General features: G+C 36.7%; 3 protein-coding genes and 1 non-coding gene across 4 annotated transcripts; 1 reads left to right on the top strand and 3 right to left on the bottom strand.

Moving 5' to 3' along the window:
- Positions 1-5,572: 5,572 nt before the first annotated feature.
- On the bottom strand, positions 5,573-7,911 carry LOC111897424 (cell wall protein RBR3). Its single transcript, XM_023893390.3, has 6 exons — positions 7,726-7,911; positions 7,521-7,632; positions 6,567-6,906; positions 6,093-6,480; positions 5,952-6,007; positions 5,573-5,856 (listed from the first exon to the last, which is right to left on the bottom strand). Exons 1-6 carry the CDS (start codon positions 7,760-7,762, stop codon positions 5,818-5,820), a joined length of 972 nt encoding a protein of 323 aa, XP_023749158.1. The 5' UTR covers positions 7,763-7,911; the 3' UTR covers positions 5,573-5,817.
- Positions 7,912-28,353: 20,442 nt separating this feature from the next.
- LOC111897426 (small nucleolar RNA R71) lies at positions 28,354-28,459 on the bottom strand. The gene has a single exon (XR_002852249.1). It is a non-coding gene; the product is annotated as a small nucleolar RNA R71 (small nucleolar RNA).
- A 1,192-nt stretch (positions 28,460-29,651) lies between these two features.
- On the top strand, positions 29,652-30,146 carry LOC111897421 (uncharacterized). The gene has a single exon (XM_023893387.1). The coding sequence runs from the start codon at positions 29,652-29,654 to the stop codon at positions 30,144-30,146; it is 495 nt and encodes a 164-aa protein (XP_023749155.1).
- Positions 30,147-48,084: 17,938 nt separating this feature from the next.
- Positions 48,085-48,645, bottom strand: LOC128134113 (uncharacterized). The gene has a single exon (XM_052771542.1). It carries the CDS (start codon positions 48,643-48,645, stop codon positions 48,085-48,087), a length of 561 nt encoding a protein of 186 aa, XP_052627502.1.
- Positions 48,646-72,089: the final 23,444 nt, after the last annotated feature.

Here is a 72,089-nt window from a genome sequence, read left to right on the forward strand (position 1 = left end):
CATAATTATAATTGATAAGACTTGACCCGACCCAGCATGGTCCATTTGGGTTGCATGGCATCATGCATTTGGATAGACTATAATGAGAGAAATAACACTTAAGGATTATTAATATATTATAAGTTCTAATATATTAATAGGATTATTTAATTAGTATTGATCAAGAATTAATTTAGAATTAATTAAGTGATCAAAAGAAGACTAATTAAATATATGGGTTGATTGTGTAAATCATCCATACTTGTATAGTGGGCTAATGCTCCATGGATTATCAAGTTGGGCTAAAACCCATAGGATGCTCCATGGTGTATTTGAACCCATGGATCCAAGGAAATGGAAAGTCATGACAATTAGGGGTTACCCTAATTGTAACACTATATAAAGATCATACTCTTGGAAAAATCGGCCACTATGATTCTAGAGAAGGGCTAGCTGATTTCAAGTGTTCTACATTTCTCTCAAGGTTATTCCAAAGGCAATTGATGTTGTGTGAACCATTTGAGGTGTCACACTTGGGGCACTAGGCACTCAAGATTCATGAAGACTTTCTACATCAAAGAGGTATGTATTTTATCTTGTTATATTCATTGTTTTGTATGCTAGATTAGGATAATACCTTGGAAGTTCATATTTGCATGTATAATAGAGAAAACATAGATCCAAGGTATTTAGGGTTGCATGTACACTTAGGAGTGTTAGAATGCTCAAAACCCAACAAAAAGATTCTTAGATATGGCTCAGGCCCCGGAGAATTAGGGTTTCATTAAACAGCGTGGACTCGCCGAGTCCACGAATGGACTCGCCGAGTCCGCCATTAAATCAGTCCGACCATGCGTGATCCTACTCGGCGAGTCTGGGCGCCTACTCGCTGAGTCCCTTCCAAAACTCAATATAAATGCATAAAATAAGATACCTGGGAATCCGGATGTTACATTTTACAAACTTCTAGCCATATTTCATCTCCATGTTTGAAAAAAGACTAGTCATTTTAGGGAAAAAGACTTTAAAAGGTAACGAAGTTTTTAAAATGTATAAAAAAAATCATTATTGTTTTTTTTTTGTACAAATAATATCAAACAAAATACCAATGAATATTACACATTTGTTCAAATAAAACATTGTGGTAATCGGCTATCTTAAGTAAATAGAAAAATATCTTAAAAGGGTAACGAAGTTTTCAAAATATTTAAAAAATTGCATTATTGTTTTTTTAGTAAAAATGTCGTTGAAATATAGTATGTGTACATAGAATACCAACGAAGTACACATTTGGTACAAAAAAATACCACTGAAATGTTCTGAAAAATATCATTATTGTATTTTCAGATCACTTTTTGTTATCTTTGTTGTTGCATACTATGTAGAACAATCCCCGGAGATCATACACAATCATATCAACTCACACTAGGTGTACACTCTCTTTCATCCACTCACTCGTCGTTTTGTATCCATATAGAATCACATAACATTTTGGTAACATGAGAAGTAAGTTATAACATCAGTTAAACGTTCTTGTTTCTCGATCACATTATATGCATCAAACCTAAAACATATATATGTTATATATATATATATATATATATATATATATATATATATATATATATATATATTATACATTAGGGTTAGCCTTTTATTAATGTTGTGGCACAAGAGAGACACAAATGAAACTAGATAGAGGAACAATTGCAGATATTCCGACACCACAAAGGTTATCGGACGATGATTTCTATCGGTTCATGCTTCTCTGACGTAAACATTGATTAAAGAGAGAAGTGAGTGTGACGTTATATCATGAGAATTCTTAAATGTGGATGCAGAGAGTAGGAGTTGTGTTTAGAGTAAATTACACGAATGGTCCCTACGGTTTAGGGTAATTTGTGTGTTTGGTCTCTAACTAATTTTTTAAACTCAGAAGGTCCCTACTGTTTGTTTTTGTTACATGTTTGGTCCCTGTCTTACCTGAAAAGGCTATTTTGCCCTTGATTTTTTTAATTTATTTAAATAAACACACCTTCAATCTCACCCCCTCACTTTACCTTATTCACCCCACCATTTTTTTCCTATTTAAATAACAGTCTTTTTATGTAAGACAGGGACCAAGCGCGTAACAAAAACAAACAGTAGGGACCAAACGCATAACAAAAACAAACATTAGGGATTTTCCGAGTTAAAAAATATGTTAGGGACCAACAACGCAAATTACCCCAAACCATAGGGACCATTCTTGTAATTTTCTCCTATGTTTAATTCTTCGGGACCACAAGGTTTTATTTTAACAAATGTGTACTTCATAGGTATTCAATGTACAAATTGTATCCTTTAATGGTATTTTTGTACTAAAAAACAATAATTGTATTTTTGGAACATTTTAGAAAATTTATTACCTTTTTAAGTCAATTTCCCAAACATTAATAACCGATAACCTATAACTTGATGGTTACTGTGACATCCCCATTTTCACGGCTAGAAAAGACCGATTTTGTTTATGCTTTATAAAATCAGAGTATTTTTTTCATAAAAATGTTGTGGAATTTGTTCCCAAAAAACAGGATAAATATGTTATTAAAACATTTTCGAAGAAACGTATTTTATTTATTTTAAAACGTTTGGGATGTCATCGTCAATACAGAAACATAAGCATAAACAGAACTTACTAGTGATCTACATCTCTTTAATCTCTCAGTGTAATGTGACTTCATAACAACACCTGTGACATAAATAAATTGAGTGGGTCAGGTTGGGAAACATGGTGAGTACATAGGGTTTTCAACCCATAATAATATAATTATTATGTTTAAACAATCAAACAATCAACCCAATTACCCATCCCCATTATCTTCTTTAGTCTTAAGGATCTACCCTAAGAATCAGCTATTCCTCGTTTATTTATTCCTAAGGATTATCCTAAGGAATCGGCACGAAGTCCATCGCTACCAAGGCTTATAGATTATAACTGGTGAACACATAGTCCAAAACATCTGGTAAACACTTAGCTCAAAAGTAACTAGTAAACACACTTAGTTCAAAATACCTAGTGAACACACTCAGTTCAAAAATACCTAGTGAACACACTCAATTCAAAAATACCTAATGAGCACCTAGTTCAAAAACACCTACAAGTTACGAGCCTGCTAGCGTTCCACTGGACTGTCTAGTATCGTCCATGGTCGTCGTCTATACTCCACTAGATGACTGGATCACTGTCAACATTGATGTCTTTTATCGTGTTATCACAAAACAACTATTTCATCTACCTATGTTTTACTCAACACATTTTATAGATATAAAATACATATACAGTTTAAATCATTTAAATCGTGTATAAAAATCTTTCACCCAGCATAGACAGCAAGTATTCAGACAATATGCACACATAGCACGTAATTTATATAAAATACTTCATATCTATGTGAAAGCTGAAAGTAACTATGCACTCACCTGAAAGGTGGTGACTCAGCACTCGGACAGCGCTTCGATACTCCGAAAACAATTTCCTTCTATAAAACCTAGTATCAATACCACTAGGGTTTAGTCTAATGATAACCGCGACAAATTAATAGTCTGGCGATTATTATTATTGTATAAGCGTTAAATAACACTCAATATAACTCATAATAATAGCCCAAATAATTATTTTATGGACCTAATAACATTCCTATAATTATTCGAAAACTATATTAAAAAATTGTGTAAGCGTAGCTCACTTGCAGTGGATTTTAACAAAAACCGGGCTTTGCTCGGAGCAGCGTTTCCGAAACCGAAAGACCCCTGGCTTCCTTAGGGTGCTAGGTATTTTTCCTAGGGCTTAGGGGTGGTTTGGGGAGCTAGAGAGAGAAAGTAGTGAGAGAAAGAGGTGGATTTGGAGTGAGAAAGTCGGCTGCCCTCGCACCTCTATCTATAGGTGCGAGCCTTCGAAGGTACATTGGGCGTACAGCAGGTTACGCGGGGCGTAACTTCGGATAAGGGTGCCAGATGGCGAGATCTCGGTGGGGCGACGTAGCTTCTTCTCGAACCAAGCAGATTGACTACGCGCGGCGTTCCCTTTTCGCACTCTGGGCGTACCTCGTACACGAGGCGCTCCTCGGCTACGCTGGGCATAACCCTCGCACCAAGTGTCATCATCCAAAGCGAGACCGTGCTCAGCAAGCGACGGCTGAGATTTGGCCACGTCAGCAACTTCGAAATCAGCTTCGCAAATTCAAGTGTAAACTTTAAAAATTCGTAACTTTCGCTTACAAGCTCCGTTTTCGACGTTCTTTATATCCACGCGAAGGTGGGAACGTACCCTACAACTTTCGTTTAGACTCTGTCGGCTAATTTTGACTCGATTTTAAATTTTATATTATTAACAGGCCGGGACATGATTGGTCCGTTAAATCCTCATAACTTCTTCATCCGACGTCCGTTTTCGCCCATCTTTTTTTCGTTACGCTACTCTTAATGAGATCTTCGATTCTCGTTTAGGTCGTGTCGGCTAAAAACCGCTCGATCTATTATTCGAACTAGGTGTAAGACCCGTGTATTATACGGGTTTATTAAAAATACAAATTTAATATCAATATTTAAACATTAAATTTAATATCAATATCAATTTTAGAGCTCTCATTAATTATGACATTTATTTCATTATAAATATATCAATTCTTTTTCAAGGAAGCATTTATTTCTTTCAATATTATAAGCGAAATAAGTTATGATATGTGAACAAATCATAAAATTACATGTGGAAATAAATAAATTCTAAAAATCTATTAAAATGTCATGTGTCCAAATCAATGAGGACATGACATGTGGCAGAAAATGAGTTTTATTAATTAGTATAAATTTCGGGCTGTACACTGTTAATCCAAAACTTCGAAAAATCATAACTTCCTCATACGAAGTCAGATTTGGGCATTCTTTTTATGGACACTCTCAGTTTAACGTATTCTACGACTTTCGTTTAGATCGCTAAGGCTAAAACTCACTCTATCGTAAATTCGCTATTTACGTTTCCCGGTATCGTGCCGGTTCCGTTGCGAAACTTCGACAGGTCATAACTTTTTCGTTAGAACTTGGATTTCGGCGTTCTGTATATGTACGAAAACCTTGTGACATATACTACAACTACATTAAGATTATTTACTCTAAATAATCTTTGTCAAAAAGTCGTTTTCGACACTTATTGCCTCTAATTTGACTAGTCCGGATCTACAGGCGTTACAATTACCTACCATTGTCAGTCAACATAAGCTTCAATGATATTTTGTATAGTAAAAAAAACAATACTTCGTTACTTTGTTAAATCATTTTCACCTAAAATTTTACATTTGAGCATCAGCAAGGGATAAACATAGGGGACAAGTTTAGAGGGTTGTTGCCAATATGTAACTACTTTATGACTATTTTTTTCATAAAGTAGCACAAACATTTCTTAATAGAATCCAGACTAACACACGAACTCATAAGAATATTATTACATCTTATATTATCACAAATAATTAGGCATTTCTTGTATAAGCCATTGGATCAAAAATAACAAAACCCACTATAAGCTCAGATATCAAATAGCATATTAAAACGCTACAAATAATAACTAAAAATATGTTTACAACATATTTTTTTCCAGCAAATTTCACACATTAATTTCAACACTTGCAAAATACGAACGAGTTTTTTTCGTACAAGAAGTTAATCTTTTAGACACCAATAGAAACAAGAAGAGACAACAAACATCCCAAGTAACAAAATATGAAACATTAAACACAATCAAACAACCAAAAAATTTATAAACTATATATAACACCCAGCTTTAATTGAAGCAGAATATACTTATTATGATTCCATGCTGATCTCCTCTACTGGGGGAGCATCCTATCATAAAAAACACAAATCAATTAACAATTAATGATAATCAAGAAACATTAACTTAATCTTAATTTGACTTTTCTATGAGTCAAATATCTCACCATGTTTTCTTTGTTTTCTTGGGTAATTACCTCCTCAGGAGAACTTACCACCACCCCTGCAAAATAATGTCCATGTTACAAAAAAAAAAAAAAAAAGTGTTGAAATAATTTCATATATCAAAGACAAAATTATTCAATCACCTTCAGTAACAGATTTCTTTCCCTTGCTTTTGACAATCTCTTTTGGCTTGTTTGTGGCTTGCTTCTGCATGTTCTTTTGCTGATTTGTCATTTTCTTATTTGTTGAAGCTTTTGTATGTTGTACAGGTTTCTTTTGATTATTTTCTTTGACAGAAATACCACCATTGTTGCTTGAAGACTTTGGTTTCGGTTTGTGAACTCCATTAATAGAAGACAAACTGATTGCATCTTCAGATATCTGGGAACAACAGGTTTCAGAAACTTGAACACCTTCAATGCTTTCTGATATGTCATAAAGCTGAAGAACTTCCTTTGCAGATTCCCCAAGTTCAAGAATGTTGTGGCGCAGAGTGTAGGACTTGAGTTCATCTCTCAGTAGTTGAAGATTCTATAAATTCAACAGAAAGTGGGAAAAAAATGATTGAATACAATAAACAATTACCATCTTTATTAGGTGAAGAAGATTTGTGATACCTCACAAGCAGCGACTTGAGCAAGTTTAAAGAAACCAAGTGAAACTTGGTGCTTTCCAGAAGCTTCAGAGAGCTTGATCTGAGAGAGCCAATATGAAGCTGAAGATAGAACACTGAATTTCCTTCGGGTTAATGATCTAGAAGCATCTGAAACTGGTGTGTTGTTTCTAGACCTGTTTGTTCTTGCATCTGATGTTGGAGTTGTGTTGCTGGCTAGTTTGGTAGCAGGGGTGGTGGTTGACTTGGTGGGAATGGAGTACCTTCTTGGAGGCTTTGCAGATTTGTCTTTGGCTGATAGATCAAGAACACTAACACTTTGACTCACACTTGAAGCTTTTCCCCTGTGGATAGAATTAACATGAATCATAATTAGTTATGGCGTCATCCATTTCCTTCATGGTTGATCGCATGGAAGAAACCTGTGTAAAACTGTAGATTTAAGTCTAAAATCGACCATAGAGACTCCATCACAAATGCTGAAAAACAATGTGACCTAACAAATTGAGTGCAGAGACACTAATCGGGTGAATCTTAAGCAACAAAGAGTAGTTCCTAGATTACAAAACCAATAGCAAAGCATAGTAGAGATAAAGAAAACTGGATACCTAATTATTTGATTACGTTACTTTAGAATGAAGGTAAATTGAACATCAGCAAATGGAATAGCTTAACCACAATTGAACAAACACCTTATAGTCCTTCAAGTATAATGTCCTAAAACGTTGAACAATAGTGATAAGGACTTAATAATTAATCCAACCAACTACGACCACCAGCATCGATGAAAATTTTACAACGATTACGTATGGTGTTATCACAGACAATAGCTTGAGCCGGAAATTCAACATAGAACATCGTTTTTTCAAACGTCCGCCAAAAATGACAAACAGCGATTACACAGATGTAAATTAAGGCGTGTAGAAGATATATATCATTATTATAGCCAAAATTAAACCTTCTAGATGAGGAAGGAGTTGATGTAGCTGACAGAGGCGGCTTATCATCCTTCGACTTGGTGCCCGATCGGAGAGGATAACGAAGAAGTTTAGCAGATCCACCGTTATTTCCTGCGAATATATATCCAAAATTTAGTAAAATAAACGCCGTGATTACTTTTACGCCCAATCAGACTGCAGAAATTATGGACTGGAATTGATTACCGGGTACAGAAGATCGACCTTTGACAGCATCCTCCATCTGATATGTGTTGATGAAACGATTTGCAATTGAGTTTAGAAGAGCTAATAGAGAATTGGTAGGCGCGATCGAGTGCAATTGGGGTGAAATTAGGGTTTATAACATATAAAAGCGAAAAGGGGGTGGGGTGGAGGTGATGGGCGGGAATAAGAGTGGTTAATCTTTCAAAACTCAAATTTGTAACGTAACGTTATACCCGCTCCTTCTTCGTAAAATGTTTGGAATTGGACCCTCGAGCTTTCTTTTTGTGCCCGTTACTCCCTTCTCAATCTCCAATTCCCACAACCTTTGTTTTTCGTACGTGATAGTTACACATACCTCCTTTCGGTTTTGTGATATGTTTGACATTAAAAGTGTGTTTGGGATTGTTTTTCAAATAAATTTTTGAATTTTGGTTTTTTTTGTAAAAGTCTAAAAATTCAAAAAAAAATGTTTGGTAAGTAGAAAATCCTTTTAAAACTTATTGCTTGTCAAGAAAAAAATAATGGTTTTTTTAGAAGTCAAGAAATGTTTTTTTGTGACTTTTAGCCACTTAGGGCATCTTCAATCTATCCACAAACTCTATTTTTTATTCATTTTTTCTCATATTCTTCTCCAACTCTACCTCATTTTCATCTTTATTTTTTGAGATATAAAAAGTATTCCTCTATATTTTGAAAAATACTATTCATATCTCCAAAAATACAAAATTAAATGACTAATCTGTGTGGTATGATGAACTATGCACATATAGTTCAATTTAAAGAAAACAGACAAACTCAATCCTTGTGTTTTATCGATATTACGGAGATAGTCATTTTAATACAGGACGTCAAAAAATTTCATTAAATTTATAAAAATGATATTTTTATCCTTTCTTTTTCTTTTTAAATTATTTTTATGTTTCCTGATTATTTCGATAAACTATAAGGACCATTTATGTAATTTAATCTAAAATTTATTTCTTTAGATCTGTAAATTCACCGTCCTAATACAAATCATCACTTTCATTGTCCTCCTAAACTATGGGTGTTTCGAAGGAACCAAGCAAATCCCGACATTAGTGAGAATTATCGTCCAAATGAGTGGGTGGTCAATGATGTCCAAGATGCGTTTTTCTGGTGACCCTCACAGCTACTAGCATTTCTTATTTTTCGACATTTTTTCATTAGTCAACGCATATATGGAAACTCTCATTGATTCCAATTTCGGGAATTACTACATTAGGGGTGTTATTGAGGTCGTCTCCGACCATGGCCGTCAAGGATTTAGTTCCTGTCCTAAAGTGGTAATCACCACACTTAGTCGAACTGATTTGCGACACTAGGAGTAGTTTTCATGGTCAACATACCAATTTGGAGTTAGGGTTCCAATTTCCGACGTTTATGAGGACGAATTTTGTAGGAAACGACTTTATAATATTCAGTTTGATTAAAAACTACAAATTTAAGATTCTTAATTGTGTGGGTTTCCTTAAATTGGGGGTTGACTAGTTTTTAACATAATTTATGGTGTCGATAACTTCACGAATCTAGTAAAGCGACAACATTCGTGTTTTCACTATATGGTTTGGCAGGCAAGATCAAAACGAAAGTGTTGAAATGACTGACATCACTAAGAATGATGTTCATGCTTCAATTTATTTTTACCATTCTCTCTAATTGAATCCTTGGAGTTTTTAGGCACATCAACAATGGAAGAAAGCAACATTTGGCGATGTTGAAGAAGTTGGTGACGGTGGTGAAATGGTTCGATGGTTTATGAGATCTAGACAATAGTATCGAGCTTGTTATGTGGGAAATATTTTAGAGGAAGATTTATGATAAATTACGTAAATGGTACTTGGAAAGTATTTATAAATAAAGATATAAAAAAGTTAAAAGGGTAAAAAGGTCATTTGTATACATTTAATGGGAATGTGGTTATTTATAATGGCTTTAGGGATGATCAATGTAATTCAAGTGTAACACTCTGTTTCAAGTCGTTTCTTAATTTGGGGTCGTGACCCGAAGATCAATTGTCATAAGGCATCGAGCTTTGGGAAAGATAGGTTTGGACCTATTTGGATGTGGGTAATGTAGATTATGGAATCCAAGAGTTTGATTTGTGCTTTGGAGCTCAAGGGTATAATGGTAAAAGTGATGGTTCGGGCCTTTCTTGAATTAATGATTTAAGTACGGAAGGTTTTAAGGCAAAGGAGAATGGCTAGGAGTGTAGTGTTTCTCATTACCTTTCCGAGCATATAAAGAACGACGAAAACGAATTTGGATGAGGGAGTTATGGCCAGTAGAAGTTACAAAGATTTTGTGCTAAGCCGAGTACGCTGTGCATACATGGCGTACGTTGGGCGTATTAGGCAGGAGTTATCGCGGATAACCAGTCTGGTATGCGGGGCATACACGACCCAAACTCAAACCCTAATTTTGGGTCTTGGACCCTATTTAAAATCCTTAACTCATTTCCAACCCTTATTAATTCTTATCTTTAGCCTCCATCCTCTCTAACCCTAAATTCGAAACCCTAGCCTTCTTTGAAAGATTGTTGAGCTTTTGATTTTTGGTGCATTTGGAAGAAGAATAACTCTTTAGAGAAGTGTTGGTTGTCTTGGAGCTTGTAGATACAGGCCTTGTTCATCTTGATCTAACATCTGGAGGTATAAAGTTTTAATCTTGATGGTTCATTTGTTAGACCTTGTCTATGTTTCTTGAGAGTAAATGCTACTCCAAAAGTTTTGGGTTGTTTATTTTGATGTTTTGAGGTCCCTTTTTCATAAAGTTTGCATCTTGCTGGTTGTGGTCCAACTATGCATGACTTATTGACCTCTTAGTGAAGCTAGTATACTAGGTTTGGGTTTTGGGTTTCTTGGAGCCATGCAAATGCATCAAGTTGATGACTTTATTGATTAAGACACCCATTTGAATTAGATCTAAGCCTTGGGTGTAAAGTCTTAAATGATTAAGCACTTTTAAGTTAGTCATTGGTCATTTTTTTATGTTATGAAGCTTAAAGTTGGTGTTTGGCTCAATTAAGTCATGTTAGGTCATAAAGTCACGAACTTTATGAATCTAGACGTCCATTAGGCTTGAACTTGAGGATTTGGTATTTTGGTCTTAAAGGAATAAGACCTACGGATGGAGTTAGGGTTTAAGCACCATACGTCGAGCGTACTGAGGTGGTATGCGGGGTGTACGCACCAAGGTGCCTTAATGGTCCTTTTTAGGCCTTGGGCCTTTTGGGGATTTGGGTCATGAGTTATTGGGTCGGATATGGGAAGGGTAAAATAGTCTTTTACCTATTTCAAAGATAGAATATGAATTAGACCTTGGATTAAGAGAATTACCTTACTTATTGATTTGATTAGAGATAATTTGGATGTGTTTAGTGTAAGGAGCCCAGTAGCAACAACGTGTTCGATTTGGTTATCTCTAGATTGAGGTGAGTCTCTTCACTAAACTCATGGGTCAAAGGCACCAATGTCGGCCCACTGGATTATGTTTGTAGGATGATAGTTATATTCGTGACAATCACTGTTATGTTTGTATGTGCTTGTTGTCTCTGTGACTCTTGCTGATATGATTGTATGCTATTCGTAAGGGATGAAATAGACCTAATACCAATTCAAAAAGACCGAAGGGGGTAAAATAGACCTAGTACCAATTGAAAAAGACCGAAGGCGGTGAAATAGACCCTGTACCGGTTGAAAGAGACTGAAGGGGGTGAAATAGACCCAGTACCGGTTGAAAGAGACTGAAGGGGGTGAAATAGACCCGATTATGTTTTTTACTATTATGTATGTATGGTATGGGGTATTTTGGGGAACTCACTAAGCTTTGTGCTTACAGTTTATGGTTATGGTTTTAGGTACTTCCAGTTCGAAAGGGAAGGGCCTGACTTGATCGCAACGCATCCACTTATGTTTCTGTACTTTTATGATTTTGGGATTGTACTTTCATAATTATTTTTACTATGATATACTTTTGAATGGTTGATAAGAATAAATGGTGTTTATGGGTTGAATTAAAAAAATGAAAATTTTACCTTATGATTTTTGGTTCGTTACAAGTTGGTATTAGAGTCTTGATTTGAGGGATTCAGACACACTCTCGAGTGTGACTAAACTCAAACTGAGGGATTGATAATCTTTTGAAAGAAAACAAATTTCTGAAAGATTTTTTTCTTAAAGAAAAAGGGTGTGTGATGTGTGCAATCGGTCGAGCTCAAGTAAGTGATTTCAAGAATACCTATACATGTGGATATGTTATATGTTATGAGAATTGCATGCTAGATTATGGCTAAGGATCTGATCAAGATTTCATGTTACTTGAGCTTTTAGAACTGCATGCTAGTAAGGATTTTAGATGATTGGGATAGAATGGCCTGATTAGGTGATGTGCTGGTTAGTTTTTTTGATGCCAAAATGTTGCAGGCTTTCTTCTTTGTAGGACTCATACTAATGTGAGATAATTATTCCATGAATATGTTAAGTTGCATGTTGCAAAGGTTAAATAATCGTAGAGTGATGGATTTGACCCTATTATGCAGCTCTTGTCTAAGTCTAGCCATTATAGGGTTGAGTCCTTTACTTGAAGGATTATCTACACTTTGTTGCTTGTGATTGTATTCATGAAGTAGTTAGCTAACATTAGTAGGAGCTCTTCAGCGGCTGATGGTAGGGTGAGGATGAGGAACCGAGGAGATCCTAGGAGGTGTTTTAGTGGGTATGGATGCATTGTTCATCAGGTATTTAGAGTACCGATTTGAGAAGGTGGCTTAGAGGATTCAAGATAATTCTTTAGGAAAGTATAGATAGGTGTGGAAGGTAGTATTAGGCTCGTACTACTGAAAGCACAGGATCCATACTCGGATTGAGAGGAGTCACGAAGAATCTAGGAAACTTGTGGGATGTTGATTCATTGAGTATGCTCTGATATTTTTATGGTTGCTTTTCAGTATGGTGATGAGCACTCTTGACGGAGGATCTGGTTCAGGATCTGGTGTTGGCACCGAGTCGATGGATGAACGAATTCGGGAATTCATCTCGTCGGAGATCACCTCCGGTACTTTGGAGCAGACTCATGAGATTTTTGGTACGATCAAGGAAGGCATCATGGAGATTATACATGAGTGTCAGAAGATGTACCACATTGGGATTATGGAGTTGCTTGATGAGCGACTCGAGGCCTTTCGGGACGAGATCGCGACAAGAGAGTTAGGAGCGCGGACTCCCTCATTTCGGGAGAGGGCTTTGTTAGTTCTATAGTATGCGACTGACAAGAAGATGAAGAAGGTGAGGTATCATGATATGTTGAGGGATGACATCGGTGAGTTTGTGAGTTTGTCAAGGTGCAAGACCCTGGATGATATGATTGCTATAGCCCAAGAGTGGGAGATTGATTTGGAGCACCTCGGGAAGAGGAAGACAGACCGGATTCAGATTGTAGTGGGTCAATCAAAGAGGCCCAGGACTCAGGATTCGTCTTTGGGAGGCCAACAGGGCTGAGGCCGCTGTGCCAGGTGTGGGAGGACCTAGGAAATGCTATCGAAAGACAGGGAGGAGATGTTTCAGTTGCAGTCAGATGGGTCATTTCATTAGGGATTGCCCTCGAGGATTGGTTTCGATGTGTTTTCACTGCAATCAAGTGGGCCACAAGAAGGCCGACTGTCCGTTGCTGATGAGTGGATCAGTGAAGGCACTTGCTCTAGCTACTTTGAGGATCCCTAACAGTTATAAGTGTATGGCGGAAGCCCCAACAGTAAGGAGCCTAGCATTGCAGCCTCAATCGGGAGAGGCCATAGTTTCATTAGATGCTATCACGTGTATGTTATATTTTGTTCTTCTAGTGCCTTAACGGTGTATTTATATACTTTTGAGTCATGTGCTTGCATGTGTAATACGTTACCTTCATTTTAGTTTCCCTGTAATTTTTTGGGTAGTAATATCAAGGTTCGTTATATGCCATTTTGCATGTCGAGAGTTACAAGTGGTGCACATCTTGTTGAGCTAGATTTAGATTGGCAGGTATTTTGTTATAGACCATTGATGGAAGTGAGTTAGGGGTAAACTTGGAAGATCAGTAGTTGGATCAGTGTGTTAGTTTAGCATTGGGGTAGAGGAAGTTGTAGTGCAAGTTCGTTTGACTTTGGAATTCAAGATAGATGTAGGGTGCAAAGGATTGATTTGTATTTGAATGCATGAGGGTTGCCTTTGGGTCAATGTTCTCAGGAAGTGAGGGTAGTGATGGGTTTAGAGCATACAAACAATCCTATCGGTGCATGCAACCCTAGATTTGTTGGATCTATGTTTTCTGTATTAGACATACAAGCATTGAACACAAAAACTAGAAACCCTAGGAGGCATGTATTATTTTCAAAAATAACAAAACATGGATTATAACACATAACTTTATTGTTATATTGTAATAACAATCGGTTCCTTGAAGACCTTGAATTTTGAGAACAAGTGTCATACCTCTAACGGCTCACAAACACACTATGCGAGAGGATGAGAGGAGAGAGGAGGAAGCTCAAGAAATTCGGATCTTCTTAATCTAGAGGCTTAGAGGCTCCTTAAATAGTTGTTCGTTGCTTAAAGACAAAACTAGGGTTTGCGGGAGGAAACCCTACTTTCCATCTTAAGGCCTAAGCAGCCCATGGACTACCATTCCTTTAGGCTTTGGATGAAAACTCTAAGGGCCTCCCTAGAGGTTTTTGTCCAACCCTCCAAGGTTGGTCCAAGAGCCCAAAACCACAAATATTAATTAATTGCTAAATAGCCCATGTACTTTTAATTAATTCCTTTAATCCCAAAATTAATTACAAATTAATTTCTGATTAAATATTAATTAAATAACATGTTTTTTTAACTAATATATTATTTTCATAATACATTAATAAATCATTTTTCTATAATAACTTATTATTCCAAATAATAAATTCTTCCTCTTTCTCAATAAGTTATTTAGTCTAGTCGCTAATGTGAAGGCAACCCAAAAGGACTGTGCTACTATCAATTCAAGTACATACCAATTATAGTAATGGGCTTAGACACCTAATCCAGCAGTCTCCCACTTGGATAAGTCTAATAATTATAATTGCAAGTATAAATTCAAATTTTGATTATCAAATTGTAGCTCTCAAAGTTACTGTTGAACTCTGACTCAGTCAGTTACGTGTCCTTAGATAAGTGATCAAATATTCCTCCATTCTACAAGATATCGAAAGGACATGAGTCATGGATTATAATCAATTTCTCTGTCCAAGATTTGTTTCCTAATTTCTGATTTATGACGACTGATTCAGATTACTAATTGAACACATGAATTCAGTCCAGGCTTGGCCAAGCGCTTAACATGTCATCATCAAATCATTGAAGGACCCACATATATCGCTTTTCCCATTAGGGCAAAAGGAACGGATAAACTTCAACTTATATTCTTGCATTATTTACTCATCAAATTACGCACAACAATATGTTTTATAACATCAAGTTACTGATGCGTTTACGTATTATCAATGCACAACCAACTCGTAAACAACAACTCATATATCTTTGTTTCAAGAATATGAAATATTATCGTCTCAAAATAGCTTGTGATAAACTCCATGAAGTGATTCTATGAGCGTGGGTTTATCAAATACTTAAAATCACCATTTCAAAAGTACTCATGAACATTGCAGCAAAACCATTGCTATGTCTAATGTCCATAGACAATATACAATTCAATTCATGACAATCTTAATTCGCTACTTACTTCCAAAAGTATGAACGACCGTGGATATTTGAATAATTCAATTATTCAGGAAGTAAAACATGCGAAGTGAAACACAATAATAACCTAATTAACTATGGTCTCAAAGCTATTGAATATAAATAAAACTCTTATTATTTAATCGCCATATTAATTAGACTTTATTAATTGTATAATGTTTCGATTATTCAACTAGACACTTGAATTAAACATTAGTCATGCCACGTTCTAAACATGCATACTATGTCTTTCTATGGTCCTTCCTTTCTGAGAAGATTGATTGAACATTATTCCAATGATTCTCATTTCACAATTTCAAATCCTTATTACATGTATAAGAATTCCAAATTCCTGTCATCCTTAAATGTGTTAGAGTCTAACCTTGCATGCAATATCCTTTTGTGATGACGTGGCGTCAAAGTCACCGAGACTATAACCAACGATGTCACAAAATGCTCCATTAAAACTTTATTACTAAAACAATTTCATGGTAATGAAGTATCAAATTCAAGGTAACTCCTTGAACACCTTCCTTGCATTAAGGTTTCTAACCCACATGTAGATTTCAATAACCAACTCCTATTGTGGAAATATTTCCATATTTCCATATGACCATCAATTATTAACAAGAATCACCTCCACTTAGAATTATGTCAATATGATCCATCCAAATACTATACTTCCAACTGTCCATAAGCAACTAAATATTTGGTAAACGTCAGACTGTTCTTGACAATTGTTTAACAACTTTAGTCACATCTTGTTCTAGCCCTTTTTCCCTCTAAATGCCCTAGTTATTTGGAAAAATCAGAACAAATGAATATTATAACATAAATACCTGATAGCCTCTTGCTATAATATTTTCATATATCGAATTTCCTTTGTTAAATCATTTCAACACAGTATTCATATATGACTAAGTTTTATTAAAACTTCAATCTAAACTTTTAGATTTGAAATGAAGTATAAGAGCTTTCTCCCCTAAATCTTTCTATAGCAACACAATTTCCAAACTTTGAGATTTGCAAATTTGAAATCTTTGTTTCCTACAACTAGTATTGCCAACCTACAATAATTAGCATACCAAATATGCTCCCACTAGCATAACAATTATGCTCCCTACTAGCTACGACATGCACCCAAAAATCAACTGGACTTCTAGAAATCAATACTCTTGACTTCCTTACTAAAGTTCAGATTTCTGATACGTGATGCTTTGATAAGTCTTCATCTAGACTTCTCAATCTCTTACACCTTTCATTAGATTTAAAATCTCTTACTCAATCTCGAACTGTTTCTTGCCATTTCTCATAATTCGAACTACAAAAGGGATTCCGTAATCATATTATGAATTTAAGATACAATTAACACAACCACTAACCATAATGATATTAATATGATTTAAAATCTACTAGCGAAGTGTTTCCTCATAATCATCTTCATGAATTAGAGCAAAACCTTTTTCCACTTAGATTTTATGGGGTATATGTTCATATCTATGTGAATATATCCTTTTCAACCTACAATCATAAGATAAGGTTGAGGACAAAACCAAAATCAAATTTTGTTTTCCTTTCATGGACTGAAGTTTGCTCATTCTTGAGTTCTTACCTTCTGGTAGTACAAAGGCCTACCAATGCTTCCGTGTTGTTAACCAGTTCACCCATATTAATCAATGTACTTTCACTGACCAATGTGCTCTACCTTTTGCAGTCAAATAAGAACCATAGAACTCATAAACATTTCCAACTCAACTAGAAGATGCATAGAAACAATAATATGTCAAGTTAACACAATAGGTTACCAACCTCAGGTCGTGTGCTAGTGATAACTAAAAGGTTTATTCTTAATTGACTCTTGAAACTTTTCAAGATCATTAAGACTACCACTGACTTCTTGACATATAAGTTTCTCTCTCAAGGAACACTCCTTGACGAGAAAAAACAAATATTCAAAAGTTAGCGTGGATTCTTGACAAGAAAACACTTCATGGAATTGGTCTTAGTTCATCCTTTATTTTAACCAAAACATCATAACTTTTAATTCCAAATGTGCTAGAGTAAGAAAACATTATTACTCCACATTTCATGAGGTGTTATAAGCCTACTTGGTATAGAATGAGTTTCAAGATACGATTCGAAGTTACTAGAGTTTGACTCTAAAACTTGATTAGAAAACGAAGTGTGACTCGTCTCTTGATTGAACCATTTCAACAATATCTTACTCCTCTTGTTAGTCAAATAATTTTACTAAGATGTTCTTAGAGGATCAATTTGTGACATGATTCCACAATCATTAAGATGATCACAAACACGATACTAAAGTACTCTCATTTCCGTTCAGATTGGAGAAACCTTTATCTTTCCGCCTAATAGATTCACAATATTGCCATATTTATACATATTTTTAAGCAATATTTGAATACATTTTTATACATATTTTGGTTATCTACATAGATAAATGGTACTTATAAGATTACATTACATTTTGCAGCCAAAAGAAGTCATCTTGAAGAATAAGGACTAAAAGCGACAAGGATCGGAACTTTGAAGGTTAAAAGCTTAAAAGATGAATAAATCAGCAAAAATTCATTCTCATGACGTGAAGAGTAATTGTTGGATTAGGTGTCTAAGTTCATAACTATTTATGGGATGTACTTGACCCGGTTGGCATGGTCCATTTGGGTTGCATGGCATTGCAACACTTGGATAAACTAAATGAGAGAAAGGACACTTATGGTTTATTAATATATTATAAGTTCTAATATATTAATAATATTATTTAATTAGTTTTGATCAAGAATTAATTTAGAATTAATTTGGTGATTAAAAGGAGACTAATTAAATATATGGGGTTGATTGTGTAAATCATCCATTCTTTTATAGTGGGCTAATGATCCATGGTTTATTGAATTGGGCTAAAACCCATAAGGTGCTCCATGGAGGTTATGAACCCATGGATCTTGGAATATGAAAAGCCATGTCAACTAGGGTTTACATGTTGTAACCCTACTTGTGACACAACTATAAAAGGACCCCATGGGCTACCAAAATCGACACTATGTGTAAAACAAGAGTTGTGGTGTTGTGTGAGACATTTGAGGCATCACATTTGGGGTGCTAGGCTCACAAAGTTCTCAAGGAATCCAAGCAACAAAAAGGTATGTTATCCTACTATCTTTTATGTTTCATGTTCCCCATGCCATGCTAGTTAGGTTAAGAACCTTGGAAAATTAAATTTGCATGTATCTTAGTAAAACATAAATCCAAGGTTTCTAGGGTTGCATGTACACCTTAGGAGTGTTACAATGCTCAAAACCCTTCAATGGTATCAAAACCTAGGCTTGTTTTCTTGATACTTGATGCAAACTTGTTAAAAAATCGATGAAACTGCTTTCTACTGAGTGAACTCGCTGAGTCCATGAGGGCACTATACGAGTTCATGTGTTATTTCATCCTACTCGTCGAGTATGTTCATGCACTTGAGGAGTAGGAGGCCCAGAATGCAGTTTTTCGAGTTTTGATGTTGGAAATAGACTAGAATCATTACCCTTAAATGTTTTTGACTTATAAAACTTGTTTTTGATGTGGTAATGATAATGCTAATCCATTTACAATGGTAATTATCAAAATTTCAAGTTTTATATGTGTTTTTTATGATTCTTGAAATTGCTGATATGAATGTTCATACACTTATGAGTTTAGGAGATCATAGGAATTATTTGCAAATAGCCTTTTAGTTTAATTCTTGATCTTGAAGTGTTTTAATGGAATCCATAATTTGTCCTCAAGTTATGGATTACTAAAAGTCTTCCTTTTAAAGTCCATTGATAAACACATAGGTTACATAAAATGAAGACTCTTTCATTTTAACAAACCATTAACTCATAAGTTATGAAGTTGAAAAGTTTTGAAAGTTACAAAAGTTGCCCTCAAGTTTTGGAACATGTAAAGTCACCTTAAAAACTTTAGTTCCAACCCCTAGAATTTTAAAAGTTAAAATTCATCCCTTATACTTTATAATATTATAAGTTTATATATATATATATATATATATATATATATATATATATATATATATATATATATATATATATATGTATGTATGTATAAGAACAAGTCGTTTTACCGTTAGTAGGCCTCATTCACGAAGCCGGTTTATAAGGGGGTATAAGGTTGTTGCCTATAAAATGTCAGCTTAATGGGTGTCCATTCTCACCCACCGCTTCCTTGACTGGTGGAGGGTCATTAACCGAACGGGTAGGATAATGACTTTAAATTCTCATTAAAATTAGTGATTATTAGAAAGTAATTAAACGTTTTTTTTAAATTCCCAATCTTAGTTACTTTAGGAAAATATGAATTTGGTGCTAATCCATGAAATTACACTCTGCACCTTGATTAAGTCGTTAGTGGAGCATGTGTGTTTAACTGACACACTAACTTGGATTTAACAAGGTAGGAAAATGGTGGCTTAAGGTTTATCATAGATTGGTGGAGCGCGTGTGGTTAACCGGCACATCGGTTAGGTGATAAACATTGAGAGTACCAAGTAATGTGCATGGTTATTCACACCTTTTTCTGTGATCCTCGGTATCCCAGTCACAAAACTTGAAGGGCACATTCGAGATTGAAACATGCCATTGAAAAGTTCAATGAATCTCAAAAGAATCTAGGAGTTTCAAAACCAATTAAAACCTAATAATACATTTCGTTTTCATGGTGGAAATTGGTGAATCGTCATTCACCTACCTTCAAATATTTTATAGCTTGGATTACAGCATCCCTCTTCTAAGTTATAAAATATTGTGTTAGGTCCTAGCCTTAATATTACATTTGGGTGTCTTATTAAGGACTATCTTTATATCTAATCTAAACTTGTCCTTCTTTCTTTTCATATGTCTTCCAACAATGCTGCTTCTAGCTCAAACCCTACCAACTCCTTCTTTCTCATGAACCTTTGTAAGAGAGTCATTTTTGATGGATCCAACTTTAATGATTAGATCAGGAACATCAGGATGGTCACACGGTATGAGGACAAGGAGCTAAAGGATCTTGATGAGTCTACCGCTACTCCCGAGGAGATCGCTGACTTTAGGGCACATGAAAGAGATGCTACCAAAGTGGCATGTATCATGTTGGCCACGATGACAGCCGAGCTCCAAAAGTCCTATGAGGACTTTTATCCTTTTGAGATGCACCGGGATTTGATGGACAGATACCATCAGAGTGCTCGTCAAGAGCGATATGAAATAATCTCCTCCATGATAACAACCCAAATGAAGGATGGTGAACCCATCACGGGCCACATGCTGAAAATGCAAAGATTCATGGACCTTTTGCTGAAATTGAATGTGAACTTCCCCAAGGAGTTGGCAATTGACATCATATTGCACTCCTTACATCCTTGTTATGATCAATTCTGAATGACCTATCACATGAACAAGGAGGAGGTCACACTCACCAAACTTCAAGGACCGCCGAAACCGATCTTAAAAGTAAATCAGTTGTTACCACTCCTACTCCTACCGCCACCCCTATACTGTCTATCTGGCAAGTTAAATGGAAGAAGAGGAAGATCCCTTCGAAGGGTACCAAGGGAAAGTCCCTTGATGGATGCTCTTCAAGTATAACCAAAAGTGGTTCTGTCACTCCTTCATCCAACCCTAAAGAGGCTGAATGCTTCTATTGCCATGAAAAGGCACACTGGATGCGAAACTGCCAAAAGTACCTGCAAGATGTTAAGGAGGGGAAAATAAAACCCAACCATGCAGGTATTTACACTATATTGTCTAATAATTCACCCCATTCTAATTCTTGGGTCCTTGATACTGGTTGTGGTATTCACATATGTTCTTATTTGCAGGGACTAAGAAGAAGTGAGAATGTGGAGCATGGGAAGATAAACTTAATCATGGGGAATAGGAAAGCTCCACCTGTCACCAAGATTAGAGTTTATTCTTTGTTGCTAAGTAGTGGGTTAACATTAGATTTGAATAAATGCTGTTACTCGTCTGAAATGGCAAGAAATATTATTTCCTTTCATGGTTTGTACAAACAAGGGTTTACCTTTTCGTTTGATAATGAATGTGGTGGTATTAATGCTTTCTTTAATAATGTTCCTTATTTTAAAGCATTACCTTGTGATGGTGTGTATGAAACTGTGTCGGTTGTAAATAACCTAGGAAATAATGTGTTGTGTATTGATTCTTCCAATAGCTTGGATAAAGCATAATTATGGCATTGTCGTGTTGGATATGTGAGCAAGAAACGCATAGGCCAACTCCAAAAGGATGGAGTCTTGGAGTCATTTGACCTAAATTCGGATGATAGTTGTGAATCTTGTTTACTTGGAAAAATAACAAAGTCACCCTTTACTGGTTCTTGTGCTAGGGGTGAGGGTTTGTTGGGTCCCATACATACTGATGTATGTAGACCCTTCAAAACCGCCACAAGGGATTCTAACCGCTTCTATGTGACTTTTACTGATGATTATAGTAGATATGGATATGTCTACTTAATCAAGCATAAGTCAGAAACCTTTGAAAAGTTGAAGGAGTTTAAACAGGAAATGGAGAATCAGTTGGGCAGTAACATTAAGATGTTTCGATCCGATCGAGGTGGTGAGTATCTTAGTATAGAGTTCCTTGACTATCTTAAGGAATATGGGATTGTCTCACAATTGACACCTCCCAGGACACCACAAATTAATGGTGTGGCTGAGAGGCGTAATCGAACCTTGTTGGGCATGGTTCGTTCCATGATGAGTCGAGCTTCGCTACCAATCTCATCTTGGGGGTATGCCTTAAAGACTGCCACACATATTCTTAATCTAGTCCCTACCAAAAAGGTTGCTAAAACACCTCACAAGATGTGGACCGAAAAAGTTCCCAATCTGGACCACATCAAGATTTGGGGTTGCGAGGCTTTTGTGAGGCCGAGACTCACGATAAGCTTGAACCTAGAAGTGAGAGGTGTATTTTCATCGGCTACCCACAAAAATCCTTTGGTTACCTCTTCTACAGACCCAGTGATAATGTGGTCTTTGTAGCAAGAAGAGGATTTTTTTCGTGAGAGAGTTAATAAGTTAAGGAAACAGTGGGAGGCAAATTGACCTTGAAGAAATTCAAGATTCAAGTGGTGAAGGAACCTCAAACCCTAGCAATCAACCCGAGGAGGAAACTCCTGTTGATTCGACTGACGAGTCTGTACCTCTGAGGCATTCCACGAGAGTTAGGAATGCACCTGAGCATTACTATGGTTTCCATATTACTGCAGAAGGTGATACATTTATCAGTGATAACACACTAGTAAGCCTGGATGAACCTAATAGCTACACAGAAGCCATGGCAGGCCCTGAGGCTGCTAAATGGAAAAAGGCTATGGACAGCGAGATACAGTCCATGTATGACAATCAAGTTTGGAACCTGGTTGACAATGTACCAGGTCGTAAGACAGTCGTGTGCAAATGGATCTTCAAGAAGAAGACCGACATGGATGGTAATGTACACACTTATAAGGCGCAATTGGTTGCAAAGGGCTTTTCTCAAACTCTGGGAGGCGATTATGACGAGACCTTTTCACTTGTAGCAAAGATTAAGTCTATTAGGGTTATGTTAGCCATTGTTGCATTTCATGATTATGAAATATGGAAAATGGATGTCAAAACCGCTTTCCTTAATAGAAGGTTGGCTGAGGATGTTTACATGAGTCAGCCAGAGGGTTTTGTCAATACAGAGTACCCTAATAGTGTGTGTAAGCTTGAGAAATCCATCTATGGATTGAAACAAGCACATCGCAGATGGAATCTTTATTTCGATGAGAAAGTCAAAGAGTTTGGTTTTTCGAGGAACGAAGATGAATCTTGTGTATATTTCAAGGCTAGTGGGAGTATAGTTAGCTTTTTGGTATGACATACTACTCATAGGAAATGACATCCCAACTCTGCAGGAAGTGAAGTCCTGGCTTGGGAAGTGTTTTGCTATGAAGGAACTTAGAGAAGCTGCCTATATCCTAGGGTTAAGGATTTTGAGAGACAGGAGTAAGAGAATAATTGGACTTAGTCAGAGTACCTACTTGGATAAGGTGATGAATAGGTTTAGCATGCAGAAGTCCAAGAAAGGAGAGTTACCGATCCAGAGTAACGCCAAATTGAGTAAGACTCGGAGCCCGAGTATAGAGGCTGAGCTAGTAGAGATGAGTCAAGTACTATATGCTTCCGCTATAGGCTCGATCATGTATGCTATGCCTTGTACTCATTCTGATGTGGCCTTTGCTTTGAGCATGGTCATCAGATATCAAGGGAACCCTGGCAAGGCCACTGGACTGTGGTAAAGAACATTCTTAAGTGCCCGCGGAGGACTAATGACTGGGTCCTTTCCCTCGGTGGGAGTGATGACTTGAGAGTAGTAGGGTATATTGATGCTAGCTTCCAGACTGATAGGGATAATTTCCGCTCTCAGTCAGGCTGGGTCTTTACCTTAAACGGAGGAGCAATTACTTTGAAAAGTTCCAAGCAGGAGACAGTGAATGATTCAACTTGTGAATCAGAGTATATAACGGCAAGCGAGGAAGCAAAGGAGGCTATATGGCTTAAGAACTTTTGGAGACCTTGGAGTAATACCAGCTATAAAGGAGCCTATAAAGATTTTCTGTGATAGTGAAAGTGCAGTTGCCTTAGCCAAGGAATCAAGGGATCATGGGAGATCCAGACACATCAACAAAAAATACCATTTCATAACACATCGAATAGAAGAAGGACTCCTCATGGCAAAGAGGGTATCATTGGATGAGAACCCAACAGATCCCCTCACGAAGGGATTGGGTAGGGTTAAGCATCTTCAGCATGCGAGGCGCATAGAGCTAAAGAATGATATTAGTTTTAGAAATTAGATAGCTTTTGAAATTTGTCAAGTGTAATTTACATTCGATGATAAATAAAAGTTGTTGTTTATTTATAAGTTAAGTGTTGCTATCTTCTGTCAATCGTTTACTATCATTTCATTTTACATGTTTTGAGTTTCAAAATAATTATATTATGGTATATCATATTATTCAAATTATCCACAGTCGGTCATATGTTGGAAGTAGATATGAATCAAGACTGTCATGAAGCTTTCTTGTAGATGTCTAAGGTGTTGGACATAGCAAGAGTTGCTATAACACTCATGAGTGCTCATAAGTTCTGACTATTGGATTCAACCCACGCTCACTTGTATCACTTCATGGAATTTATATCGAGTGATCGTGAGATGGTAATATCATATAACTCTTCAAACCTAGAGATATGAGTTGTTGACTAAGAGTTGGCTATACATTGATTGCACGAAAATGCATTAGTAACTCAATGTTAGAAAACGTGCCTTTATGTATGATTCAAAAAGTAGTAGAACAAGCATATGAGTCGAAGTTTATTTGTTCCTTCTAGGATTAGAAGCGATATCTGGGCCCCTCGATGATTTTGTGTTGACCTATGTACCGGCCCCGATCAGAACTAAATTGATGTGTTCGATTAAGTTCTATGTCAAACAAATCGGAAATCGGGAAACAAATTGCTGCATAATAAGTATGAATATCATATAACTCTTCAAACCTAGAGATATGAGTTGTTGACTAGGATTTGGTTATACATTGATTGCACGAAAACACATTAGTAACTCAATGTTAGAAAACGTGCCTTTATGTATGATTCAACAAGTAGTAGAACAAGCATACGAGTCGAAGTTTATTTGTTCCTTCTAGGATTAGAAGCGATATCTAGGCCCCTCGATGATTTTGTGTTGACCTATGTACCGGCCCCGATCAGAACTAAATTGATGTGTTCGATTAAGTTCTATGTCAAACAAATCGGAAATCGGGAAACAAACTGCTGGATAATAAGTATAACATTGCTCCATGTATTTGTCCGGCTGATATCTAGAACAGAGGATTATATGATCACTTATCTTAAATGGCGTCTCATCATCATCTCAGTTCCGCGAGACTTTGAAAGAGCTACGATTGCTGACCGGTTCCTGAAGTCATTCTTGCAGTTATAGTTATTAGACTTATCCAAGTAGGAGACTATTGGATTAGGTGTCTAAGTTCATAACTATTTATGGGATGTACTTGACCCGGTTGGCATGGTCCAGTTGAGTTGCATGGCATTGGAACACTTGGATAGACTAAATGAGAGAAAGGACACTTATGGTTTATTAATATATTATAAGTTCTAATATATTAATAATATTATTTAATTAGTTTTGATCAAGAATTAATTTAGATTTAATTTGGTGATCAAAAGGAGACTAATTAAATATATGGGGTTGATTGTGTAAATCATCCATTCTTTTATAGTGGGCTAATGATCCATGGTTTATTGAATTGGGCTAAAACCCATAAGGTGCTCCATGGAGGTTATGAACCCATGGATCTTGGAATATGAAAAGCCATGTCAACTAGGGTTTACATGTTGTAACCCTACTTATGACACAACTATAAAAGGACCCCATGGGCTACCAAAATCGGCACTATGTGTAAAACAAGAGCTGTGGTGTTGTGTGAGACATTTGAGGCATCACATTTGGGGTGCTAGGCTCACAAAGTTCTCAAGGAATCCAAGCAACAAAAAGGTATGTTATCCTACTATCTTTTATGTTTCATGTTCCCCATGCCATGCTAGTTAGGTTAAGAACCTTGGAAAATTAAATTTGCATGTATCTTAGTAAAACATAGATCCAAGGTTTCTAGGGTTGCATGTACACCTTAGGAGTGTTAGAATGCTAAAAACCCTTGAGTAATGTCTCACGACGTGAGCATGGGGATTCTAGAAGATAAGCATCCGATAGCAGGAATCTGTGTTCGATATAGATCAATACTAAGCTCACGACATGAGATGCCTTTGTTCACAACATGAGGAGGGTGATTTCGAATATTATAAATACTCTTGATTCTTACGGATTTTAGAGGTTAGCTGGAGAGAATAGAGATTCCAAAAGTCGTTTTTCAGAGGAAAAGAAGGCAGAAACCAAGGAAGAAGATATACTTTATTCTTAGTTTGGTACACTGCTATGTTTTTAATTATGAAGTTTACTTGTTTGATTGTTTCTATGAGTAGCTAAATCTTCCTGCTCCTGTTAGCTAAATGAAGCTAGAACTTATGGTTTAGTTATGTTAGTATGGATTTTTCTAGTTGGTTAATGGCTTGTGTTTGATTGTTTATACCTAACATGCTTAATTTGATACTAGATTGCTTTAATTCATATTTTGTGTCGTTTAGTGATCATTAATCTGCATGAATTTGATTACCTAGTAATTTAGTGACCATTAGATTATTAGAGCTAAAATCGAACCAATCTTAGATAAGTAACTAAAGTATTGAATGTGGTTGTGCTGGAAAACACATATTATGACCATAATTGTGTTTGTTAACTCAATCTTACATAGCTCCAATCCTAGCTAATAATTCATTATGTGTTAAATTATGTATGACCATGCATAGCTCTAAATGAATTAATTTAACATTAGTAAATTTGGAATCGAATTGCTAATAATAAATTAATTGGTAACCAATGGGAATTGTTCATAATTAATAGCTAACTATTGAGGGAAAGTGGATTCGAACTAACAGAAGTGTTTTGAATAATTAATTGAATAGTTGTTGAGAAATGAAGTTTTTCTAAACTTGCAAAATTAGATAAAAACCATTTTACTATTGCTTATAATTTTAGGTTAATTTAATAAGTAAGTAGGTTAGAGAATTAATTTCATTCCCTGAGATCGATACCTGACTTTTGTGCTATACAATTTGCGAAAGGGTACACTGCCCTGGGTCGAATAGCTAGTAGAATAGTAGATTAAATTAGGTGTAGCTATTTGCACACATCAACTTTTTGGCGCCATTTCCGGGGAACGACTTATTTGATTGTGAAATTTATTTGTTTTATGTTAATCCATCCTTTTTGTGGGATAAAACCTGCAAAAAGTTAATTTTTTGCATTAGTTTTTTATTGCAATACTTAACTCATGGCGTGACTCTTAAGCTCACGATGTGAGATCAATCATTTTTGTTTTTCGTTTCTGTTTAGATTAGTTGCGACAACACGAGGTGGTGCCCTATACCACGTCGTGGTAAGCAGTCAGTAAGCATTTTAAGTAGTTTTTATTCGTTTTTATGTTTTTGTTTTTGTTTTTGTTGCAGTAGCTCATGACCCAAGGGTGCAACACACATTTGATACCACCGCTTGAAGATCCGTAGTCTGCCCTTCACAAAAAGATGGATAAAAACGTAGGAGAAAACCAACCGCCAAAGAAGTCACCTTTCAAAGACTTGAAATCAGTTTTTGGAAAGAAGAAAGGAAAGAATGTAGGAGAGTCGAGTAATCAAAAGAAGGACGAGAGCAAGATCAAAAGCTTTGAACAAAATCCTAATCCAAAAAACCCCGAATACCGGACTGAAACTGAATTTGAAGAAAGCGATTTCAAGGACGAGCAAAATAACGAGATGGAAAACATTGTTGATATGTCCATTGAGGCATATAAGAAGAAAATACGAGAGGACACCGGTCCCGGTCTAGTGCAGCCCACGATTCCAGCCGCTACCACATTCGAGATGAAGGGACACATTTTGTCCGCACTAAAAGAAGTACCATTTTCTAGGAAGGATCATGAGGATACTTACAAGCACCTAGATGAAGTCAATGACATTGATGACTATTTTAACATCCCAAATGTTCCACGAACTACAATTTTGCTAAGGATATTTCCCATTAATTTCAAGGGAGCCACTAAGAATTGGCTAAAAGCACTTCCACCCGGTGCAATAACTACTTGGGTGCAGATGCGCGAGCAATTTTTGGAACACTTTTTCCCAACTTCCAAAGTTGCTAAACTCAAGAAACCTATAGCGAATTTCGAACAACAACTGGGGGGTCACTATATGAAGCATGGGAATGCTATAAGGGATTGATAAGGAGTTGCCCCCAAAATGAATTGAATGAGCAAAAAGAAGTTTCTATTTTTTATGATGGGGTTAATGTCATGACAAGGCAATTCCTTGATTCTCAAGGGCCATTGACTAAGAAAAATATGGCTGAAATCAAGGAATGAATTGAAGAATTTTCCAAGCATTCTCGTGAGTACCATAATCCTGGACATGATGGGGCAAAAAGGATTGGTAGTGGAATTTTTGAAGATATGGCAGCTGTGTTAGCCATGCTAAACACTATGGACCAAATGATGAAAAAGATGGACCAATCAATTCATACTATTAGAGTTAGTTGTGAAAGATGTAATGGTCCACACTTGACAAAAGATTGCCACTTGGATGATAATGGAAATAAGAAGGTGCAAGTTTGCTATTCGAGTGGAGATAAGTATGATGCAGATTAGAGGAAACCAAAGAAAGAGTAGTTTCCATAAAATGAGTATAATAAGAAAAAAGAAGATAAGTATAGGCAAATTTATAAAGGCTTTTATCAAAAAGAGCAACCACCTGAAAAGAAATTTGATCTTGCGTCCATGATAACAAGATTTATGGAGGTTTCAGAGAAAAGACACAATGAGACCGATGAAGCAATAAGGGAACAAAAAAAATCTCATGAGAGAACAACAAGCTTTGCTGAGGAATCACCAAGCATCGATCCAAAATATCGAAGCCCAACTTGGACAACTAACCACTTTGGTAAATGAAAAATTATCTCCAAAAATTCCCGATAAAAAGCCTCAATCACATGTAATGGTGATAGAAACTGTAGAGGATACCATCTCTGAGTTCCTTGAAGCACTTGAAGTTGATCCACATCAGACCGGACCAAAGCCAAAGAAGTCCAAATTCGAAGAAAAAAATGTTGCTGAAACTTCGAACTCACGACGTGAGCATCCAAGGCTCACGACGTGGGGAGGGTATGATCAGAAAAATTCAGCTGATGTGCAAGCTTATCGTCCTCCACTTTCGTTTCTGTCTAGAGCTCATATTCATCCAATGGAGCAAGAACACTTAAAGTTTATGGAGCAAGTAAAGGCTATTTCAATTAATACCCCTTTCATTGAATCATTGTCCCAAGTTCCTGAATATGCTAAGTTTTGCAAGATCTACTTGACACTCGCTAGCAGCTAGAGAAGAATTCCAAGGTGATTCTTAGTGAGCAGAGTTCTAAAGTAATAAAGGGAGAGTTACCAAAGAAAATGGGAGATCCTGGACGTCTCACTCTTCCATGTGAATTTGGAAATAACACAAAGACTTATGCCTTAGACGATTATGGATCTAGCATAAATCTAATGCTTTTTTTGTTCTACCAAAAGCTAAATCTTCCAGATTTGAAGGTTATAAGAATGACAATTCACATGGCTAATCGTTCAGTGACACATCCAAGGGGCATTATGGAAGATATTTTGGTAAAAATTGGGAAATTTGTTTTTCCAATTGACTTTGTCATTTTAGATATGAAGGAAGATGCAAATGTCCCAATAATTCTTGGTCGCCCTCTGATAAATACTTCTAGGGCTTTGGTAGACATTCGCGAGTCCAAAATTACTTTGAGAGTGGGAGATGATGAAGTTACCTTTGGGATAGAAGATGGATTTCAAATGGTGATGCTCAAGGTGAAGTCTTCAACATTGATAAAGAAGATGAGCTTGAAGAATTGGAAAAACTTATGGAAGAAAAGATTCAACAAGTAAACCGCACAAAACCAAGAGCATCCATTCCAACTATTTTTGAAGTGATTGCTTATAAAACTCGAACTTCTTGGGTTAGTTAGGAAAGGGAGGAAGACTTAGTATCCAGTGATGAGGAAAAAGTTACTTCAAAATTAAAAAGTTCAATTATGGATAAGAAGGATATATAATTAAAGCTTAAGGATGAAGGAAAAGAGGGACATAAACTAGTGGAGAATAAAGGAGTTAAATGAAAGCTTGAAAAAAATGATGTGAAAGGTAAAATGGAAAATTCTAAAAAGGCATATCTTAGAAGAGTTCAAGCTTACAAAAGAAGGTGGAAGGAGCAGTAAATACAAGTGGTGTTGGGAAAACCTACAATTTCAACGTGAAGTGGCACGAAGTCGGGCTTATGACTCCAACAAAAAGAAGCGCTTCTCGGGGGGCAAACCGAGCTTGGTTTGCGATTTTCTTTTCGTTTTTGCATTTAATTTAGTTTTTGCATTTTTGTTGAATGTTAGGATATTAATCATCAAGTCATCTAATTTATAATAAAAATCAAGTGTGGGGTCCTTGAAAATTGAGTGATGATTTTTAAGAAGAAAAAAAATGGATTTTAAATGAAAAAACCTCGAAAACATGTCGTGGTCCGTGGCCCACCTCGTGTTTATTTGAAAAGCCCCAGATTTTTCAGCCCAGACCATACTCACGATGTGAGGCATAAAGCTCATGACGTGAGTATCACAAAACACGGGACCACTGATTAAGTTACCAGAACAACATTTGACTATCCTTATTCTATCTCACGAAGTGAACTCAGACTCTCTAGCCCCCCCCCCCCCCACATTTGATTTTGGCGATATCATCCACCATCCACTTTCTTGCATACGTAATTTTATTTTAAGGTAAACAATTAGTGATCTTAATGCTTGACTGATTTACTAGATTAAGGGGTCAGGGTTTATACTCATATCTTCAAGATTTGCAACTACTCATGATTTTGTGCGAAATATGACTTGCATGTTGCTTATTCGTGTTTAGAATTGCTATTTGACAAAACCATATGTGATATTTACACCTTTTTTTCTTAGAATTTGGCTCGATTTTGGAATTAAACCGACCTACGCACCAAACTCACGACATGAGTTTGACCTTCACGAAGTGAATACTGGAATTCAGAAATATTTTATGCTCTGATTAATATGTCATGGTTGTTGGTGTTGGGTTTTGTTATTTTGCTATTTTTTCAGAAAAATGGGTCCTAGGAGGGATGTTGAAGAAGCATAAGGTGGTGTTGCAAACTTACACCCGTTTTATACCTTCCCGACTAACATATCACACGAAGTGTATAACTGGTATACTAATCGATTGGGATGGCTTCATAGTCGATAGTTCGCGGTGGCCCCCACAATTAATTGGATTAAGCTAAGGGAGTTGTGATTGCTTGATTGGTTGAACTCGTTTCTCACCAAAACCTTTATGGGGAATGGGATAACTTTTACATGAAAAGGCTAGAGCAATTTATTTGCAATTCAAGAAAAAGTTTATAAGGAGCTATGTGTCGAGTTTTTCTCAAAACTGGTCTTCCAAGATAATGTGGAAGACCCCAATTTCCCCCAAGCTTTGGTTTTCCGTTTAGGAGGGGAGTATCGGGAGTGTAGTCTTGCTGAATTTGCGTGGAGTACCTACTGATCCATTTCAGAGTAGGGTGGGTACGTATTTGGATAATCTTTGTGGAGGAGTAAACTACAACACCCAAATTCTCGACACTTTATATGCACATATGAATGTAGTGAGACCTCCTACAATACCACCCCAATGCCCTTACATTCCAACATGGGAGGAGTTATGGATGCCACGTGGAGATGGAGCTGGAGGAAGCGGAATGCATGGTGAGGAGAATGATGATTAATTTTTATCCTTTTATTTTAGTTTTTGTCTAGTTTATTTTCGGCGTGTTTGATTTTGGTTTGATTTGGTTGTGTAACAAAACTTTAAGATTGTTATGTTTCTTTTCCACTTCCTTTGGTTGTTTATTTACAGAAATTTGTAAGAGAAAAACGCAAAAGACAATAGAGAATTAGAGATATGAGAGCGTACACAAGCTTTAGCCAAGTATTTAGAGTCGAGAGTCGAGACCCACAGTCTTAGATAAGTGTGGGGTTAATCGAGAGAGTAGCAAGTATAGAGAAGAGTCATGTTATATAGAGTTTAAGAAGGGTCTTAATCTGTTAAGACAAAAGTTTGCATTCCAGTTATTGAAAGAAGGCTTTACAAAACAGAATTCTGTGAGACCCAATACTCACGACGTGAGCACATCTATCTCATGTCGTGAGCCTGATATCGATGATTTTCGGAAATTGATTTTCCACAACATCACATCGTGGATTCTATACCTCACATCGTGAATCCCAAATTTCTACAAAATTAAAGACCGTTATTCCATATTTATTTCATGGGTCACTAATATTATTTCGGCGATATAATGAAGTAAGTTATGACTCTTTCTCTCAACCATGCAATGTGGCATATGCTTTCCCACATTGGTCTCTTATGCTTTGAAGATTTTATACACCACGTTTATTGAAGAATCAAATCTCGGATTCAAATTTTTGTCGGCACATTAACATATCTCATTTGTTGAAGATCCAAGTTCCATATTAGAAGATGACAAATTCAAGATGTTCAAGTTTTCCACACTTTCATAATCGATCTCGCAACTACTACCCCAGGGGAGTTTGTTCTTTCTCCATTTTATTGCTTTTGAATTACTTTATGCATACAATGAGGGAATTGTATGTAATAAGTGTGGGGTAGGGGGTCGAAAAAGTAAATTGCTAGAAAAAAATTAAAATTTAAAATTTTGAAACATTTAGAAATCAATTTGGAAAAATAATCTAAAAATTCAATCTAGTAAGAGTTTGAACTTAAGTTGCTAGTGTTATGTGGGATGATGCAATGGGAGCTCAAATGTTTAACTGAGCCAACATATGTTATAGTGTATTTGTGACTTCACATTCTTAGTGAAAAGTCATGAGATATGAAAGGTAATCTGGTAGTTTATATGGCATAATAAGTTTTGCAGCCTGCACCTGAAATCTATCCCTGAGAGCTTATGTAGTCATTGCACTTAGACTAATATCTCTAACTAATAAAGGTTGAAGTTAAGCTACCTTGCTTAATCATGTAGGATTTGAGAAAAAAAGTGAGAAATTATAAAAGAAAAAAGAGAGACAAATTACCAAAAATTGTAAGAATTTTGGAGCTATCAAGTATGAAGATCGAAAGATCAAAAATTCTAAAGAATCAAAAGTGAAGATACCAAAAATAAAAAAAAGGCGGTGAATTCAAAGAAATCAAGATCAATTATTCAAAGAAGTGAAGAATTCAAAAGAGCTCCATTATAGTATCTAAAGTTGTAGTTTCTAGATTATGTATGCTTGGGTAGCTTAACCAAAAATACCTTGAGGTTAAGAAAGATTTCTGAGGATTGATTCGGAGGGTTGCAAAAATGAGTGTCATATAAGCTAAGGGGGGAAGGTTCATAAGGATTTTGAGTATTTAGGATTAGGAGGTTGTTAGGATTTTAGACACAAATATGCGGATTGCAGTCTTGGTGTAATGGCTGAGTTCGAAATGGATTGTCTTATGTGATGTTAGTGATGAAAGTTTAAATTTAAAAATAGTTAGTTTTGCTTGAGGGCAAGCAAAAGATAAGTGTGGGGTATTTGATATTTCCATATTTATACATATTTTTAGACAATATTTGAATACATTTTTATACATATTTTGGTTATCTGCATAGATAAATGGTACTTATAAGATTAAATTACATTTTGCAACCAAAAGAAGTCATCTTGAAGAATAAGGACAAAAAGTGACAAGGATCGGAACTTGAAGGTTAAAAGCTTAAAAGATGAAGAATTCAACAAAAAGTCGTTCTCATGATGTGAGGAGTAATGTCTCACGATGTGAACATGGAGATTCTAGAAGATAAGTGTTCGGAAGCAAGAATCCATGTTCGATACGGATTAATACTGAGCTCACGATGTGAGGAGGGTGATTTTGAATATTATAAATACTCTTGATTCTTACAGATTTTAGAGGTTAGCTGGAGAGAATAGAGATTCTAGAAGTCATTTTTCAAAGGAAAAGAAGGCAGAAACCAAGGAAGAAGATCTACTTTATTCTTAGTTTGGTACATTACTATGTTTTTAATTATGAAGTTTACTTGTTTGATTGTTTCTATGAGTAGCTAAATCTAGCTGCTCTTGTTAGCTAGATGAAACTGGAACTATGGTTTAGTTATGTTAGTATGAATTTTTCTAGTTGGTTAGTGGATTGTGTTGGATTGTTTATACCTAACATGCTTAATTTCATACTAGATTGCTTTAAATCATATTTTGTATCGTTTAGTGATCATTAATCTGCATGAATCTGATTACCTAGTAATTTAGTGACCATTAGATTATTAGAGCTAAGATCGAATCAATCTTAGATAAGTAATTAAAGTATTGAATTTGGCTATACTGGAGAACACATATTGTGACCATAATTGTGTTTGTTAACTCAATATTACATAGCTCCAATCCTATCTAATAATTGATTATGTGTTAAATTAAGTATGACCATGCATAGATCTACATGAATTAATTTAACATTAGTAAATTTGGACTCGAATTGCTAATAATAAAATAATTGGTAACTGTTGGGTCTAAAATATTGGTTTATACTTTGTTTTTTTAGGAAAATGTATTTTTATGAGAAAGTGAATCTTGTGTAAGGAACTTCATTCATATCATCAATACATTGAAGATTGATATTATTCTTCTTCTACTTCTTCTCTCTTTTGATCTGGCATCATCCAAATGATTGGGATTCCACACCATCAATTGGATCTGATTTCTTCTACTTCTTCTCTCTTTTGATCTGGCATCATCCAAATGATTGGGATTCCACACCATCAATTGGATCTGATTGATACACAAGCAGATTGGGTACTTATAAGTGGTATCAGAGCTTGGATTGTATCAATCAATTTTGCCAGCTATGGAGCGTATTTGACCTTATTTTTGAAGGATTTTTTCGTTTTCGGATAGATCTTGGCAAAATAAGGTGGGTTTGTTCTTCGTGTATGGCTCAATACGGCCCGAAGTTCATGGCCCACAGGCATGTTCGGCCAAGAGTTTGCGGCCTAGCAGGAGTTCGACCCATTTTTGTTCAGCGTTCAGCAACCTCCTTCTCGTTTAGCAACAACCTCTTGCTTGTTTAGCGTCTATTAAAAAAAGGGATTTTTTTGTGGCCAAGATTCGAACCCTGGTCTTGTCACACCCCCAAACCAAGGATGGCGGTAACGTCCGGGGGTGGAGGACTTCATGTAGAGTATCACAACAACGAGTATAATAGTGCTCAAAGTAAATACAACCATCATAAATATAATTGAAAAAGTTACACCAAAGTATATGTTTACATGATTCAAATCAATTACATTATGATACAAAATGAACTGTTCGACGATTTATCGTCCCATCCTCAAAACGTGGTTGATTTCCTGTTTCACTGAATTCCTGAGAATACAAGTAGTTTTGAAAAGTGTCAACACAAAGGTTGGTGAGTTCATAAGCTTTTGACAGTAAGAGTTTGAAAATCGATCTTTGTAAAGAGATGTATGATACCAAGAAAAATCCAATATTTTCCTTACAAAAGTTATGTAGTCCTAAATACCAGGACCGAAAATGAACAACTATTTGTCATACTTAAAGATATAAAAGTGGTTTTAAATCGGCATAAAACCCTTTTTGATGTGAGAAAATCCCGTAATGAATGATGTGTAGTCTTAAATACCAAGACCGAAAGTATATAATAAAGTATGTAATTGTTGATGTAAAAAGTGATTTTAAATCGACATAAAACCCTTTTTGATATGAAGGCGTATAAGTATTTTTCCATACTTAAAGTAATTTCAGTGAGCTAAATAGACATAACTCGCTAATTTAAAGTTAGAACCCGTAAATCTTATGATTGTTAATACCACATGTGAACTATCATAACCATACTTGACATAGACGGCCTCGTAATACGACGTTCTTCAGGCGTCGCCGTTAAATGACACTTGTCACCACAGACCTGCCGGTCTAGCTGTTGCAAGCAGCTCTGGTGTGGGTTTGTCAAACCCAATATAGATCTATACACAACTATCACGTTCTCCCTACAAGAGACTCTGGTTACAATTTACAGGACTTTTTGACTTTGTTACTTTGGAAATAACCCGAAGGGAATGACTCACAAGTTTATTCATTAACAGATTTACATGAACTAAACTGAAAACCTTTGGTAAATAAGTTTGAGAAGTAAATGATACATAAACTATACCTATTATAGTTTATCCAAAACGTTTGTAATGTATAAGAATTCTTTTATGAAAATGCCTTAATGCTATGAATCCATAAACTAAGCTCATTATAGCTTAATATACGTGTTCTAAATGAATGAATAATCTTATCATGAATGACTATATTTCAGTTTATGATGATAAACTAACAAGGAAACACATTCAATATTTAGAACTTATCGTTATACACTTTGCTCAACATAATACAAAGTGTTATGAAAGTTATAAGCTGTTAACAAATTTTCAACCTTTCTACAATGTTTTTGAAAAGTCATAGAAAAATCATACGAAGTTGAAAACTAAATCCGTAAATTCTGAGAGTTCCCAAAATGTGCTTAGTTTACTCATAATTTTTATCATGACTTTTAATGACCTCCAACTTGGGTGAAAAAGTCCATAATCACAGACTGGTCCGGATTGGTGTTTGAAATGATAGGCAGTTTTGTAAAAATCACCATAAATTGTAGAAAAATCGTATGGAGATGTGTAAGTAGTCATTTTAAAGCCAAGAACTGGAACTACTTACACCTAAAACAGTTTTTCAAACAAAAATGTTTAAGTTGTCCAAAACAGTCCGTGAATGGAGTCCAACTTTTCTGATGAAAGCTGTTAGAAAAATTTAGTTATGTTCTTGGTGTTTTAACTTGTATTCCCCCCTAAAAACTTAAGAAAACATAAAAATGTAGGGGTATGAACTCACCTTGAGTGATTTCAGTAGGTAAGTGTTGAAGAAGAGAAGTTTTCAACCCAAGAACACTTGAAGAATCACTTGAAGATTCGAAGATCTAACAAGAATGTGATGATGTTTGTGTAAGCAATCTTTGATTTTTGAGTAGGAGGATGTGTAATAATCATAAGAAAGATGATGATACTTACTAATTGTAGGAGAAGAGTCTTGGAGTATGCCTTGAAATTCTCGAATTAGAGAGAAAAAGATGAGAGAGTTTGGAGTGTGATTCTTGGTAAAAATGAGAGAATGATTAAAGTGTGAGGAGAGAGGATGGATGTTCCAGCTCTAAGGACGTGGGAATAGTTGAAAATAGTGAGAAAGGACCTATGAAGTGACTAGGGATGGGCTGGTGGTGAATAGTGACATGGAGTGGGTATGGGAGTTGCTTGTGTCATAGAAATAAGTAAAGTCAACACTCTACCTTTGTACTTCACCCACTCTCTTTTGGATAAGGTTTTATCCTTAAAAATGCGATTAATTAATAGTTAAGGGTCCTTATATGTTAAAATAAAGTTTTGGGTGAAAATCCCGTGTTAAAATAATTAAAAACGGGCCTAAAACGCGAATTTAGTCGAAAACCGGGAGAAAAAGCATTCCCAGCGAGACCTCTCGGTCCCTAGGCCGAGGTTCGGTTAGGCTGGTGCCGAGCCGGAAGCGAATGCGAGCCAGAAGAAGAAGGCGAAGGCGAGGCTTAGTTCGAGGGCTCGGTCCGAAGGTCAGAAGCGAGGGTTCGGCAGGCCATCAGAAGAGAAGGTTCGGTAGCCATTAGAAGAGAAGAGGTCAGATCCGAAATGTGCCGAACGTTCGGGTTCGGTTGAGGCATGCGAGGTTCGGGCCCGAGAGGACCTTTCGGGTTCGGTTCAGCAGCTTTCGGCTCAGAAGGGTTCGGTTCCTAAGAGGGGTTTCGGTTCCTAAGAGGGGTTTCGGGTCCTAAGAGGGGTTTCGGCTCCTTAAGTCCGTTTTTCGCGTAGACTTCCATTTTTGGGCTGTTTTCGCCAAATTCGAGGGTCGGGATGCCCCGAGTGATTATAGAAAGTTGGGAGAGATTTCGAGAGAGATTTGAGAGAGATTCCACATACTTAGAGAGATTTGGGAGAGATTTCACATTCGAAGAGAGATTTGGGAGAGATTTGACATTCTTGGAGAGATTTCTCATACAAAGAGAGATTTGGGAGAGATTTCACATACTTAGAGAGATTTGGGAGAGATTTGACATTCTTGGAGAGATTTCTCATACAAAGACAGATTTGGGAGAGATTTGACATTCTTGGAGAGATTTCTCATACAAAGAGAGATTTGGGAGAGATTTCACATACTTAGACAGATTTAGGAGAGATTTGACATTCTTGGAGAGATTTCTCATACAAAGAGAGATTTGGGAGAGATTTCACATACTTAGAGAGATTTGGGAGAGATTTGACATACTTGGAGAGATTTCCCATACAAAGAGTTATTTGGGAGAGATTTCACATTCGTAGAGAGATTTGGGAGAGATTTGACATTCTTGGAGAGATTTCTCATACAAAGAGAGATTTGGGAGAGATTTGACATTCTTGGAGAGGTTTCTCATACAAAGAGAGATTTGGGAGAGATTTCACATTCGTAGAGAGATTTGGGAGAGATTTGACATTCTTGGAGAGATTTCTCATACAAAGAGAGATTTTGGAGAGATTTCACATACTTAGAGAGATTTGGGAGAGATTTGACATTCTTGGAGAGGTTTCTCATACAAAGAGATGGAGTGAAAACGATTGAGAGAGGTTTCATTGGTAACCTTTTTGAGTGTCCAGCTTCGCAATGCAAGGTCCGTGAACCCTATTAAGCCTTGTTTAAGGATCTTGCATACTCCTGATGAGTATGTAACATTGTTTTATCGGTTTGGCTCTCCACGTACCACCGTTTTAGGTTAAGGAGATCTAGATGTACGCACTTTTCGATTTATGATCTCTCATTAGAATAGAGAGTTGTTTAGAAATTACATAACGTAAACTCTAGTACCTACGGGCAAATTGGGTTGACCGGTTTGACTTGTTGACTTTAGTTGACTTTGACTTGACCGAAAATTGGCAGTTGTCACAGGTCTCTCGCCCCATCCCTTCCTCCGCCTTCTCCTTTTAGTTCAAATATCATATCTTCGGTTCCTACTTTCGCATTTTTTACACTTTCAACCCAAAAAATCAATTTCGTTTATTTTTAAATTTCATTTTCAACCCTAAATTTTAGTTTTTAATTTTTGACTTTCTAAATTGACTTTTGACCTAAAATTTTGACTTTAACTTTAAAGTTTGACCTTGGACTTTAATTTTTGACTTTGTCGTTTTAACTTTCAAAATTTCAAGTTTAGCTTTTCGGTTTGACTTTTAATTTTGACTTTCACTTTTAAAGTTTGACTTTTTGAACTTGAATTTTAAGGTTGACTTTTGAGTTTTCAAGTTAAAGGGCATTTTTGGTAAACAATGAGTTCTTCAAAAATCAATGTCAATGAAATTTCCTTGGAGAATTTACATGTGCATTATGAATTACTACGTAGAGAGAACGAGGAACTAAAATACGAAGGGTATCAACTTAGGAAAGGCTAGAAACCATTAAAAGAACAACTAGAGGCCAAGACTAAGGACTTTAGGAAATTACAGGCAGAGTATAGTGAGAAGTGTGTTCATTATATATATCTTAAGAAAGATTTTGATGCTGTGACCGCCGAACTTGATGCATTAAAAGAAAAATATAAAGATGTTGAATTCAACTTTAAGAAATTTGATGTGTCAAGTGAGGTAGTTGCATCGATGATTAAAAAACAATTAACATTCAAAGATAATCAAACTAAGGGGTTAGGGTATCACAATGTACCACCTCCCTTCAATGATAATTATAACCCACCCCTTGAGACCAATGAGGAAGAAATACTTACTCAGTTTGGCCAAACCCCTGAACCAACTTCAGTTAAGACTGAACAATCTGGGCCAACTGAGGGTGTTGAGATGAAAATTCTAATGTTTCTACTTCATGTGCAGGTAAAGTAGCAGAAGATGAGAACAAGGAGAAAACTATTGAACAATCTAATGACTCATTGAACTCTGAATCTGTTGCTTCTAACTTAGTTACTCCTAACAAACCTGTTGTTGAGAAGTACAGGGCACCAAATCAAGTGAAACAGCCGACTTGCTGCAAGTGTGCTTGTGGGAACAATCAGAGACAAGGCAAGGGACGCCACCAGGGGCAGGAAGAAACAACTTCCTAGTGAAGAAAAATACATGTTCTTCTTCTCATTTTCCTCTATATTGATCTTGCATCGTCCGCTTGATTGGGATTCCGCACCATCAAGCGGACCTGATTGATACACAAGCGAATTAGGGACTTACAATTGGTATCAGAGCTTGTATTGTATCAATCATTTTGGCTAGATCTGGAGCATATTTGATCTTATTTTTGAAGGATTTTTGTGCTTTTGGATAGCTCTTGGTAAAATAGGGGGTTTGTTCTTTGAGTTTTTCCTAAAAATGAGTTTTTGATCAAGTTGTGGAGCAAAAAGGGTGAAAAACGTCATTTTTTCTCGTAACTGTTGAAGGTTTCTCGGCCACCATTGAAGGGTTCTTGGCCTCGGAAGAAGCGTTCTCGACCCCGAGTCCGAAAAAGCTTTCACGGCCTGAAGTTCGTTTACGGCCCACGAGTGTTTGTTGTCCACGGTTCGTATACGACCGAGAAGTGTGTGCGGTCCGAGGTCTTCGCTGGTTCACGGTCTTTCGACAGTTCACGGTCAGCAGCGTTTACGGCTAAGCAGCCTCGTTCTCGGCCAGCACGTGACTCAAGCGAGTCTTCGATCAAAGGGTCCGAAGTTCGCAACCATTAGCGTTCAAAAATTAATTGGGGATTGCCAAGAATCGAACCCGGGTAACCTGCCTCCATAACCCACGCGCCTTACCAGTTGGGCTAGGCTGCCTCTTGTTTCAATCCTTCCCAATTTAATTCAAAAGGATTCCTATCTCGGTTCTTAACTATTGAAACTTTTTTCCCAAAAATCAAATTTTCAAATTTTCAAATTTAATTTTCAACCAAAAATTTTCGTTTTTAATTTTTGACTTTCTAAATTGACTTTTGACTTTGACCTCAAGTTTGACCTTTGACTTTAAACTTTGACTTTCTTGTTTAACTTTAAAATTTTCAAATTTAGCTTTTCGGTTTGACTTTTTAAATTGACTTTTAAGGTTGACTTTTGAGTTTTTAGTCAAAGGGCATTTTTGGTAAACAATGAGTTCTTCAAGCATCCCGGTAAATGAAGTTTCATGTGCTTCATCTTGTGAAGCTACAATTAAATTTTTACGAGAGCAATTTGAATTAGTAAAGAGACAAAAACGAGGAACTTAGGTATGAGCGATAAACCCATAGGAAAGGACAAAAACCATTGCAAGAACAGTTAGAGGCCAAGACTAAGGATTTTAAAAAATTACAAACAATTATAGCGACAAATGTGTCTGCTATATATACCTTGAGAAAGAACTTGTTGTTGTCACTGAGGAACTTAAAACATTGAAGATACGCTTTTAAAATGCTGATTTTAACTTTAAAATTTTTGATGTGTCAAGTGAGAAAGTTGCAACCATGATTGAGAAACAATTAACATTTAAAGATAATCAAATCAAGGGTCTAGGGTATCATAGTGTACCACCTCCCTTTAATGACAACTATAACCCACCCCTTGAAACGAATGAGGAAGAGACACATGCTCAGTTTGGCCCAATCCCTGAACCAGCTACAACTTCAGTTAAGACTGAACAATCAGAGCTAACTGAGGGTGTTGAGGTGAAGAATATTGATGTTTCTACTTTATGTGTAGGTAAAGTAGCGGAAGATGAGGACAAGGAGAACATAACTACTTCTAATTATGTTGATGCTATTGATTGTCAAACAAATAACTCCTTAAACTCTGAATTTGTTGCTTCTAACTTAGTTACTCCTAACAAACCTGCTGATAAGAAATACATGCCACCAAAACAAGCGAAACCGACGACTTGCTGTAGGTGTGCATGTGGGAACAATCAGAGACGACGCAAGGGTACGCCACCAGGGGCAGGAAGAGACAACTTCTCAGTGAAGAAAAAGAATTGTTTTCATTGTGGAACACCTGGACACATTGCCCGAAACTCTCCAAATCGCGCATATGTTACCTACTACGCACAAGGCTTGAAGAATGCGCCAGAGGGAGATTTTCCTAAAGAAACCCCTCAAGGTCATGTTCACACAATGGCGACTGGAACGCCCACAACGCCAAGAAATCAAATTCAAACAACAAGAATGGAATCCCGGCCAAAAAGGACAATTCAAGAGATGCTCCAATAAAACCAAGACCGGCTAGGTCAAAGTCATCTCAATGACCGACATCAAGCTCAAAAGCAAGTAATGAGGCACCCATCTGCTTGAAAAAGAAATGGGACCTAACTACAGATGGGTACCAAAGGTTCAATCTCCTAAATCTTCTAATGATTCTAATATTTTTGCATCTTCTGTTTGTGATAAGCAGGATATGTCATGGGAGAAAGTACCTTGCAAGGATGAAAAATGTCGACCCAGTTTCAAAATGGATTGGGTTCCAAAGACCAACTGATCCCACTCTGTGTTGGAATAACTATTGAGGCATATCATCAGACTTTAGTTTCTTGGTAGTAGTTGTTCCTAGCACATGATAGGAGGCATCTCTCAACTGTGCAACACTCAGAACTTTGTTTGAGAGAATGTGTCCTTTACGGGATAGGAAGAAAGGAAAGGATCACACATGAGGTTAGTGCTTAATGACATGAAGAATTTTCGGATCTGTTATGAGATTATGCGTGCTGTTCTCAGACCTTCTGAATGCGAATTCAATCGGTGACTTACAGTTTGATTTTTCTTCTCGATACTCCTGAGTTTATCTTACACTGATTCGTTTTGAAGACAATCTTTTATTTTCTTATAGTTTTTCGTTTGTAGTTATTGTTTGGGAATTGATATAAACTTGGTGATAACAGGCAATTTGAATTTGTGTAAAGTACCAAAATTAAATTGTCTAGGATCTGTGTTCGATGCGCTGGTAGGCACGAAAGGTTTAATGGACTTGACTAAGAATAGATGAACTTAAGGAATCTAATGACTTGACAAATCTTGACTTAGATAGATCCGTTTAGCCTGACAATACGGTGCTCGGATAGGTTGAACAGGGAGATATACATGGGAATTTGTGGATTACATTAAATTATTTGTATCTAGAATCGTGGTTTAACTTTTCCTCGATGTACGAACTCTGTCCTTAATTCCGATATTGACGGGGCGACCGGGGAATTCCGATAAAGTAGGTATGTAGAAGGTTATTTTCTTGCTTTCTTTCTGTCAGTCATATGTTTTCTCCTCTGCGTGATCGAAAGATCCGACCTGGACTACAACATATGCAATTCTATCTCTTTGCATCTTCTATCTATGCAATTCTTTCTACCTGTTAGCCATATGTTGTCTCCTCTACGTGATTGAAACACATCCGACCTGGTACACAACATATGCACCATTCTATTCTCAATCCCTCTAAATCTAGTCAGTTATATGTTTCACCCTTTGCGAGATTAGAAGAGATCCGTCTTGGGTGTACAACATATGCATTCTGAATCTGTCTTCTCCCTTAATAATTGTCTGCTCACCTAAAGTAAGGAGTATTCTGGAAGTCCCTGATTATTAGGGTATATCAGGAAGCGGGAAACATGTTCTAATACATCTAAAATTGAACAATTAATAGATTGTCTGTAGATCTCGCTGCTCAATTTAGGTGGACAACAATACCCTTGGTCGTCGTCAGATAAATGGTCCTTAGGAATTTTATATAGAATTGTAAGGTCACAATGTCTTGTCACTTGCAGTATGTCCTATTTTTGTCACAATCTTTCGTGTTTAAGTGGACCACAATACCGACAATTGACCAGATCTATTCATGAAGGGGGAGGTACCGATAAACGAATTCAGGTTGTCTAAGAACTTTGATCCCAAATAATTTTGTTTTTGTTAAATTTGTTCATAGTTTTCTTCTATGCACAAATTGAAGGGGGGTAATTAAAAATTTTAAAAATCAAACAAAAATCAAAAAATTAAAATTAAAAAATAGTGTTATTTCTGTTTTATTTCTTGTTAAGAAAAAGAAAAAAAAATCCAAAAATATTTTTGTTTCTGTTTTATTTTTCAGAAAATATAAATACAAAAAATATTGTGTGCTAAATTTTTTTTATTTTTGTTTTTATATCAAATTTTCTTTGTTTTGAAAAGAGAATTCAGATGTAGATGAGACTCATGGAGGCTGTATCGAGATTTTTTGAGCCAAGGCTTCATCTGTGAGTGTCAAAGAATTTTCATTCGAATGAGCAAGAAATGAAGACTATTCTTTCAACATTCAATCTTTCAACCCCAGAAGCAAGGTGAAATTGCACTTGAAGATTATGTAACAAATTGCATTGAAACCTCCTCAATCAGTCTGCTGCTATCTTGTACCTGCTGAAGTGCTCTAGAAGATTCGTTCTCTCTATTGTTCTCTCTGAAGATTCTCAACCTAAAAGTGCTATCTTTCAAGAATCAGTACATCGAGCCTCCTCACCCAATGTGCGTTCTGTGACATCCCCAAATTTCACGGCCAGAAAAGACCGATTTGTTTATGCTTTGTGTTAAAATCAGAGTAATCTTTTAAAGAAAATATTTACGGAATTTGTTCCCAAACAAAATATGATAAAACTTTATCTAAACATTTCTCAAAGATAATGTACTTTTCATTAAATACTAAAACCTCGGGATGTCATGTTCCGATACAGACCAAAAAGCATAAACAGTACAATTTAACCTTACAATAGTTATTTACAACTACTGGTCTATAATCCAAAATCTCTCGTCAAGTCAACCAACTTATACTCTTGTGTCATTACCTGTAATGCAAAGAAAACTAAGTGGGTCAGGCTTGGGAGCATGGTGAGCATATAGGATTTTCGACCCACAATAATATAATTATTATATTTAATCATCAATCAATCAATCAATCAATCCAAATTACCCATCCCCATTGTCTCCTTTATTTCTCAAGGATTTACCCTAAGGATCAACTATCCTTTATTCATTTATTCCTAAGGATTGACCTAAGTAATTGACACAAAGTCCACCACTGCCAAGGTCCTCAAATTACAACCGGTAAACACTTAGTTCAACATACTTAATTCAACAACACCAAGTAAACACATCCAGTTCAAAAATACTTAATGAACACATTGAGTACAAAAATACCAAGTGAACACGTAGAGTTCAAAAATACCTAATGAACACGTTGAGTTCAAACACCAAGTGAACACATAGAGTTCAAAAATACCTAATGAACACGTTGAGTTCAAAAACACTTATTATTTCGTCTCACATCAACTTTTTTATTTACCTATGTTCTACCCAACATATTTGTAGATGCAAACACATATACAGTTTAAATCTTTTAAAACCTATATAAAACATTATTTCAAAATCCATTTCAATAAACAAACAATGTATAAACACATAGCACGTACTTCATAGCAAATACTTCATATCTATGTGTTAGAAGAAAGTAACTACACACTCACTTGTTAAGACGATGCTCGGACAGCACTACGGCTCTTCGAGTAGAAATTCTCTGGTGAAACCGGGATGCTTTCTTGAAAACCAGGCCTCTCGCAGGCAGAGTTTTGGCTCGGAAACTTTACTTCTCGGGATCTTCGGGGCTTTGGGACTCGCTTCGAGTGTTGGGATTGATACCGGGGCTTCAGGGGTGAAATTTGTCAAGAAATATGAAATATAAGGGGTGGAAGATAGAAATTGAGCAACAAACCCTGGCTGTCCTCGCACCCTTGATATAGGGTCTGATCCTCGGACTACGTTGGGCGTACCGAGGCCCTTACGCTGGGCGTAGTTCGGATAGGAGAGCCAGGTGGCGAAATCTCGGTGGTGCTACGCGACCCTCTTTAGGACCACACAAGGCCGAAGTATGCTGGGCGTAACTCCTTCCGACGCGAAGCATACCTCGCTGTCGACATGTACGCTTGGCGTACCTCCTTGTACACTGGGCGTACCTTTCGGATCAGATCGGACTCGTCAGCACTTCGGATATTATCCGAATATATAATAAAATTTATATACTTTAATTATTTAAAAACTTCAGAAATTCATATCTCCCTCATACCAGCTCCGTTTTTGACGTTGTTTATACCCACGCGTAGGTGAGACTATGCTCTACAACTTTTGTTTAGACTCCGTCGTCTAATTTTGACTTTATTTTTATTATATTATTTTTAGTAGGCCGGGACAAGAAAACTCTGTTATAAATTCATAACTTCTTCATCCGACGTCCGTTTTCTTCTGTCTTTTTATCGTTGCACTATAACGAGATCTTTGATTCCCATTTAGATTGTTTCGGCTAAAAATCACTTGATCTAAAATTCGAGTTTCAGGCTGCATATAACTAAACTGAAATTTAGAAAAATCATAACTTCCTCATACGAAGTCAGATTTGGACATTCTTTTTATGCACGCTCTCGGTTTCACAAACTCTACGACTTTCGTTGAGATCACTAAGGCTAAATATCGCTCTAACGTAAATTCACTTTTTACGTCGCGCCGTGTCGTGTCGGTTCTGTTTCGAAACTTCGACAAGTCATAACTTCTTCGTTATAACTCGGATTTCAACATTCTTTATATGTATGGAATCCTTGTAACATATAATACAACTTAGTTAAGACTAATCCTCCTAAATAATCTTCTATCAAAAAGCCATTATTGATGTTCCTTGTCTCTAAATTGACTAGCCCTGATCTACGGACGTTACAATTATCTCTCCCTTAGGATGATTACGTCCCGGAATCATCAACGAAACAGGGCTTGGATAATGATTCATTACATTATCTCTTTATCCTAAGTAATAATTGTAACTTCTATGTTTCCTCGAAAGAGTATTTAACTTTTGGACTTCTTGACCACAGGCGATGCTCAATCTTGCACCTGGTCTTCGTACTATGTTGGAATTTCAATCGTAACCTATGAGTTACAAAATAAATCCTTATTGAGGACTCCTTCTTCTTCTTAGGATAAATACTTTCTTTTATCTATCGTAACAGACCGACGGGTCATGCTCTAATGACCTCTCATCATATGATGCAACACTTAGAATTAAGTCTCTTAGAGTCAAATTCTAGAATGGAATATACATTCCTTCATATTCTAATGTGATATGATCACATTTTTGCATGTAGCATTTCTAGCTACAAGCTTCCTTAACAACGAGCGCGATGCTATTGATTGCATTGATTTCAATCTTCTGACTTAGGTAAGATGTTACATTGAACTCGGTTCTCGGAACCACGTAACAAACCTATCGTAGTCAGAATCAGTTGATATGACCACTAGGGTCAAAATAACGATCATCCTACTAGTCCTTACCGAAACAATGGCAATGATATACTTTGAACAAAACGAAATCAATTACTAGCTTCTTGGTAACCTTGTGACTTTCCTCGATCCAAGTGTGAGTCTTGTGCTTCCGGTAGTATAGGCCTCTACTACCATTCACACCTACTCATACTCGTCCCAAGTATTGTCTCGTAGTTAAACCACGTCACTATATAGCAACAAAAATCACACAATTATCCAACACATCAGATATTAACACCATAGATATCACATAGACATACAAACCATAAATATCACATAGATATCAAAACCAAGGTTTATATTATATCTTGAAACGATTACACAAAGGTTCAAGTTCACCCTACACTATTCCGCTAATAGGCTACACTTCCAGATACTAGCCATATCTTAATACAAATTTTTCATCCTTGATTTCTCGTATTGACATCTGCTTCGTCAAGGATCATGTGGAATGTCTTTGGCTTTGCTGGTTCTTTCTTCTTTGGGCAATTGATTGAGATATGCCCTTTTTCGTTACACTCATAACACACTTTCTTACTAGATGCACACTCATCGGTGTAGTGCCCAGACTTTCCACACTTGAAACATGTGACCTCCTCGCCACATCTTCCCAGATGTTTCTTCTTGCACTTATCACACCATCTTGCTTCATCTCTTCCTCCTTCGAACTTTTTCGAACCTGACTTTGAGAATTTTCTCTTTTCGTCGGATCTTGGGGATCCCTCAAACTTTGTTTTCTCACCAACTTCAACCTTGTTTGCGGTTATGCCCTTGATCATTTCTTCGACAGACTTAGAAACCCAGATGGCCGCCTCAAGGGTAGGTGTCTGATGTACTGGCATTGCGTACTCCCATGGTAGTCCCTTTGCATATCTATCTATCTTCGCCATCTCGTCTAGGACAATGCGCAGAGCAAACTCCATCTTATCTGTGAAGGCATTGGTGTATTCATCAATGGACATGCTGTCCTTCTTTATTGTCAGGAATTGGTTCTCTAGTTCTGGCAGATCTTGGTCCGAGAAGAACTTTCATTTGAATTGCACCAAAAATCCATCCCAAGTCAGTTGCAGTGGCTCGTTGGGGCTTATGGTTTTCCCCAGAGTGTTCCACCAGCGAACAGCGCTGCCTCTGAACTGACGCACTGCATATATGGTTTGTAGCTTGCCCTTGCAACCACATGTTATGGACGCCAACTCCATCTCTGATATCCAATCCATAACTCCAATTGGGGTTTCTTTTCTTGTGAAATTCGATCGCTTGCATGTTAGAAAATCTTTGTCTTTCGACCTTGTCGTCTTGGTTGTTTCTCCTAATCAATGGCGGATCAGCTTAACCAACGATCCCACTGTAGTTCCCTCCTTCCGACTGGCCTCCATTCACTTCGGGCTCTTCAACTTGTATTGAAATTTCTTCCCAATTCTGCCGAAGCAGGCATCTAGTTTCTTCCATCTGACGATCCAACATCGTTTGAATAGTCAATTGTACTCCAACCATTGATATCGGCTCAAGTGTTGCTGCTGCAACAACTACTTGGTCAATCACAGGTGGTTGATTCTTGTTTTCGTTCACGTTTCCAGCTCCACTTCCGGTTCTTGCCATTTTTGATCTATGCACCGAATAAGGTGAATTTAGATCTCTATTTTGATAGACGTTCAAATCATCCTTATCATTCTGAAACATTTACATGCTAGTTCTAATATCGTAGTCGTATGATTAGAATCCTAAACACATAAGGTTTCCAAATCCGGTCGGCAACAGACCATAGATCCGAACAAATAATTCCATATATGACAAACATATAACATTTTGCACATACAAGCATTTTAGGCATCTTTCCTAAAATATACTAGTGCTTGTGTCTAAAATATGGTAGACACTCAACTCACAATCATCGCTTAGCATTATAAGTTTAAGTCTAGAATTCCTACAATTTCCTAGTTCGCCTAAACTAATGCTCTGATACCAACTGTGACATCCCCAAATTTCACGGCAGAAATGACCGATTTGTTTATGCTTTGTTTTAAAATCAGAGTAATCTTTTAAATAAAATAGTTGCGGAATTTGTTCCCAAACAAAATATGATAAAACTTTATCAAAACATTTCTCAAAGAGAATGTACTTTTCATTAAATACTAAAACCTCGCGATGTCATGTTTCGATACAGACCAAAAAGCATAAACAGGACAATTTAACCTTACAACAGTTATTTACAACTACTGGTCTATAATCCAAAATCTCTCGTCAAGCAACCAGCTTATACTCTTGTGCCATTACCTGTAATGCAAAGAAAACTGAGTGGGTCAGGCTTGGGAGCCTGGTGAGCATATAGGGTTTTCGACCCACAATAATATAATTATTATATGTAATCATAAATCAATCAATCAATCAATCAATCCAAATTACCCATCCCTATTGTCTCCTTTATTTTCTCAAAGATTTACCCTAAGGATCAACTATCATTTATTCATTTATTCCTAAGGATTGACCTAAGGAATTGACACAAAGTGCACCATTGCCAAGGTCCTCAAATTACAACCGGTAAACACTTAGTTCAACATACTTAATTTAACAACACCAAGTGAACACATCTAGTTCAAAAATACTTAATGAACACATTGAGTTCAAAAATACCAAGTGAACACGTAGAGTTCAAAAATACCTAATGAACACGTTGAGTTCAAACACCAAGTGAACACATAGAGTTCAAAAATACCTAATGAACATGTTGAGTTCAAAAGCACTTATTATTTCGTCTCACATCAACTATTTCAATTACCCATGTTCTACCCAACATATTTGTAGATGCAAACACATATACAGTTTAAATCTTTTAAAACCTGTATAAATCATTATTTCAACATCCATTTCAATAAAAAAAATGTATAAACACATAGCACATACTTCATAGCAAATACTTCATATCTATGTGTTAGAAGAAAGTAACTACACACTCACTTGTTAAGACGATGCTCGGAAAACACTACGACCATTCGAGTAGAAATTCTCTGGTGAAACCGGGATGCTTTCTTGAAAACCAGGCCTCTCGCAGGCAGAGTTTCGGCTCGGAAACTTTACTTCTCGTGATCTTCGGGGCTTCAGGACTCGCTTCAGGTGTCAGGATTGATACCGGGGCTTCGAGGGTAAAATTTGTCAAGAAATAGGAAATATAAGGGGTGGAAGATAGAAATTGAGCAACAAACCTCAACTACCCTCACACCCTTTAAATAGGGTCTGATCCTTGGACTATGTTGGGCGTACCGAGGCCCTCATGTTGGGCGTAGTTCGGATAGGAGAGCCAGGTGGCGAAATCTCGGTGGGCGAAATCTCGATGGTGCTATGCGGCCCTCTCTCGGACCACACAAGGACGAAGTATGCTAGATGTAACTCCTTCCGATGTGGAGCGTACCTTGTTGTCGACATGTACACTTGTCATACCTCCTTGTATGCTGGGCGTACCTTTCGGATAAGATCGGACTCGTCAGCACTTCGGATATTATCTGAATATATAATAAAATTTATATACTTTAATTAGTTAAAAACTTCAGAAATTCATATCTCCTCATACGAGCTCCGTTTTTGACATTCTTTATATCCACGCGTAGGTGAGACTATGCTCTACAACTTTTGTTTAGACTCTCTCGCCTAATTTTGACTTTATTTTTATTATATTATTTTTAGTAGGTCGGGACACGAAAACTCCGTTATGAATTCATAACTTCTTCATCCGACGTCCGTTTTCGTCTGTCTTTTTATCGTTGCACTACTAATAACAAGATCTTCGATTCATGTTTAGATTGTTTCGGCTAAAAATCACTCGATCTAAAATTCGAGTTTCGGGCCGGATACAACTTAGCTGAAATTTAGAAAAATCATAACTTCCTCATACGAAGTTAGATTTGAACATTCTTTTTATGCATGCTCTCGTTTTAACAAACTCTATGACTTTCTTTTAGATAACTAAGGCTAAACATCGCTCTAACGTAAATTCACTTTTTACGTCGCGCTGTGTCGTGCTGGTTCTGTCGCAAAACTTCGACTGGTCATAACTTCTTCGTTATAACTCGGATTTCAACGTTCTTTATATGTACGGAATCCTTGTAACATATACTACAACTTAGTTAAGACTAATACTCCTAAATAATAGTCTATCAAAAAATCCATTTTTGATGTTCCTTGTCTCTAAATTGACTAGCCCTGATATACGGGCATTACACGTTCAGAGTCAAATCTTGAAGAAAAGCCCAACTGCTCAAGATGAGGTCCTTTATTGAAGATTCATCAAGTTCATCTTGAAGCTGTGAAGAATTTAAAGGTTAAATATGAAGCCAAGCTCCAAATGAAGATTGACAAGAAAAGCCAGCTACATTTTTATGGGGAGTTTGTTGGGTCAATTAGAAAAGAAAGCTATAAACCAAAGGGGAGATTGTTGAGTCAAAAATATGGTTTATACTTTACTTTTATAGGCAATTGGGTTTTCAGTCATGTAATATGTATTTGTGGTTGTGTTCACGGCCCATGTGGGTGTTTACGGCCGTGAACTGGTTCTTGGGTTCACGGCCCATGTTCCATATAAATATAGTGTTAGTGGTGAGGAGTGCAAGAGAGGACGTGAGGACATAAGGGGTACACGACTAGAAGAAAGATAGATAGAGAAGGTGCATGTGTGTGTGTGTGAATCTCTTGTAAGGATCTTCATTCATATCATCAATACATTTGATTCATCTTATTATTCTTCTCCTTCCCCTTTATATTGATCTTGCATCATCTGCTTGATTGGGATTCTGCACCATCAAGCGGATCTGATTGATACACAAGTGAATTGGGGACTTACAAGAATAAGTCCTAAGAATGGAGTTATGGTTTAAGCACCGTACGTCGGGCGTGCTGAGGTGGTACGCGGGATGTACGTACCAAGGTGCCTTAATGGGCCTTTTAAGAATTTGGGCCTTGAGTTATTGCGTCATATATATGGGAAGGCTAAAAAGGTCTTTTACCTATTGGAATGATAAAATATGAATTAGGCCTTGGATTTAGGGTATTGCCTTAATTATTGATTTGATTTGGGACAATTTGGATGTGTTCAATGTGAGGAGCCCAGTAGCACCATCGTTGGCGATTTGGTTATCTCTAGATTGAGGTGAGACTCTTCATTATACTCGTGGGTTAAAGACACCAATGTTGGCCTATTGGATTATGTTTGTATGATGATAGTTGTCTTTGTGACAATTACTGTTATGCCTATATGTTCTTGTTTTCTTTGTGACTCTTACTGATATGGATGTATGCTAGCTGTAGGGGGTGAAATAGACCCGATACCAGTTGAAATAACCCTAAAGGGGTGAAATAGACCCACTACTAGTTGAAAGAGACCGAATGAGGTGAAATAGACCCAGTACTGGTTGAAAGAGGATGAAGGCGGTGAAATAGACCATGTACCGGTTGAAAGAGACTGAAGGGTGTGAAATAGACCCAGTACAGATTGAAAGAGACCGAAGGGGGTGAAATAGACCCAATTATGTTTTCTACTATTATATATGTATGGTATGGGGTATTTTGGGGAACTCACTAAGCTTTGTGATTACAATTTTATGGTTATGGTTTCAGGTATTTCCAGTTCGAAAGGGAAGGGCCCTGCTTGATCGCAGTGTATCCACCTATGTTTCCGCACGTTATGATTTTGAGATTCTAATATGATAACTATTTTTACTGTGATATACTTTTGAATGGTTGATACAGATAAATAGTGCTTATGGTTTGAATTAAATTTTTTTTTTTACCTTATGGTTTTGGATGTTACATCAACAAACCATAGGGATGGGCGATGTCCATTTTTTCAAGTTGGATCAGGAATATTCCCCATGCGACATAGACCATTTATGTCCTTTTGTCTTTTTAGAACGGAAAGCGATGAATAGTTTTTTTATAAATGTTTTGCAATGATTGTTCTTGCTGTAAACTTCATAAAAGTCTTACTATTTTTAGAAAATTTACAAAAAAGTCCCATATTTTTAATGAAGAAATCCAAGAAACCAGCTAATACTAGTAATTTAGTCATTTTAAACCTATTTAACAGGTCACATTCCCATGTGACACTTTTCCTTGAAAATACTACTGACATGGCAGACTGATGTAGCCTTCTTCCTTACTAATAAAAAATGTATTTTTTTAGAATGAAGGGATGGAGATCTGAACTTGTAAATAATCCAAATATATTAAAGAGCGGTGGCAAATTGGTAAATAATCCAAAAACATTAAACCGTCAGTGCACTTGAGTAGTTTGATATCATGTCAAATCTCGACAGAAAAGCACCATTTCCCTCTTCGATACACCATAACACGAAAACGATTTGCAGAAGAATCGATAAGAAGAAAACCATTTGCAGAAACATCAAATAACATAAACGAAGAAAAATGTATTCCGATGAAAACATGAAGGAGACCATTTCCTCACTCTTGACAATGAAAGGTAACCATGAGCGTTTTTTCTCGAGTTTTTAACGATTTCGAATCATTTCTAAAATTATCACTTGATTACTTGAAATTTCTCGTAATCTTCGAAAATTATTAGTTGATTTAGAACTAAAAACATTGTTTTCATGCTGTTCATTCTTCAAAAAAGGTTGTTTACTTCAATTTTACTTGAAATTTATGATACTCGTTCATTCTCGTAACCCTCCTTCGTTATTACTTTAATTACTTGAAATTTTTGTAAGAATCATCCATTATTATTTGATATATAAATGATTTTACATCATATCTTCATTTTTCATCTTTATTCAAAACTATTCTGTCAAAATACAAAGGTTACTTAACATTTCGCTTATGTTTTCCTAATATTAACTACTTACCCTTACAGAAACAACACCAACAGTGAAGAATACATATAAACGAAAACCAAGAACAAATCAAAAAGGTAAATAAAATATGTTTTGTTTACTTCTGAACACAAGCAAAACTAATATTCATTCGTAAATATGTATGTTATATTCACATATGAATAGAGGATAGCTTGCTGCCATACATACATTATTCAAATGTGAATACAACAAGAATGACTTACATATGTTCTATTCACATATGAATATATAACAAAACATATTCATATGTGAATAAAAAAGATATGAATACATATGTTTTATTCAAATATTCATTCGTGAATATGTATGTTATATTCACATATGAATAGAAGATAGCTTGCTGTCATACATACATTATTCAAATTTGAATACAACAAGAATGACTTACATATGTTCTATTCACATATGAATATAACAAAACATATTCATATGTGAATAAAATATATGAATACATATGTTTTATTCAAATATTTATTCGTGAATATGTATGTTATATTCACATATGAATAGAATATAGCTTGTTGCCATACATACATTATTTAAATGTGAATACAACAAGAATGACTTATATATGTTCTATTCACATATGAATATAACAAAACATATTCATATGTGAATAAAAAAATATTAATACATATGTTTTATTCAAATATTCATTCCTGAATATCAAACTCATTTACCTTCTATTTACTATTGAATGAAGGTAAGAACACTAACATTTCCCATAAAGATTCACCAACAATCAGAGAAACAAGATCAATGCAAAAGAGGAAATATGCGAAAGGTACAAAATTCCTATCATATCTAATATATTCATTTATGAATAAAATTGTATATATTATTTATATTTTTGTAATAAATAAATATTAATAAATCAACGAGCATATATCATATTCATATATCAGTAACTTATTCCAATAATATATGTTTTCATTTCCCAGATAAAAAAGAAACAAAAGTACCAAAGAAAATAAAGCATCAAAGCTGAAAAAGTCCATCAAAAAAGAAAACCCCTGAAAAACAACAACTACAAGATCCAGATTCTAATTTTGAATGTAGCCATCCATCGAAAAAGGCAAAAAAAAAAAAAGGAGTCACCAATCAAAAAAGACAAAAAAAACAAATGGTAAAAGAATTTTACTCAATGAAAAACAGATGTTCACTAGATGCATTACTATCTATAATCCTTGGGATGAGCAAAGAACAAAAAGAATCTGTAAGATCTATGGGTTTCGGAGCATTGTTAAAAATGAAAATCACAAATATATCACTGAAGCCGGGATTTTATGTTCTTCAAAAATTTGATTCTGAGAGAATGGTGATAGATATTGAAGGAAAGGAACTGAAAGTAACAGCAGAGTCTGTTCATGACATGTTGGGCATACCAATTGGTGGGGCCAAACTTACAGAACTGGATCAATGGCTTAAGGATGATACAAGTTATGATGAATGGAAGCAACAATTTTAAAAAGATTCAATCATCCGACTGAGTGCAATAAAAAATGTTATTGTTTCTACCACACAAGTTGATTTCAATTTCAAATTGAAATTCTTAGTTCTTTTTGTCAACATGTTTTGCGAGTCAACATCAATGGGAAGATGCAACCTGTTTCCCTTGCGTTATATTTCAAGAAGAACAAATATCAGCAACATAGACTGGTGCAGCTATGTTTTGGACTGTCTTGTCAGAACAAACTCATACATACCATACTCAGATACCAACTTCTTTGTTGGACCTTCAGCTTTCTTGGTGTTAAGTTATTTTAATGTTTATACTCAATTTTTAATAATATTGATTATTCATAAACTAATAGCAAATATTCATATATGAATAAGAAAAATATATTTGTTCGCAAGTAATGCTTTACATTACGTATTCATATATGAAAAAGTCATTACTTATTCATATATGAATAAGTAAAAAATCATATTACTTCTTCATATATGAATATTAATTAGTTATCATTCATGTGCAGTTGTTCTATGCTAATAACATCCAATCAGAAGCTTTGACAGTAACACGTAAACGTCCAACAATTTGTTATTGGAGTTCAGAGAAGATTAGATATCGAGAGGCATTTGAACAAGAAAAAGGTAGATTTGGACTTGGAGAAATAAATGAAGAATTTGTTGACGAACAAGATGAAGGAGATACAGATCTCGAAGACAATGATTATGATAAAGATGAAGATCATTCTGTTGAGGTAATTAGTTTGAACATGTTAATAATATATGATTACATTAAATTATTATATTAAATTCTAATCATATACTTCTTTTTGTTACATAGGCATATGAATCAATAATATCAAAAATGATTAATAGTTTTGAGAGGTTGAAGGAAAAACTGAATTCAAAGCTTAATGATGCGATGACAAAGTTCCCTGAAAAGGAAAGCTTTAGAATTTTCAAGGAAAAGGTCACAAATATGATTGTTGAAGAAAAAACTGAAAGCACAACACTTTTTAATTTTCCAAGTAATGAAACTCGATTTGAAGGAATCAATTTGACACCAATAATGGGTCAAAAAACAAATGATCAAAAAGAAAATGAAGAAAGAGGGAAATGGAGAAGAAGACAGTGATAATGATGCAAGTCAACCAGAAGTAGATTATTTACTTGATTCAAATGAAGCAGAGAATGAAGCAATAAAGAATGATGCAGATAAGAATAAAAAAGAAGGTGAAATTGGAGTAAAAGAGAAAGATGGAAAGAGGAATGAAAATCAGAATGATGAAGAGGAAAAAGATGATCATGCTGAGGAAACAAATAATCATGAGGAGACTATTCAACAAACTGAAAATGAAAATTTGTTGGATAAAGTTGTTGACAACATTGTGGACAATGTCCTTGGAATTGGAATTTCAAGTTAAAATAGTCAAGAAGATGAAATCTGGAATCACCCTGAAATGAAAACTATTTTCGATAATATTGATATAGGCAAATTTTGTCATACTTTTATTTTAAAAAAATATATAAAAATATTAATACACAATAACAATTTTGTTTGTTAAATTTTGACTAGGGTCACCCATGAGTACAGGTAAAACTAATACTCTTGCAGAAAAGGAAAAATCAAAAGGTGTACATGAACAAGGAACAAAAGTTGAAAAAACAAAGGGACATGATATAGGTAAATGAATGACTTAAAATATATTACAATCTTTATATTGATTTTTTTAATAACATTATTTATTCATAAGTGAATAATACACTATATAAATGAATAAAAAATAAAAAATATTCGTATATAATGTATATGTTTTAGGAAAGGAAAACTCTGAAGATAGAAATGAAGGAGGAACAGAAGCTAAGAACACAAAAGATGGAGGTGAAGAAAAACATACAGAAACTGAGAAAGGAAATGCAGAAGATAAAGGTAAATAGTTGAATCACTAATAAATTAATATAATAAGTTTTATTATTCACAAATAAATAACACAATATAACAAAATTAATATTTCTTATTCATAAATAATGATATGCATTACTTATTCATAAATGAATACATTACTTATTCACATATGAATTACTTAATCACATTTCTTTATCTTTCAGGAAAGAAAAAGTCAGAAAATGAAAACAAGAAAGGAGAAAGCTGACAAGACAAAAGGAAATAAAGGAGGTAAATATTTGGATAAACATTTCAAAATATAAACTCAAATATTATAATTAACTTACAACTATTTATATGATAAATCTCCTGGCATGCAGATACTTATCCAAGCTTTAGTCTAGGTCTCAGTCAAGATTCAGATCAAACTTCAAGTAAAAAATCTAATGATTCTTCACAAAAAAAAAACCACTTACAAAGAAACAAATCAAAGACGACCATCAGAAGGTTGTTATCAGATTAGCAAAGAAAAATGTTCTTAATCCAAGTCCAATCTCTGTATCAATTCCTACTGAAGTAGGACCATCAAAGCATGATCTGGATCAACCAAGAGAGAAGAAGCTTGCTGATGCTTTCAAATCACCTTTCAAATGCAGAATAACAGACATAAAACCCAAACCGACACATCACGAGAGTATTATCTGTGAATGGTTGTTCCACTTACAAGGCAATACATCGTAAGTGACTTTATTTTATATACATTCATATATGATTATTATATAGATGATAATATATGAAATTTTGATTATATATTTGCAGAGATGTGGTTGTCCAGACAAAATATGGTCAGATAACAGAAAGAGCAATTATGGAAAGTCTATATGCAAACACAGAGATTTTTGGAGAAGTTTTAGACACTTGGTCTGATTTACTTAACCACCAAGAACTAGAAAGGGATTTTGGAAATTCGCCATACAGACTTTTCTTGAAAGTTGGAGTTTATGTAAGTTTATGTTCTAAACTTAATTCCTTCCTTATTCATAAATAAATACACCAATATGATGTATTCATTTATGAATATTATATTTTTTTACAACTGAAATTCACATATGATTATACAAATATGATGTATTCTTTAACATAATTATATATATTCAACTGAAATTCACATATGATTATATTGGTTACATATTGCTTATCTAACTTCAACATTGTCTGATGAAAGAAAGTATGAAAAATTCAAGGAGAACTTTCATGAGAGTACCAATGGGTACAAAAAAATCTTAAACATAAAAGATATTGACATGGTATGTTAATTAAAGTTGTTTATATATATATATATGTATATATATATATATATATATATATATATTATTAACGAAATACTTACCATTATATACATAAAAATAGGTATTCTTTCTAGTTGTTAGAAGTGCTCACATTTTTGTGATTGTCTTCAACTTAAAGAACCTTCAATTGAAATTCTAGACAATAGTGCAGTTGAGGGGGATCATGAAGGAAAACACGGAGTAATATTGAAACCTTTGGTATGTACCCAATTCACAACAACATAAAATAACCAATTTATTACATATCTAACTTTTATTTTATTTAATGATCAGAAAAATTCCTTTGTGAGATACTTTAAAGAAATAAACCATCCAAGAGCAAATGTAATCTCAAAAGAAAGTATCAAACCCCAACGACTTGAAATGTCATGGAGAACAGTTAAAAAAAAGTTGATTGTGGGGTCCTTGCAACGAGACATATGGAGACCTATATGGGACAACCACTCTCAAAGTGGAAACCAGGTCTTCATAAAGAAAGTGCAGTTCAACAAACTACTTTAGAGAAGCTTAGGCAAAGATATGCACACATAATGCTAACTTCTAAAATTAACATGTTGAAGGCTAAGGTGTTGGATCTTGCTGAAAAATATCAAAAAGTTGAATTCAAAGTGCGTACTGATCATGCATACAAGGCTATGCAAACAATACAAAAAAGGTTAAAAGAATATTGATGATTGCTTGTGAAGATGAAAGAATGTTGAAGTGTGATGCTATAGAATAGTTTGTGTTGAAGATGAATGGATTTGAAGTACATGTAAGATGATTCTGCGAAACAAGTTTTAAATGGTTTGTTAAATGTTGTTGAACATCGTTTTAATATTTTGTGAAATGCTTATGAACAACTTTTATTATCTTGTGTTGAATGATTATGTAATAGAAACAACTTCGCTTATTTCTGTCAGTTTTTTATATTTAAATATTTTCAAAGTTAATTTATGTTTATTCATAAATGAATACGAATATGATATATTCATTGATGATTAAATTAGGAGTAATATGTCAGCATAACAAAGTTCATATATGAATATAACAAATTTCATATATGAATATAACTAACTTATTAGTAGAAACAAGTTTGCTTATTTATGTCATTTTTTTATATTCAAATATTTTCAAACTTTATTTGTATTTATTCATAAATGAATACGAATATGATATATTCATTTATGAATAAGTTCAAATTAATATGTTAGTATAACAAAGTTCAGATATTAACATAAAAGAGTTCAGATATGAATATACTTATTTATTTTTATAACAAACTTCACATATTTGTATTCATTTATGAATAATTTACAATATTAAAATAACTTATTTTATAGTAATTTAAAAACAAATATCAACATATCAATTTACCATATCAATATAAATGTGTATTATTTATACATGAATATTATTGTTTATTGTTTTTTGATGAGATTTATAACCTTTAAATCTATGAAGATCGATTAGATCTCAAACAGGCAAATAAATATAAAACTGTATGAACATGGAAATAATAACGAGACAAGTATGAATCAAACGTGTCGAATGATTAAACAAAATCCTCAGAAGAGCTCGATTAAGAACATCAACTGTAGAGGATTGGTAGGTTACAAGAACGATTAAAGAAACCTGTAATGCTATCGTTAAGCTCTAGAATTATCGCTAAAATCGTTATTAATCCTTGACCTAATATGCATGCAAGCATATACTTATATATTAAACATAATAGACTCACGGTTGGACAGGCCCAAACCGGAGTACAAAATAAATAAACTATCAAGCCCAACGATGCAACACTTCAAAATAATCTTCAGCCCAACAATCTCCCCCTTTGCGTCACTTGGAGCGAGACCTTCACTTGTTACTTGGGCCAGCAGCTGAAGCAGGTACCTTCTTCTTCACAGTGTTAAACAGACATTTGGTGAGCGAGAGAATCGTCTGTCTAAACCGGATGTACCATTGGATCATATCGTTGAAGTACTTGATGTCATCAGCTGAATTCTCTTTACACCTCTTGATGATTGATAACACGTGCTCCAGACAAGCAGTGGTGTAAAGGTGTTTGTCAGCTAAAGCAAAGAGACATTTCTGTCCTTCTGCTCTAGTGAACATAACCGAGTTGCGTCTCGGGTCGATCTTGCCCATTTGCATTTGGTTGAGATCACTGGCCGATCCCACAGGAGCTATCTTCGGTTTCTTCTTGAAGACTGTGGCAACCTCCTGATCCATTAGGGCAACCTCCATGATGTAGCAGGCTAACATCCTTTTGATATGGTCTATAATGGGACCATATTCGGCTTCATTAGTCAAAAGGATATTATACAGGACAATCCAATCATGAGGATTTAAGTTCGGTAGATCTGCCAGGGAGATAAGATGAGCAGTTCTTGCAGATCCCCGAATCACCTTGAACCGAACGTTTATAAAACGACCTTCGGTGTAAGGCTTCAGTACCCGAACGTTCACAATCTTCTGGGCGCTCCAAGTTAGGTACTGAGGACGAGCAGCCGCCAGATAGAAGTCGATGAGCTCCCTGTCAAGCTCAGCGTTCGGATGAGGGACTTCAAAGATGTTTGAGAAGGCGTGGAAGATAAACGCCTTTCGAGTTAGCGGCATGTCGAACTGCGAGTCGACAGTATTATTGCAGTCGAACGAGATAACCGGCTCGAGCCATAATATGCTGGGAGTGTCTATGGCCTCTTTAAACATTCTCTCCCGAGTCCATGCAGGGAATAGAGTCTTCCTGCTCTCGAGGAGATCGTGGGCTTCCTTTTGCTTGCGTTCGACTTCTTCAGCCTCTCGCGCCACACGATTTACATCTTCATCCACATTGCGACAGTTCTTTCGTTTCAACATGTCAGCAATGGTCTCCCTGTCTTCATCTTCATCTTCATCTTCTTCCTCAGCTATGTTTTTCCCTTTGTCCTTCACACCCGAACCCGAAGCTTGACCAGTCGGAGGTGGTTCGGTTGTGTGAGTAGCTTTAGAGGAAGGAGGTGGTTTCGATCCGTTCTTCTTCTCATCTCCCCCTTGTTTCGGAATGGACACGAAACTCGGAAGGCCTTCGATTTTGCTGAGAAGGTCCATGGCCGGAGAGAGCTTTTCAGCGAGGGTTCGCCTCACCGAATGGTTTAGGATCGGATCATGTGCTTCCAGGATGTTGGATAAGGCAGCGTGTACATCCGAAACACATGTCTTGATGACCTCCCTTTCGGATCGAAGAGCTTCAAGTTGTTGTTGTGAGTTTGAAAGCTGCGTGCTCTTGATCTTGAGGGCGGTTGTTTTGCTCGCCAGAACGTCCATCAAAGAGTTTTCAGCCGCAAGATCCTCTTGTAGCTTAGCAAGGCGTTCATCGATGGAGGCACGAAGAGCCGAGTTGTCGTCGCTTATGGTTTGGAGAAGGGCAGCGAACGAAGTCAACTCCATTGAGACGAACTTTGCCAATTGCTGAACAATCGGTTCCAAAGTTGTCTTGGTGGAATCCGCACTCTCTTGCAATGACTTCAGCAAAGAAGAGGCGTCTGAGAATAGTTTATCGACTTTTTCGGTCGCAGCCTCACAGGCTTTGGTTGAGGCTTCAATGGCAGCAGTGGCTGAGGCTACCGAATCATGTTGAGCTCTGGAGAAGGTATCAACGATCTTCTGAAGAGCAGCTTCAGATAGAGATGACTGTTGGTTGGAAGAAGAGGCAAGAAGTAGATCAACCTTCTCGTGGAGCTCTTTAAGATGCTTCTTTGTCACTGGAGCATCATCCTCTTCGTCACTCTGAACCTGAAACGGACTATAGTAGACCGAATCGAAGTTCATGTGTTCACCACCAAGGTAAGGGTTGTCTCCATCAGAGGCATTTTCTGGAGATGGAGGGGGTGGTGAAGCTAGGGGTGTTGTGGTTGGGGTATGTTGAGGTTGAGTATTGGGTGGGGTAGTTTTGGGTGGTGGTTGAGTGTGGGTAGGTTCGGTTGTATGGGTTTCGGTTTGTGGTGGTTCGGTTACGGGTGGGGTATCGGTTATTGGTGGTGTTTCGGTTGCAGTTGTGAAAATGGGTGGTTGTATAGGGAAAGATGTTTGTGGAATAGTGGTAGTGGGGATTATGGTCGGAATGGAAGTAGGAATGGTTGGAGGAGGTGAAGGAACTGGTGAATTATGAATATCCATCTCTGGGGTAGGAGACCGTGGTGGTGTGTTGCCTCGTTGTGGGGTTTCGCCTCCTTGAGAGTCGTCCGAACCCGAACTCTCGTGCTCTGAGTCACTCGAAGAAGAGGGAATAACAAGCTTTCGTTTCTGTTGAGTTTTCCTCCTCTTCAGTTGCGGGGACTGTACGGCCTTTGTCTGTTTCCTCTTCTTGGGAGAAGGACCCTTCGGAGCTTTGGTCGCTTGCTTCCCTTTGTCAGCCTTTTTGCCCCTGTTCACCGGTTTGTCTGCATCGTGGATAGACCTGAGCATATCCGGTGTCAGTTCCCTAGGACCAGTTGGCCTGAATTCCTTGATCGTCCGAATCAACCTGCTGTCAGAGGGCACGCCGCCATACATTGTCTCCGGGATGGAGCCAATGAACGAAAATTTAGATGCATCTGAGACGATGATCTTCTTGGTATGAAACGTACCAACAGAAGACATCGATGCACCGGCAGCAGTGGGAATGTCGAACTTGTCCATCGCCCATTTTGTAATCAACATCCAGAACCGGGCCAACGACACCTCAGAGTGTCGTGATGATGAAGAAAGGCTCTGAATGAGCTGTTGCCATAGGACCAACCCATAGTCCAGGTTAATCCCGTTGTAGACCGCGTACATGATCGACAGGAAGAGGCGACTGGCACCGTCGGATCCTGAACTCCGTTCCGACAAGCCCTTGAATAGGACTGTAAACAAGCCGTTCCACTGTGGCGGCAAGCAGGACTTTTTGAACTTAGCGACGGAGGTGAGGACCTCCGTGTACCCCATGTTGTAAAACATGTTAAACAGATGCCCAACCGGAATCGTCTCCGGATTTATTCTCGATGGGTCAACAGCCAACCCAAGCATGGTGCAGAAGCGTTGTCGAGAAACTGATGTCTTGTGGTCTGCAATTTCGAAGAACACCCGTTCGACTGCTTTGTCGTAATAAGCAGTCGCATAAACCTGCGATAGGGCCACCATTGGCACAGATTCAATCCTTGAGAGAGCTGGAGCTAGTTGGGAGTACTTCAAGCATTCAATAATCGGCGACATGTAGGAGTCGTACGCCAGAGGGTTAAGATCAATCACCAGACATTGTTGTGGACGGATGGGTAGGATTTGTGAAGTAGCATGGACGGAAGATGATTCAGCCATTGTTGAGGATTGAAGAAGATGATGAACAGTAAAGCCTTTTGGGAGTATTTGTTCTTTGGAAATTTCGTAGGCAGTAAAGAGGTAAAAGGTGTTGAAGACGGCCTTTTATAGTGGGTGATAGGAGAGAGAAAAATCGTTTCAAATCTTCTATGGAAATACAAAAAGGTTTCCTGAGTGACAGATGGATGACAGTTGAGGCGTGCGACAATCACGTAGGAGAGAGAGTGTCAGATTCCTAGGATCACGCCGCCTAACAAGCGCCGTTTCAGAGAGAAAACCGTTTCAATTCCTCACGCGCCTTTAATTGCCAGAGTGATGACGCTTGGATTGCGCACACGCGGCCACAATGTCAGTAAAAGCATGGCCGTTTCAAATTCACACGCGCCCCCTTTTTACCGTCGTTTGAATTTCAATCCTTTCAACTCCCGCCGAGTCAGCAACCTTTCGTCTTATCTTTTAAACGGCATCTTTTTGAATTAAATGCCCACGTGGATTGTTTTTGACCACAGCTCCATAGTTAACCACCAAAGTAATAATACAGCCTGTAAATAATTAGTAACAGAATTTTGGAAAATCAAAGATTTTCGTGCAAAGAGTGTAAAAGAAAAAGAAATAAAGCAACTCTTTTAAGGATATTCTGTGATGTCAATAATGACACGAAACTGATGATCCCGGGCACAAATCTCTTCCTTCAAGGTCAAGAGAGACCTTAAAGTGTTAGTGTGGATTCCCGTTGAATTACGATCAAACACTTATTAATAAATGTTGAAAGGCTTCTTTTAATTAGGCTAATTAAGGGTGGCTTTTGCTTTGATTCAGCAATTCTATTCTTGAAATAAGAAAGAAAGTGAACAAAGTACTTGTGAGACCGGTGTAGTCTGTTGAACAAGCAGGTAGGAATTTATTTTAAATTGGCTTTGATAAAATATAAAATCTCAGATAAAAAAAAATTTAAAATTGGATCACATGGGACGAAATGTTATGGTGTTTCACAATTTCATAGGAATCACACAAAAGAGAATTTGAGATTTCATGAGGGTACATTCGTCAATTCTTTGGTGAAAGCTTGAGCAAATTAATTGTTCACCGTCAATTCATTAGGTGTTGAATTTTGGGTTTCACTTAGCTTGTAGTTGCACGAAACTAAGATCATAAACACAGATGTTGTGTAACCATAAACCTCAGTGGTAATTTCTGAGAGTCTCAAGGGTTACGTTGATGAAACGAATGTAATGGAGAAGTGTAATAGAGATGGTGTAAGAAGATAGTAGTACCTCTGCTGTGAAAATAAGGACCAAGCAGGAAACTCTTAACTCATGTGAGAAGAGAGTGAGGTAGCTCACGATTAGAATAAATGTGTTAGCCTTATTGGGAAGACAAGGTTTGTATATACCTGGTCATGAAGGCTATTATTCAAAATCTTATGAGGCTTGGGACACATACAGTAGCATGCTTCTAGGGACACTTAAGTAATTCATCAAATATATCCCCATAAACGAATGAACACATAATGAAAATAAAAGAGAAAAATATTTTTGGTGTTTTTGAGATTTATATTTAATAAAAAAAATAAGTAAGAAAAAAAATAAGACTTAAAAAAAACTTGAAGAAAAAAATGAAAAACCGAACCCGAACGTTCGGTTGGTTTCGGTTCCTGAAAATTTTGAAAAACCGAACCCGAGCATTCGGTTGGTTTCGGTTTAACAAAATTTTGAAAAACCGAACCCGAACCTTCGGTTGGTTTCGGTTCAGCGAAATTTTGAAAAACCGAACCCGAACCTTCGGTAGGTTTCGGTTTTGGAAAACTTTGAGAAACCAATGGATTTAGACAAGCAATTGGAAAATACTTTTAATATTAAGAAAAACAAATTTTGTACAAGAAATATACAACCAAGAAAAACTACCTTTGAAGTAATGAGCGAGTCAGATGGTGTAACCGAACCCGAACGTTCGGTTGGTTTCGCTTCTTACGTTTGAGGTTGAGAGGTAGTGTGAGGTACTGACTCTGATTCCATCATACCTAGCCCTTGCAATATTCTATTGAATGATGTTTCAGGAAGAGCTTTGGTAAAGACGTCAGCCAGTTGATCAGTGGTTCTTACGAAGTGAACTTCGACGTTTCCATCTTCCACGTGATCTTTGATAAAGTGATACCTCAGTGCTATGTGTTTGGTTTTAGAGTGTTGCACTGGGTTATGACAGATCCTAATTGCACTTTCAGAGTCACAATATAGTGGTATCTTCTTCATATTGAGTCCATAGTCTCGAAGTTGACTCTGGATCCAAATCACTTGTGATGTGCAGGATGCAACGGCAATGTATTCCGCTTCGGCAGTAGACAACGACACACACGTTTGTTTCTTGGACTGCCAGCTGACCAACTTCCCGTCAAGGAATTGATAGCCACCAGTTGTGCTTTTTCTGTCGAGTCCACATCCTCCAAGGTCAGCATCAGAATAGGCTTGAACGAAGAAGCCTGAATTGGATGGATACCATAGACCTAAGGAGGCAGTTCGCTTCAAATAGCATAAGATATTCTTCACTGCAAGCATGTGTGGTTCGCGTGGGTTTGCCTGAAATCGAGCACAATAACACACAGAAAACATGATGTCAGGCCTGCTAGCAGTAAGATACATTAGGGAGCCTATCATTTGACGATAGAGCGTGATATCGACAGCCGGTTTGTCTAGGGATGGAGTTAGCTTGGTGCCGAATGCCATTGGGACTTTGACTTTAGAGTCTCCCATCATACCAAACTTTGCTAGGAGAGTCTTCGTGTAAGCTTCCTGATTGATAAAGATGCCTTCGGGTCCCTGTCTAATATTTAAACCAAGGAAAAAGTTAATAGGACCCATTGAGCTCATTTCAAACTTAGTCTCCATCAGCTTTCTGAATTCAGCTGTTAGGCTGGGATTCGTTGAGCCAAAGATGATGTCATCGACATAAATTTGAACTATCATAAGGTGGTTACCTTCCTTTTTGCGAAAGAAGGTTGGGTCAACCGAACCTTGTTTGAATTTAGACATCTTTAAAAATTTAGTTAGCGTTTCATACCAGGCTCTCGGAGCTTGTTTAAGGCCATACACAACTTTATCCAGAATGTAGCAATGATTTGGATATTTTTCGTTCACGAACCCTGGAGGTTGCTCCACATACACGGTTTCTTCGAGTTCTCCATTGAGAAATGCACACTTGACGTCCATTTGGAAAACTTCAAAGTTTTTGTGAGCAGCATAAGCCAGAAATATTCTAACAGATTCTAGCCTTGCTACAGGAGCGAAAGTCTCTTCATAATCTATCCCTTCCTCCTGACAGTATCCCTTTACCACCAGACGAGCCTTGTTCCTTATAACATTACCTTCCTTGTCCAATTTGTTCCTAAAGACCCATTTGAGACCAACGACCGAAGCATCTGGAGGAGTTGGAATGAGGCGCCAGACTTTGTTCCTTTCAAATTCGTTTAGTTCGTCTTGCATTGCTTGAACCCAATCAGAGTGATCGAGGGCAGTGTTAACTGTCTTCGGTTCAACTTTTGATACGAATGAGTTAAACATACAAAATTCAACCTTTGAAAATAAGGATGTCTGTTTTGCCTTCAGTTGTGATCGGGTCAGAACCTTCTTAGATACATCACCAACTACTTGAGAGATAGGATGATCTCTGGTCCATTTGGTAAGAGGAGGGTAATTCAGATCAAAGGTTGGGTCTAGTTCAGCATTGATCATTTCTTCTGGCTCAGATTGGCTATCGTAATCAAGCATCATATTATCATGCTCCACCTCAATTGATGAGCTTTGAGAAACTTGAAGTTCAGGGGTTTCTTGTGGTGCTGGACTTTCAGGCGTTGAAGCGCCTTCGGTTGCATTTGTAGAGCTTGGCTCCCCCTCGACTTGCGAGCTTGGCTCCCCCTCGACATTTGAGCTTGGCTCCCCCTCGACTGAAGCATTGTTAGATGGAGGTGTTGGGTTTTGAGCAATCTAACACTTCCTAAGTGTGCATGCAACCCTAATAAACCTTGGATCTATGTTTGTCTAAATACATGAAAAATAATAATTTTCCAAGGTTTATAACCTATCTAACATGGCATGGGGAACATTTCAACATAAAAGAGTTAGAAGAGATTACATACCTTTTGTTGTGTTGGGTTCTTAGGAGTTTGAGGGCCAAGCACCAATAGTGTGAATGCCTCAAATGGAATCACAAACACCACAAACTCTTGGAAACCTTGGAGAGAGTATACACACTCTTGTATTTTCGGCCACACACATGCACACACACACTAGAACACTAGCTTTCTCTTAGGCTATCTTAGGCTCTCTTTCATGCTCCATAAGCATGCTTATATAGTATGCATGGTTAGGGTGAAACCCTAATAACCCATGTCTTTTCCTATTCCAAGGATCCATGGGTTAAAAGCTCCATGGATCATCCATGGACTTCCACATAAGCCTAGCCCATTAACAAATGAGTATTAGCCCACACTATATAAAACAAATAGCCCATAATTTAATTAGTATTCCTTTTAATCTCTAAATTAATCCATAATTAATTTAAGACTAAAACTAATTAAATAACGTAACTTCATATTAATATATTATAACTCATAATATATTAATAAACATATGTGTATAACTCTCATAAAATTATCCATAATAGTTTGGATGAGATGCAACCCAAATGGACCATGCCGGTCGGGTCAAGTATATACCAAATAAGTTATGGACTTAGACACCTTATCCAACAGACTCCCACTTGGATAAGTCTAATAACTATATTTGCCTATAACTTCAGGAACCAACCAACAATCGTAGCTCTCGAAAACTCCCTCGAACAATGAAGACTCTGTCGAACTATGAAGCGCCATTTTAGATAAGTGATCACATAATCCTCTGTTCTCATGATATCAGCCGGACAAACACATGGAACTATGTCTTGCTTATTGTCTAGCAGTTGTTTCTCGATTATCCGATTTGTTTGACGAAGAACTTCACTGAACACATCGGTTTAGTTCTGACCAGGCCTGGTATATGGGTCAACACAAAATCATCGAGGGGCCCGGATATCGCTTCTATTTCTAGAAGGAACAGATAAACTTCGACTGATATGCTTGTTCTACTACTTATTGAATTGTACACAAAGGCACGTTTTATAACATCAAGTTACTGATGCGTTTACGTGCAATCAATGCACAACCAACTCATAGGTAACAACTCATATCTCTAGGTTTAAAGATTTATATGATGTTATCGTCTCACGATCACTCGAGATAAATTCCATGAAGTGATACAAGTGAGCGTGGGTTTATACCAATACTCATAACTTATGAGTACTCATGAATGTTGCAGCAACCATTGCCATGCCTAAACACCTTTAAGGCATCTACAAACCCAATTCATGACAATCTTGATTCATACCTACTTCCGACGTATGATCGATTGTGGAGGTTTGAACAAATTAATTATTCTGGAAGTCAAAACATGCAAAACTGAAACAATAGTAAATAATTGACAATGATAGTAACACTTTACTCATAAATAAATCACAAATTTTATTCATCATCAAACGTCGATTACATTTTACAAGTTTCAGGAAAACTATCTAATCTGTAAAACTAATATCGTCCCTCAGCCCGATGCGTCTCGCATGCTGAAAATGCTTAACCCTCGTCAGTCCCTTCGTAAGGGGATCTGCAGGATTCTCATCTGACGATATCCTCCTTGTCACAAGGAGTCCTTCTTCAATCTTGTGCCTTATGAAGTGATATTTTCTATCAATGTGTCGGGATCTGCCATGATCTCTTGGTTCCTTGGCTAAGATAACCGCAGCATTGTTGTCACAGAAAATCTCTATAGGTTCCTTAATAGCTGGTACAACTCCAAGGTCTCCGATGAAGTTCTTTAGCCATATCGCCTCCTTCGCTGCTTCACTCGCTGCTATATACTCTGATTCACAAGTCGAATCAGCCACCGTCTCCTGCTTGGAACTCTTCCAAGAAATTGCCCCTCCATTTAAGGTAAAGATCCAGCCCGACTGAGAGCGGAAATTATCCCTATCAGTCTGAAAACCAGCATCACTATACCCTAATATTCTCAAGTCATCACTGCCACCAAGGGTAAGGACCCAATCCTTAGTCCTCCGCAGGTACTTGAGAATGTTCTTTACCGCGGTCCAATGAGCCTTGCCAGGGTTCCCCTGATACCTGCTGACCATGCTCAAAGCAAATGCCACATCAGGACGGGTACAAGTCATAGCATACATGATCGAGCCAACTGCAGAAGCATATGGTAATTGGCTCATCTCAGCTATCTCAGCCTCTGTACTCGGACTCTGAGTCTTACTCAGTTTGGTATTGCTTTGGATCGGTAAATCTCCTTTCTTGGAATTCTCCATGTTGAACCTTTTCAACACCTTATCCAAGTAGATACTCTGACTAAGTCCAATTAGTCTTCTACTCCTTTCTCTTAATATCCTTATCCCTAGGATATAGGTAGCCTCCCCTAGGTCCTTCATAGCAAAGCACTTCCCAAGCCAGGACTTAACCTCCTGCAAGGTTGGGATGTCATTTCCTATGAGTAGTATGTCATCCACATACAGTACCAAGAAGCTAACTATACTCCCACTAGCTCTGACATACACGCAAGACTCATCTTCGCTTCTCAAGAAGCCAAACTCTTTTACCTTCTCATCAAAACAAAGATTCCAGCTACGAGATGCTTGTTTTAATCCATAAATGGATTTCTTAAGCTTGCATACTCTATTAGGGTGCTCTGCATTGACAAAACCCTCTGGCTGATTCATGTACACATCCTCAGCCAACTTTCCATTAAGGAAAGCGGTTTTGACATCCATTTGCCATATTTCATAATCATGAAATGCTGCAATGGCTAACATAACCCTAATAGACTTAATCTTGGCCACCGGCGAGAAGGTTTCATCATAATCAATACCTTGAGTTTGAGTAAAACCCTTCGCAACCAGTCGAGCCTTATAAGTATGCACTTTTCCTTCCATGTCGGTCTTCTTTTTGAAGATCCATTTGCACCCGACTGTTTTACGGCCTGGTACATTGTCAACCAAGTTCCAAACTTGATTGTCATACATGGACTGTATCTCGCTGTCCATAGCCTCCTTCCATTTAGCAGACTCCGGGCCTGCCATGGCTTCCTTAACACTGCTAGGTTCATCCAAATTTACTAGTGTACTATCACTAATAAACGTATCACCTTCCGTAGTAATATGAAAACCATAATAAAACGAAGGTGTGTTCCTAACCCGTGTGGAACGTCTCGGAGGTACAGACTCGTCAGCTGGATCAACAGGAGTTTCTTCCTCAGGTTGATTGCTAGTGTCTGAGGTTCCTTCACCAATTGATTCTTGAATTTCTTCAAGATCAATCTGCCTCCCACTGTCTCCTTGGCTTATAAATTCTTTCTCGCGAAAGATCCCTCTTCGTGCTACAAAGACCACATTCTCACTGGGTCTGTAGAAAAGGCAACCGAAGGATTTCTGTGGGTAGCCGATGAAAATACACCTTTCACTTCGGGGTTCAAGCTTATCATGATTTTCAC

This window comes from Lactuca sativa, chromosome 5 (assembly GCF_002870075.4).
Source record: "Lactuca sativa cultivar Salinas chromosome 5, Lsat_Salinas_v11, whole genome shotgun sequence".
NCBI classification, from domain to species: domain Eukaryota; kingdom Viridiplantae; phylum Streptophyta; class Magnoliopsida; order Asterales; family Asteraceae; genus Lactuca; species Lactuca sativa.

Bases quoted from the DNA above. Each gene is read 5' to 3' on its own strand.
- LOC111897421 (XM_023893387.1), top strand. From the start codon at position 29,652: ATGGGAGATCCTGGACGTCTCACTCTTCCATGTGAATTTGGAAATAAC.
- LOC128134113 (XM_052771542.1), bottom strand. From the start codon at position 48,645: ATGTCCATTGATGAATACACCAATGCCTTCACAGATAAGATGGAGTTT.
- LOC111897424 (XM_023893390.3), bottom strand. From the start codon at position 7,762: ATGGAGGATGCTGTCAAAGGTCGATCTTCTGTACCCG. The intron at 6,907-7,520 runs GTTTAATTTTGG...TTCTATCCACAG, and splicing joins ACTCCTTCCTCATCTAGAAG to GGGAAAAGCTTCAAGTGTGA. The intron at 6,481-6,566 runs GTATCACAAATC...TTGAATTTATAG, and splicing joins CTCAAGTCGCTGCTTGTGAG to AATCTTCAACTACTGAGAGA.